Source organism: Dermacentor silvarum, chromosome 7 (genome assembly GCF_013339745.2).
Source record: "Dermacentor silvarum isolate Dsil-2018 chromosome 7, BIME_Dsil_1.4, whole genome shotgun sequence".
Lineage (NCBI taxonomy): Eukaryota > Metazoa > Arthropoda > Arachnida > Ixodida > Ixodidae > Dermacentor > Dermacentor silvarum.
The window spans coordinates 74575630-74647718 of record NC_051160.1 but is presented as its reverse complement, the minus strand read 5'-3'; the positions used below and the strand labels follow the sequence as shown (position 1 = coordinate 74647718).

The 72089-nt window shown below is 45.4% G+C and overlaps 2 protein-coding genes across 2 annotated transcripts; one reads left to right on the top strand and one right to left on the bottom strand.

The window, feature by feature from the left end:
- Positions 1–4265: 4265 nt before the first annotated feature.
- Positions 4266–18573, top strand: LOC119458979 (uncharacterized). Its single transcript, XM_037720830.2, has 2 exons — positions 4266–4751; positions 18316–18573. The coding sequence occupies exons 1-2, from the start codon at positions 4449–4451 to the stop codon at positions 18571–18573; spliced, it is 561 nt and encodes a 186-aa protein (XP_037576758.1). The 5' UTR covers positions 4266–4448.
- Positions 18574–38522: 19949 nt separating this feature from the next.
- On the bottom strand, positions 38523–57110 carry LOC125946512 (pancreatic lipase-related protein 2-like). Its single transcript, XM_049670024.1, has 6 exons — positions 56958–57110; positions 53706–53882; positions 51347–51655; positions 46780–47032; positions 44021–44209; positions 38523–38787 (listed from the first exon to the last, which is right to left on the bottom strand). Exons 1-6 carry the CDS (start codon positions 56970–56972, stop codon positions 38528–38530), a joined length of 1203 nt encoding a protein of 400 aa, XP_049525981.1. The 5' UTR covers positions 56973–57110; the 3' UTR covers positions 38523–38527.
- Between the last annotated feature and the right edge of the window lie 14979 nt (positions 57111–72089).

The following is a 72089-nucleotide window of genomic DNA, read 5'->3' as shown; positions in this document are numbered from 1 at the left end:
CCCTTACGGCCCGTACAGGCGGGCGATACTGTATGCCAATGGCGGCGCACATGGTTGTTTACGTCGTCGTGGCAACAGAAACAGAAAAAGCGTGGCACCTCCTCTCTATAGCAGTTCCTTTTTTTCTGTATGTTTTTATTATACCGACTTGGCCGGCTCGCTACCCGCTCCGCCCCCCCCCCCACCCCCCCCCCTTTTGCGCGCACGGGTTGTGTGTGTGTGCGTGTGTGTGTGTGTGTGTTTTCCCTGTGGTCGACGCGTTTTTCTTGCGCGCGTGCGCTACATCGCGCAATAGCTTTTTTTTTTTTTTTCATTCAACACACAAAGACTGCACAGGGCGCCACGCGCGAGCACACATATAATGCCAATGCGTCCTCAAAAGCATAAAGACGCATTGACATTGTTCCGGACTCAGTGCTGTGTAGACAACCCCGGACGGGATATAAAGAGAGAGCGCCCTGCGCTGTAGATAAGAACTCAGCTTCTTAATTTTTTTGCAGTTGATCTGTTTCTTCATGTTCGCTTACCCGTAGCGATGTATTAAACCAGTGTGTTTTACGTCTTGTCTGCCTGCCGTTCCCTCGATGATCAGCGAGGGGCAAGCTCTGAGCGAACGCTGTTCCAAGTTGGCGGCCGCTCGAAGTTATGAAGAAGTTATTTAAAGATAAAGCGTTAGTAACGGAACGGCCATGTTCATTCCGTTCTCTAATTGTTTAAAGAAAATATGAACATTTAAAGCAATTCGAGTGAAAGGTATATTCTTTAGGTGTTCGAGAGTGCTACTGCGTTGTTGATCTAGAACGGTTCAAAGAACTTAGTACGGATACGTCAATGTTTGTCACCATCAATAAATTGAAACGAAAACTTTAATCGTGCTAGCGTTGCTCTGCTTTGCAGTGTTAATAAACCAGCTCTCTTTAATAATAGAGTCAATGAATCCGTTAACTTGTATTTATTAAAACAGAACTTGTTGCCTTCGTCTGCACCATTTCCATTCGTGCAATAAGTTCATTTGTGTACGGAATCCAAGCAATATTGGCTTGGTCCAGCACTAGTCGAACAAGCATTTTGTAGGCCAGCAGATTTCTATCTGGGGTCGCACGACGAAGGTGTCTTCTCAGAAAGAGTCGCTTTAGTGCCTCGGCATGTATATTGATTTCTACGTGAGGCTATATATATTGTTAACATGGCTTTCCCATCGGACAGCGTGTGTTAAAGTGACAACTAAATATTTATGCTGAAAATCACTAGTGAGAGGTGTGTCATTATTAATGTAAGTAAAATCAGATATCTGTTTCTTTGTACTTACTGTTAGCGTTACAGATTTTTGGGCATTTAGAGTCATCTGCCACTCCTGACACCAAGAAAAGGCAGAATTTTGTATATGGTGATTATCACTGCGATTAATTTCGCGGTACGAAATACAATAGTCAGCGAATAGACGGATGTCACCATGTAATTAAATCGGGAAAACAAATATTTTATGTATATTAAAAATAAAACTAGGACCAAAACCCTGCCTTGGCGCACTCCCGATGCAACAGCTAGGTGCTAAATTGGAAGCTTCGTTATGAATATACACGAATTGTGAGCGGTATAGATCGGCACACTCACTCATGAGTGCACTCACTCACACTCGCACTCATTTTAAACACGTGAGTGCGAGTGTGTGTGAGTGCCAGTGAGTGTAAGTGGAGGTGAGTGCGAGTGAGTGCCAGTGAGTGTGAGTGGAGGTGAGTGAGTGTGAGTGCAGGTGAGTGTGAGTGCGAGTGAGTCACAGTGGGTGTGAGTGCAGGTGAGTGCGAGTGAGTGCCAGTGAGTGGAAGTGAGTGCGAGTGAGTTCTAGTAAGTGTGAGTGGAGGTGAGTGCGAGCGAGTGCCAGTGAGTGTGAGTGCAGGTGAGTGCGAGTGAGTGCAAGTGAGAGTGATGCAGGTGAGTGCGAGTGAGTGTCAGTGAGTGCGAGTGCTAGTGAGTGCGTGTCACAAAAGAGCGCGTAATCCAAGCGCGCGCCGCGTGTCACGCAAGCCGGCGAAAGAACACGCCGGCCCCGCGGCAACTTCAACAGAGGGGCAGAGCGCATACGCCTCAAACAGCAACGCGTACAACGGCGCCTAGACGTCTAGAAGAGCATCGACGAAGCGACGTTAACCGGAGAGAAAGAGAGAGAGCACACGCGCGCGCCGAGACACCTTCTCACCCAGCGAGTCGAGAGAGATTGCTACAGCGTGAGCGTGCGCCAACGGGATGAGTCATCACCCCCCATCGACAACGCTTCGGCGGCGGCGGTCGAAGGTACGAGAAAGACGAGAAGATTCCCAGACTTTGGCCATGCTACGGGATCATGACACCGATAGGAAGGTTCGAGAACGCCTGCGGAAGCTATATAACCGCCGTGCGAGAATCGTCAGTAGAGTGGAGTTCAGTCCGCACCGGTGAAGTGATGTAACGTGAAGACCGAGTGTCTGTGGCAGAAGGGGATTCCCCGGCAAGCTAGTCGACGAGTTCATCGAGCGTCTGCATTTCCGGAAGAAGTTCCTTCTTCGAGATTTGCCCCGAGCTACGCCGAGATTGTCTGACAAGACCAATACGGGTGAATACGATTGGACACTTAGTGTTCCTATTAATTTTGTAATTTACGTGTTGGACTCTTAGTGCTTGTCGTGAATTATTTTCTTGTGTTTGTTAATACCCATCTGAATTGTGTTGTGTTGTGTCTAGCCTAAGTGTGCACGTGTGTGTGTAACTGCCTTGTGTGAAGAATATATTTTGTTGTGTTTTGACAACTCTGGGCCCTGACTCGGTCTTTGGACAGCAACCGGCGTTCGCTGGCGAACCAGAGGGCCCATTCTTAATTGTCCTTGCTTTCGTGGGATTATTTTCGGATGCTGATAAATCGGCTTTGGAATTTGGTCCGGCGTCTGCGCCTCGTTCACGGGGTCTGTGACAGTGCGAGTGCGAGTGAGTGCTGTGAGTGTGAGTGGAGGTGAGCGGGGCCTGAAAAATATTATGGTGAGTGAGTGTGAGTGAGTATTCTCCCACATTGTCGACCTATGTAGGGGACAAGAGGAAGGCTGTGTTCTCCTAGTGCACAAGCACATCATGTAAATCTTCTGAGGCCTCAAGGCTCAGCCGTAGTACGACATGTGTGTCTGAAACAGGTGCATTTCGGTGACGAAGCTGCCGGGCAAGTGGGTTGTACGTACGATAAAGGTCTCGAGAACGACCCAAAGAAAGCTATTCACCTGACAACAAAGCCACACAAGTGCATGTCATTGAATAAACCGGTAACATGGCACCAAAGGTATGTTTCACTAATACTTCCGCGGTGCGTAAGTGGATCTACAGGCAAATAATAAATAATCGTTGGTTTAAGAAATGTAAATTGCCATTGCAGAAAGTATTTCATTTGACAAAAATTATTCCTTATAACAAGATTTTAAAAATTTCGAACAACATATATTCTGCACTTATGCTTGTACGGAATGTTTTCTTTGAGTTTTGTCGCGAACGACAATATTTTTACGATCAACACAGAGCGACAACACAATCTTCTTGTCTTTACTGGCCGTGTTTCTATTGGTCTCCGGGAAAACCCAGAAAAAGAATAATATTTCTGTTCAGGGATCATACTAAATTAGTCTGATTGATAATATGATTTCACCAATTCAGTAGTTGCCAAATACCTGAGAAACCAGTATTGGATAGAAAGCAGAATAAATTTAGACGTCCCATAAATACAGAACCAAGTGCACAAGACATCCACTGTTTTTCTGATCGTCAATCTTCAGGTCTTTAACCAGATACTTCTGCTCCTCTGCACGTGCGTGTGTTCTTGCGCTTGTGTTTCCGTGGTGCTTTCGGTAATAAGTAAAGTTATACCACTTGTTCAGCGGGTAGCTTCCTACTTATTGTCCTCTATTTACTCTCTTTCTGTGTCTGTAACGTAAAAACAAACAAATAGCACTTTTCTTTTCAATTTGATTCCGATCTCCGGGAGCAACGCACGCTAATTCTGCGCTTACTGCCAAACGAAAACAAAACCGAAACACTCCCTTGTAGCTGAGCTCCGCTACCTACGAGTTGGACAACACTGATATTTCGGCATCCAATCAGGTAGCAGCTGCTTCACCGACCAAGCCCAGAAAACGCCAACGCTTTTCCCGTCCTCTCTCCTTTGTTCTTGAACGTGTGTTGTGGATGTATCGACCGGTTACTATCGTTTGTTAACGCGTTACAGCAAATACGGTGCTGCTTGTCAACTTGCGCCATTTTAAAGACATCTCGACGTTTAGTTTGTACCGCGCTTACGCGAAAGCGCGCCCCTAGATTCCGTAAAAGAAGGACCCCGACAGGACGAACGCGAAAAGCGGCTGTGCAAATCTCCTTTCTTGTGGGAAACGCGGCTGCCATTTTGAATCGGCGCGTAGGAGTTTGGAGGGCATACGGCAATGGCAACCGCTTCGGACGAGACGTCGGCGCCAGGCACAGCGTACACGATTGCGGGGTTCGACGATGCGTTGGACTGGAAGAAGACGTGGTTTGTGGAACCGTTGCCGAACAACGCAAGGTGCTCGATTTGTGCCATTGCCTACCCCGGTCTCCATTTGCTGCCGTGCATGCACTTGGCCTGCTGGCGTTGCTACGAAGGACTGCGCAGAGTGGGACCGACGTGTGCGCTGGATCGAAAGACATTTTCGCCGAGTGAGACGTCCTGGATCACGTTTGCTTTTAGCAACATGAAGCAAAGGAAGGTGAGATGTTTCACGATGTACATTTACAGGTTTGCACTACAAGGAAAAAAAAATCCGCAATTACGATTTCATACGAACCTGTCTTGTTCGAAAGCGATTGGCGGTTGGTGCCGGTTGGCGGCGATGGTTGGCGGCGTGTTAGTTGGCGGGGTTGGTACTTGGGCTTGGGGTATACGACGGCGCCGAGGGTAAGCGCCTGTGCTCCCGCAACAAAGTTATAAATAAGGTAAAGTGGAGGCGATGGGGGGGGGGGGGGGGGGGGGGGTGTCGCGCGTGAGCTTTGTGGTGCGCTCGGCAAGGAAAACGTTCGCTCGCTCGCTTGTGCATCGTTCGCTTGTTCGCGGCCTCGTTCGTTCGGGCTATTCGATTACATTGGCAACGTCTTCCTTTTCTGCACAATCTTTGTTTGGCACCTCACACATATCCAAGGCCTACAGTTATAAATTGTTGGATGTTCGGACTTCGCGCCCGCGCGCTACGAATGAGCAGATGGTGCGAGACAGATTGTATGCGTCTAAGCGCAGCGCGAGCGCAGATGTCTTCTCAAGACAAATGCCGGTGCTCTGGCTGCCTCGTAAAAATACGAAAGGATGCCTACCAAGGCAAAAAACGAATTTGGCCGCCATCCCGCCCTGCGAACGTGAATGTCCAGCGAAGCTTTTGCAAACACCACACATGGTCGAGCATAATGTCCCTAGATATTTTTTTGCTAGAGCAGAAAATCTAGGGACTTTAAAGTCGAGCATTGGATTCACGCTGTTATTCTGGTGCCCGTAATTTCTGTGGTCCACCCATGGCAGTCCTAGAATGAACTGAATGATTTGCTAGACGGGTCTCCCTTTTATATGTGAAAGCGTGGTGAAGTCATTAGGCATGTATATATGCTGTATGCCTGATTGCAACGCCAGATATGCCGTTTGCCTTCCATTGTTTAACCTGTAGTTTTGTTTTTACGCCACGAAATTTGCCGACCAACGTGAGGAATACAGAGGACCAACGTGAGGAATAATAGTAAGCCAAGTGGGCGCGCGCTGGCGCAAGTCTTGTAGGTTCAAACTGGCGCTCGTTGCGAGGCGCGGTAAACGCAAGGCGCGAGGGAGCGCGTTTTCGCGCGCCGGCAAGGTTACGTGCCGTTTGGCCTCTAAGGTCAAACTACAGGCATGCTCGCCGGCGCGTCTTGCGTTTGCCGCGCTACGCGAGGAATGATGGTTTGCATCTACAAGAGACGGGCGTTAGCGCACGGCCACTTGGCTCACTGATAGACGTTTTGATTGACATCGTCTCGTGCTTTGTTATTCACATTGCTTCAAAACGTGAAAATATTGATGAACGACTTTTTTAGGGCGAGATCCGTAGATCTGTTTTTCAAGGTCGCGTTTTTACGTATACAGGAAGTCACTGACGTGACCTCAGTAAAGGCCAGAAGCGAACAAAAGCATCTCCAGCCATGTATAAGAGATTATTTATGATTAGCAAAGGTATTGATTGATTAGTGATTGTGTAAGGGTGAATTAAGCTGGATTAGAAGGATTAGGGTAATTAGGCTGGATAAGGTGAATTGCAGTACGCTTTACAATGCTTTCGCCTTCGCGTCTCCTAGGCCATAGCTAAGGACACCTGAGAATTTTTTGCAGCACACACATGCCTCATCCTGTGGCACATATTTGCTGAGTATCTTTTGGTCCTTAGACAGCCAGCTCGGACCTCAATACCAAGGCACTCCCCTTTGCATTGTCAGACATATTTTCGCTCCTGATTTTCTTGCCGTTTTTGTAAAGCACCGAAGACTTTTTTTTTTACTGTCGTTAGGTCATCGCGACAAGTACAGAAAATGGTAATTCTCGCTAGGCATAGTTCTACCTGACTAGTTTTGGTGGTATCACGCCGTTACTGTGTATCCAGGCGCGTGGAAACGCGAGGTATGGGGTACTGGAATGTGCCGTCCGGCGGCGAAAACGTAGCTCTTTTTGCGATGACGGCTGGAGGGGCTGGAGAACTTCGGCCTACTGCAGCGTCATCTGTCGCTTGAGCCTGGGCTAATTCCTGACAAACGGAGCCGTAACGCTGCAACACAGGGCATCCGGGATCAACGTTTACAGTTGACGCGGAGGTCATTTCTTTTTTTCTTCATCTTTGTTCCTGCACGGAGACCAGAACTACTCAGGGGTTGTTCAGGTCGGGCACATATTGGACACATTGGCTGTATTCTTGCCCATCGGCGCCCTTTTGCGAAGCGCGAAATGTCCGAACGATGCTGGCAGCAGTCGTCACAGAGCTTTTTTTTTTCTTTTTTTTTTTTGTTTACAGCGAAGCTGTTAAAGGCTTAGTCGTCGATGGTCGCATCCGGATGTAGAAAAAAAAAAAACAAAAAAACTCAGGCTACGTTCACACTTGCGAAGCGGCAAGCGGGCGGAAAGGCCAAAGCGACCGGAAAATCTTTTCCGCGCATGTCCAAAGCCGCTATTCTGGACATTCCGCCATTTTCTTCGAGGCGTTACGTAGGCGCGACGCTTCCAAAATGGCGCCGATAGCCCCGTTTCGCTTTCGTAACGTGACGCAAATTTGACGTTTCGTCTAAGAAACTGCAATGTAGGCATTGAACATAGCGTGGTTGATAAAGCAAAACAGTTTTCCTCCCCAGTGAAAATAAAGCAGCTAGCTCAAAGCGTACGATTATTCGATCAAAATCGTTTCTCGCTTCCGTCGTCTGCATGCGCGCAGGCTGTCGTCTGCTTCATTAGCTAGGATGCGTGTCCTCGGGAAACGGAATGAGTCATCGTATATTGGCGCGCACGCGCTTGATTTCTACCTTGAGACAATATACGCGACCTGCCAGTGATGAACTGCGCCCGCTCTAGGCCGCGTTATCGCTATCTCGTGATCCGCAAGTGACTCAGCCCGACTCGTCTGGCTGAGAAGCGGCCGAATATCATCGATAGCGTTGCGCGCGCCACAGTTATCCGCTTGAGCGACGCAAACGCCGGCACTGCCATCTCTTGTGCACTTCGCCGCTTACTCGCACCGCGAGAGGAAACTTCAAGGCGCCGTCTTGCGTACATTTCTTTTTGTAAATTAAAAAGTCACCGTTGTCATAGCCTTTGATGACGCGAAAAGTCATTAATATTGATTACAATACAAACACAATAGTGAAAAGTGCGAAATGTCGCAGAAAGTTTGCTAGTTTCAACCAATATTATTTCAAATAAACGTGTTTTTACTCGAAATGATGGTTGAAAACACAAATGCCAACACCACCCGAGAGCGATGCAAATGCTATGAGCACGCGTTGTGAGCAAAAGATTTTCATGGCCCCAAATGACAGGGAAAATGCGGCGATACGCATGCCTCTCGACTGACACTGCATATGGCCGCTCATTACCATAATTCGCGCGGCTCGTCGCACCTCAAATTATAGCGGAAAATCTGTGCAATGGCGGCCCAGCGCAACGTCACGCAACTTCAAATTGACGTTTACGAAACGGCCCTTCCTGTGACGCTCTTCACGGGATATTCTTTCAGCCAATCAACAACTGACATGCCGGCTATCTTGAAACGCCACCACATATTCGCGAAATTGCAGATGCATTCCACGGGCTTCTGCACGCTACCGTACACTTTCTTTTTAAAGAGCTAAAGTCGCAATATAGGTGCTAAGGACCACACAAAAGTATTAGTCGATAAAATTTGCAGCTCCACGCCACGTTTCGTCATTCTGACGCAAAATAGCATTTTGCAAAACTTCCGTTTCCCGGCACAAATTTCAAAACACGTGACCTCTGGACAGCCAATGAGACAGCCAAGATGGCGGATAATGGCGGCCGTGCAGCCGCCATGCGTGTCCAGAATAGAGCCCCAAGTTCACATTTGTTTTGCTACTGCCACCGCTGCAGCTTTCGCTCACATCCATCTAGTCTGCGTACGTTTGTCGGCGTGGTGGCGCTCATTATCGCACCCATTTCGAGTGGCATGTTCATTCATTGACCCAGCCGTCATCAAAAGCGATCATTTCGCGCAACTTCGCGTGTCATCTGCGACCTTCGGTAAATTCCTCGTTGGCGTTCCGTCATTCTCCTCACACGGGCACGGTAGCACTGAGTCACAGGTGAGCATTGCAGGCTCTAGGCGTGATTACATTTCTTTAATAGCTTGTGCCTGTCTTATTTTCGACCTCGTCGTAGGCAGGCGTTGTGCCCCTTCTGGTGGCAGTTGCCAGCCTTTGCTTCTCGCTTTCTCTTTCCTGTGTATATGTTTTCAAATCAAATAATAATAATTTTGCGCTGTTTTTTCTTCAACCTTATTTACTAGTTGTAATAACGTGTCATCATTTCGTATTATTGGCTGCGCCTCCAGCACACCGAAGCGGCAACTAGAACACCAAAGCTCAAACCCGGGCATCGTCCTTGTGTTGGGGGTCGCCGAGGCCTGCGCGTCCTACGCGAGTCGGCCATGGAAGTGGGAGAAGGAATGGTTTTTATACTTCTACCTACTTGTTTCCTAGAAGCGGAAATTGAATAAACGGAAGAAGTGGACACCTCGGAAGCGGCGGTGGTGGGTTCGCCCGGCGTTGCAAAAGTGCGATAAGTTTCGCAGTTTCGCCGAGGCTTCGTTGCCGCACCTCCGGTCGCGTGACGTTGTGTACTATCGCGAGTATTGCTGACAGTACGTTTTAGTACCGCTCTTGTCGTAGAGCAAGGGGTGAGTCTTGATCGCGTCGATCAGCATTGCAGCCTACACTTTTGGAGCCATGCTCAATTTCACGACCGGATGTTTATACGCTAGTGCAGCTTCAGCTTCCGGTCGCGCGGAACGACTTTCCGCCGCGTTTCCGCTTCGCAATGGCGAAAAAAATCGGTCCGAGACCGATTTGGCTCGCCGCCTGGTTTTTCGCCCATTTGGCGCTTAGGCGGGCGCATTTTCCGAAGTTTTTGCCGCTTCCGCCTGCTTCGAGACCAAGTATGAACGTAGCCTCATTGGCCGTATGATCTATGTGCGAGTGAAAGCGCGCGTTTTCACGGGGAGCTGCCCCAATTTTTTTTATTGCCTGTGGCAAACAGCATAATTGTAAGCCTTCATCTACATACTTGCTTAGGCGGCCTATCATTCTACGAAAAATAATGTTTATTTGAAATACCATAATAGCGCTAATTAACTCTTTCATACATTTCTTACGGCACAAATTTCACTCTACGAATGGTAGCAAGGCAAATCGAGTTGGAACGAACTCTCCAGATGCCACTTGTTTGTACAAATGCGCCATCAAATTTGCAGTAAACTTGCGCTGTTCCACTTTTTATGAGAACGCCGATTCAGCATTGAAGCACAAAAGCAACTGGAATGCCAGTGCATTTCGTCGCACACATTGAAATTAAAATCGCAGTACTTGTAGTGTTCTGAGAATTCGTTCCAAGTAAATATACCTTGCGAACTCACCGGCTACAATTCGTACATTGAAATATGTGCCGTCAAGTAATTCATTAGAATGGTATTTAGATATGTTTATTAAAGTCAGATAAGAAGACGCTGCGCAGTAAATAAAAAAAGGTAATCGGTGTAATTACGGTAATTTTCCAAATAAACATTTTGATTTCTCCTAGAAGTAATGGTAAATGCCTCGCTGGCGCAACCTATTTCTCCTCGCCCGTACCCCTCCTCCACCCTTTACCTTCTCTACCCTCCACCGCCGAGCCGCGGGTACACCGTGGCCGCGGGGTATCCAAGCTAGACGCCGAGGCGCGCGGTAGGCGGGGACACCGGCGGCTTCGCTGGCGCTTGGTCGCTCAGTCTGGCGGCGCGCCGGCCGGCCTGTCTGTGCGTGCGCTTTAAGCGCAAGGGACAGGCTGAATCCAATCTGCCAGTATGGGCGTCTTGCGCTGGAGTTTGAGGTATAGTAGCGGCGCCTGGTGGCGGCGAAAAACGTCATCTGGGTAGTACCAGCTTTGATAGTATTGAGCCCTGGCTGTGGCGAAGCACATTTCTAGCCCGCGTTTAGCGTGGATTCGCACTTTTTTCTGCCCTGTTTCGAGTGCGCGAAGGCTCGTCACTTCTCACAGACCATGGCGACTTGGCTGCGAGCTGGCCGCAGCCTATACGAAAACGGACTCTCCGTGTGCCGTGGGACGTAATGCTGGAAGCAGAAGACATCGGCGACGCCGATCCGGAGAGACCTAGCTCAGCCTCGAAAAAGCGTCACCGTCGTTACTGCTGCGTCGTGGGCTGCCATGAACAAGAAGGCCTGAATCCCAACATCAGATTCTCCCGTTTTCTTTCAAGGCCTCACGAAGTGGAGCGTCGGGCGCACTGGATAACTGCAGTTCGTCGCGCTGGGTAAGCGAAATGGAAGGCCGACATAGCAGGAGGCATGGCTGGTGATTCACGATCCGAGACCCGGCCACAGCGACAATTAACAATTCGACCGGTACGAAGTGGTGAAGTGACCAGGTGTGTGCAAATGACCACAAATGGTCGGGCTGATTCGGTGACAATTCACTACCCCACTACGAGCAGCACAGGTTAGAGAGTTGAATGTGCTCATCCTTGACCTCAAGCCAGCACGTTGAGGCAGCACAGCAAGGTAGTATTGATTACAGCACATCGATGGTCGAGCGCTGTCATTAAAAGCTACATCAAGCGAGCAGCGCACGAGCTCGCGCTAAAGCGCGATTTGCACGTACGTACGTTACTGCGAGCTTATATACATTGCGTCAGTTATTTATCAATTCCTAAAGGGACAGATGGCCGCTACTACAGCGCAGGCATAATTACTTGTCTAGCGGCATGCAGTCAAAGATTGCAGGAGACCCGCCGTTTCGCGGCATGTCGAAAGACCGCTGCCGTCGCGGCGCGTACCGTCGTGCGCTCGAGCAGTTCCGTACACATGTCTGCTTATCGCTGCTGTGAATTCATTTATAGAGAGCATTTCCTGGCGTTTGTGCGCCTGAATCTAGCAGCGTGCAAACCTTACTTGAAGTTGAACTTCGCACGTGCGTGACTCGCTTCACTTGCGATTGACACCGCGCTAAAACTTCGCCGCTTATTTCTTGAACGGCGTACACGTATTCGGCTTTGCATAATTTCTTGCCTTTACGCAACATGCCACCCATGGAAAAGTCTTATGCGCCCTATATTCGCTGCAAGCCGTGGTACAACACAACCGAAAGTGGCGGGTCCATATTGTAAACGTGCTTCCCGAAGCAGACGACCGAGCTTGGTACCAGTGGCGCACCGACGGGGGGGGGGGGGGGGGGGATTCGGGGGTTGTAACCCCCCCCTGAGGCCGACTTAACCCCCCCTTTTGTTTAACCCCTTTTCTTTCCTTACGCATTTGAGTGCTGCAACTAAGATGTAAGACGCGCAATCGTCTGCACACTCGCAAAAAGCGCATTTTTTGACAATTTCCTGTAAATAAATCGAAATTAGTGCTGTATAGATGGTATTGGCAAACTGTCAACCCCCCCCCCCCCCCCTGGCAGAGATCCTGGGTGCGCTACTGCTTGGTACTACCCAGTTTCGGATTGAGGGCGATCTTTAGCACCATTTTGAAGCGCCCCCTGGGCAACGCAAGAGCCCCATAGATATCGCTAGACGGCAGGCTGTGAAATCTCGAGCAAAGGCAAAGCTGGCTGCTGAAACACCGGAGCAAAGGGAGGCCATAATGTTGCTATGGAGAAGCTTACCAAGCCCGGAAGCGTGCATTAATGAAACACTGTGTGCATAGTCTTTGCAAAACCTAGCCGAACCGACCTTTCAGCTCGTGATAACTAGGATTACAAGAGTTAAACCTCAGCCAATTTTTTTTTCTATTCCAGCGCGGCCGTAGCCAGGCTCAGCGCGCTACTACGCCTACCTGCTGAGCTCGTTAGTGTTACATAATACATAGTGACATGTTATGATCGGCAAGGAATTCGACAGGTCAAGTGGGGAAAACATCGCCGCGCGCGTTCCCATGAGGAGAGGCGGTTATCGTCTTCCTGGAAACTCGGCTCCCGCAAGTGTGGAAATCATGCCCGCGCGTTTTCCCGTGACAAGATAATCGCCTTCATCCCCGAGAAAGCGTCGCCCCTTTTACGCTCTGAGGAGACGCAAAGGCGAGCACCCAAGGGAGAAGGCACGAAGGGGAAGAGGTCGTCAAAGGCACTGATTCCACAAGTTCACGTCCACAAGGGCGACATCGGCTACTACAAGACAGCGAGTGGTTATTTAAGGCCGTCCTGGCCCCCATGTTAGGCAGAACCGCTGGAGACTCGGGTAGAGTCAAAACCATGTACCAGTGAAGTGAACACAGTCCTTTCTATTTTTTTCATCATCATGATGCCCGCCTTCAGAGAAAGCCGCAGCTTATTTAGGCGATTGAGAAGTGCGGGGTTCTGAAGGACGAAATTTCAGAAGCATGGGAAGAGATAGAGAAACGAGCTGACAAAGCTGAACAAAACGCTGCAGAGGAGAGGCAAAGAGTTCAGAAAGAAAATCAGAGAGCTGATCAAAAGGAAGCTGCAGAAAGAAAGGAACGGAGAGTTGCAGAAAGAAAGGAACGAGAGGAACAGAGAGCTCACGAACTAAAGCTAAAAGAACTAGACGTGCAGCGGGATCTGGCCAGGCAACCAGCAATAACCTCTCAATAGATGAAAGACGTTCAGGTGAAGTAGGAGTGAAGATAAGGGATCTCATGCCGTCGTAGGAGGTGAACGATGACATGGGTTTGTTTCTCGTTACTGTTGAACGAACCTGCGAGAGAAACGGGTTGGCGCTAGAGAGTTGACCTCAACAGATTCTGACCGTTCTTCCTGGCGAAGCAACCGAAATAATTGCAAGGCTAACGAAGGACGAGTTAGAGGACTATCACAAAGTAAAAGCTGCGCTGCTAACAAAATATCGGCTCTCAGCGGAGGCTTTCTGCCACCGTTTTCGGGAGGCAGTTAGGACACCGGGCGAGTATTTTCAAGATTTCAGTTATAAACTGAAAGTCAATCTAATTGAGTGGCTAAAAGGGGAAGACGCGTTCGGTTGTCGCGACAAGGTTGTTGAGCTAATCTGCATGGAGCAGTTCTATGGGTCCTTAGTGAAGAGATGCGCCTGTGGATTCAAGATAGGTCGGGCGAAAAGGACTTAGAAGGTGCTGCAGTGCTAGCGGATGAATTAGCCGCACGTCGCGAATCCGAGAAAACAAGCGTCAGGCTGTTGACTAAATTCGGCAAAGAGGAAAACACGCGCCCCTTTCACAAAGACAAAGCTAGAAGTGAGACCAAAGACGTGTCGACCGATAATTTAGGCCAGAATAACAGCGCAGCGAAAGACGAAAAAAAATCAGAAACAGCGTTGCCTCCATAAGGTTCTCGTTTGTAAACTTGTAAATAGAGCTCGTTGCATTTTTTTAAAGTTTTTTTTATTTATTGAGACCTTATTTCTTTTAATTTCAAAGGTTGCGCGTTAATCTCGGTGTTTCGTTGTGATGATTGTTATGCGAGCCAGTTACGCAAATAAAACTGCGAAGCAGGTTTCGCGACGGTGGTGGCCCGTGAACTCGCTGATTTTGTACATAGGTATTGACTATAGGCTTGGAGGTTTGTAGAAACAATCCATTTTGAGTAATTCAATGCTTACAGAGTGGGCGCGTTTATCGTCTACCATTGTAGAATTTGATTTGCTGAAGCGTGTTCGGAGAAACAATTTTCTTTCATGGTGTTGCGCGGAGATAAGTATGGCTTTTTGGTTTTCTGGCTTTAAATGCCACCTTATGAATCATCATAATTAGGAGTTGAAGCGCTCATCAGAGCGTAGTACATTTTGCATTAGAAGCGCTGGTACTGGCAGGCACGATTGACCCAAAGAGTAACTCACTGCGCAGCATTTATCCCTTTGATCATTTTCAATGCACTCTCTGTCTCTCAATAAACGTGGCTTTCTCGGGCAAGAGAAACAAAAACGTTAGGCATTAGGGCGGTTAAAAAAACGCAGTCTGGTTTTCTCCTTGTGTTAATTCTCGGGAGCCTCAAACGAGGGCTGCAGATATAATTTTGATAAGGTTTCATGTGAAGAATGTGTGAACCTGGCAGTTCTCATGGCTAGTTGAGTGCTCTCTGTTTGTTGTGCCTTGGGCTTGGCGTGGTCTATTTCCAGAAGGTGTCACCTGGCCTGCCTTGGAACGAACGGCGAAACGAAGCAGAGTCACGGGGTCTACCGGTCTCTTCGAGGTGCTTGGATGCTGCAACCCCTTCGAGACCTCCTGTGGCGGAGGACGGGCTGTTATGATCGGCAAGGAATTCGACAGGTCAAGTGGGGAAAACATCGCCGCGCACGTTCCCATGACGAGAGGCGGTTATCGTCTTCCTGGAAACTCGGCTCCCGCAAGTGTGGGAATCATGCCGGTGCGTTTTCCCCTGACGAGATAATCGCCTTCATCCCCGAGAAAGCGTCGCCCCTTTTACGCTCTTAGGAGACGCAAAGGCGAGCACCCAAGGGAGAAGGCACGAAGGGGAAGAGGTCGTCGACTTGACAACCTGTCAAAGGCACTGATTCCACAAGTTCACGTCCACAAGGGGGACATCGGCTACTACAAGACCGCGAGTGGTTATTTAAGGCCGTCCTGGCCCCCATGTTAGGCAGAACCACTCGAGACTCGGATAGAGTCAAAACCATGTACCAATGAAGTGAATACAGTCTTTTCTATTGTTTTCATCATCACGATGCCCGCCTTCATCGCCGTCTCCTGATTCGTGCGGTGACGACCCACCTCACCCGGTCGAGATTGTATCAGACAGTACGCATTGACGCACATATATTAGGGGCTCTGTTGCATGGTTGACTGTGCTCTAACGAGACATAACAGGCGCTGAACGTCACTGCGTGTTTTCTAAATTTTTTAATTAAACTTTTTGGCCAGCATTACAGAAACAGGCTCTAGGTTTGTGTAATGTGAGGTCTTAACGTCCCCAAGCGACTCAGGACTATGAGTGACTGCCGTAGTGTAGGGCTTCGGACTAATTTATACCACCCGGGTTTATTTAACGTTCTCTAACATCACGCAAAATAAATAAAGCTAAATAAAGAACACTAGTATGAGACCCTTAATAAAGTTTTATTGTTTTATTTCTGTTACAGTTTTTCTTTTTGTGCTCACCTATGCCATATGCTGTTTTCGGAAGTGTCAAACCGGTGTTGAGTGGCCACGTTTTCATTTGCTTCGGCAAAGTTTACAACCTTTATTGAGAACGCTGCTGAAAACTGTCTCCGCATGCTGCTGCTCATTGCTCACAAGTGAAAGATTAATTGCGCAAGATGTTAATCGGAAGAGCGCAAATAAGACAACAGCGAGAGGGGAAAATGCCGGGATATGAATTTTATATATGAATACGGCTTTGGCTATACGTACACCGACATGCAAGCCGTCGTTGGCCAGATGACTCACATTGTGCTTAAGACCCCTAATAATACGAGAGGTGACCTTCGCCTGCCTTTTTCAGGACAATATCTCCTGTAAAATATCACGTATTTTGCGGATAATGCGGTATATAGTCAACGATTTGTTCATGTCTCAAATGCAGGAGCATGCCGAGGTACGTCACCTATCCAGCTGCGGAAAATCAAACTTGCATTCACACGGGCCTTGTTAAGGCCGTTTCACTTGCTGCGATTATCATCGCACCGGAAGGCGATTTCCGTCGCATGCGACGAAAATCGCAGTTTGCAACTCTGCGATTTTCGGCTGCGACGAACCGGTTGGTCGCAGTGGTCGCTGCGATTTTCTGTCGAAATTGCGCCGAGAGCTATTTCGCGGTCTGTTTTGGTAAATGGCGTCTCGCTCAACAAGTGCGATGCGCGCTTAGGTGGATTGCTGAATCCGGTACGTACGCGAAGGGAGAATAAAAGCTTGTGCTGCAGATCCCATTCTCCCATTTCTATGCATTCGTTGACCCGCTACGTAAAACGAAGTGCATTTTCGCCTTTGCTTCGTATGCTTAGACACACCTATGCGAGTTCCCAATACTACGAGGTGTTCGATCCCCACGAGACGACGTGGCCTTTTGGGGTCGTCACAATTTTAATTTGTTAAGTAGCAGACAAAAATCTTGCGTAGGGAGCATGCAGTTTAATAATTGCAACCTCTGCAAGGGCAAATGACAGGGCAGCAAAGTACCCGAAGTTTCAACTTGCGCTGAACGCGTGATTGTTTAGATTCATTCTTTTCCTGTCGGTTTTCCACACGCGTAAACTTCCCGATGCATCTTGAAAGCTTATCTTGTCTGACTTGCTTATTGAATTCGACATGCCAAGCGGGCAGGCCATCGTAATTAATTTTATACGACAGTATATTTAACTTCGTGGCTTGAACAAACATAGTAAATTTGTTTTCAAATACTCCGTGTACGTTAAGTTGTACCTTCTCTGATGGAGAATTTTCTTTTCCTACCCAGAAACAATAAACCTTGAATATATTGCGGACTTTTTATCCTATTCAGGCAGAGCGACACATAGAAGGCACATGAGACAACACACAGCGCTGAACCAGCTGCGAACAGCTGCACACTCCAAAACAAATTTAAACTTCAAAACGTTTTTAAATTACCAAAACACATATTATTTGGCCCTAATAAAGAGAGGTCAATTATGCTATAACACGCACGTTTTTTTCATTGAATTAAAGAATTATGCGGCGTGTGTGACAAAACCTGGCAGCAAGCAACCCTGGGCGTCGCATCAGTCGCATTGTTAAGATCGCAATCATGTGAATTGAGCCCTAAAAAAATCGCATTGCGACGCTTGACCGCACGAATTTTTTTCGCTCCAGTCGCAGCATATGAAACAGCCTTTATGCTGTGAACTATGTGTGTGTCAGAACACCACAGCATACTCAGTGCGACGTGTAGCTGAGCGAGCATGGCCTAACATCTTTTTGCATGGGATTATAGTGCTCGCCGGCGCGTGTACTTTGCAATGGTGGCGAGAATCCAAATGTGCACAGGCTTGACAGCATTGTGCAATAGGGCGAAACGCATAACCTAAATAATTGAGTTGACTTAACGAGCCAAGTTTCTTGATTATATTGACAAGCCTATGAAACGTGCAGACAACGAATCCAATAAGAGCATCCAAGGAATATTACTTTTTCTTTTTTCCCCTGAAAGTAGGTGTACATGAAGGCGAAATCAGTAATAAGCTGTTTGTTGTTGAAACGGTACTAAAGCAAGCAGAATTGTCTGGGATCCGAACCCACAACCTTGGCTTAGCCTATATACAGGTACTCGAATGGTTTGCTTAGCTGCACGCTTTGCGTCATGCATAAACCAGTTGAGTATGGCAAAAGATTGGTAACTATATTGCCTCTTTGCCGGAATAAGTTTCAGAAGCACTGTGGCGCTCAGTCATTTACCTTCTAAGTGTTAGTATGTTAGCGACTTTGGTACAACTCAATAATGTTTGATGCCTCTTGGGAAAATGTCACGGTTTACGTCGAAGTATTGGGACCATATTTTGTTGCCTGCCATTTAGCTGCTACTACCCAATACAGTAGCCTGAAGTCGTTATTGTCATGATCGATTGCTAATGACGCCAATCCTGCTCCTGCTCGCAGATCCATTGCTGGAATGTAGTGAATGGTTGCAAGGCTGTTGGACCTATGTGCGACATTCTCCGACACTTCCACTCGCGGTGCAGTTACCATTCTGTATCCTGTCCAGAGTGCGGGCTGGCCATGGTACACAGAAGTCTCATCGACCATCTGAAGCTCCACAGTGGACATGAGAGCTTGCAGCATAATCACAGCATTGTCCCGCATCATCGCCCCGTCTGTCCAGAGGCGGCAAGCAATGTGACGCAGCAAGTATGTTAGTGCGGCTCGCAGCTTCCTGTTGCCTCATTTCTTAGGTTATCACATATGGCCTCAAATACAAGTGCAACACTAAATTAGAAGTATCCTATGTTCCAACTTTGCTTACTTTCATAAATTGATTCTCATCAGCAATAAAGAATCTCTTTATTGGCAGCGTATTTTCACTTTGGAGACAAGCATAGCAGTGTTATTTTTTCCTTTTGATATGATTTTACTTTTCTGGTCACAAATGTTTAGCTGATATGGAGCATAATGAGGTAGCACTGCGAAATTGTGCCAAACATCCGGTAAGGAATATGACACAGAAAAAGGTGTAATGTTTATAATGCACTTCAGGTTGTCACGATTGCATTGTCATATCCTTAGACAAAGCAGTATTATTTAATGAAACACAGTATTATATAATAAAACGTTCATTGTTTCTTACTTAAATATATTTGCTATTTACGACGCCTGAAACCTGCATGTTATTCTACGTTTAGAACCTGCCATCAAGCACTGGACAAGGACAGCGCTTTGTCACTTACTAGCCCTGCCATGCACTTCACCTCTTTAGTGGTAGGAAACCACGTTGAACCTTTTTCATATCGTAGGTCACACCTTTTTTTAGTTTCGAAATGTAATTATCACCTGTTTAGACCCACAATAGTTTATATGAAATGTAATTTTGCATAAACAATACATTTGCATCTTTGTGAAAATGTTTTGTCTAAAATTAAAACTAAAAAAACAGCTCACGTTTGACAGTACTCTGCAACCCACCGGGAGTGTATTGTTAAAATAACTTAAGGCAGTTGGAGTTAGGTGCGATAAACTATTTAATTTCACATGAAGTGAAATTCAGCCGTCAGTCGTTTGCAAAACACATCACAAGTTATTTAAGTACTAGCGGTGATGATTTGCATTTAGAGAAGCGAGAGTGTGCTCTAGCTTGTTTTGTCCTAGAGGGGAAATAGAGAAAGGGGAAGAAAGAAGGCATTAGTTAGGATGACTGATTAGGAGAATACCATATGCACGATGGTACAGAGCTTTTAATGGAATGGACTTTCATGTCAGAGCATCCCATAATGCATACTTTCGCACATCTCGGCAATATGCAGAAATGGCCTGTTGGTGACACTTTTTTTTTGCGATATCAATTATATGGACACTCCAGGCGTATTTCTGCCGTCGTCGTCGCATCTAGGTACCTTATAAGGGCCACGGGCGATAAAATCATAGTCGCGCACCGTATGCTTTATGTGCGAGTGAAAGCTCGTGACGGTGAGCCAGCATCACGGCTCGGACACGCAAGTGCGGGAAGCGGGAAGGAACGCACAACGCTCCGTAGGAATGGTAGGGAAATGGAGTGGCCGCGCTTTACTGCGGCCGCTCGCTCCCGTCAGGCTGGAAGGCTCCAAGGGGAGAGGGGAGTACGCGTTCTACACCGCGAGCGCCCGCCCGTGTGCTTGTATCTTGAAAGCCATCTGCGGCGGGGCCAAGGGCCGCCCCCCCCCCCCTCCCCTGTGATTTCGCTGCTAAGGTCGCGCTGATGAGAGCGCGGACAGGAAGCTCAATTCGCTCGCTGGTCCCACCGCGCTTACTCACTCCAGCGTTTTGATAGCGAGTTTCCGCGGTCATCGATTGAGATGCGTTCATGTTTGCTTGTGCGCGAGTGACACCATGCTTGTTAATTTAGTTAGTGTGCCTATGTTTACAAGTGTATACGGCCGATAAAGCTACTATCCTTCCTTTGTATAGCTGTCCACTAGTTTGCCAGTCGCAATCGATGCTTCGCCTTTCGGGCGAAACTACGACTTTTTGTAGGCACTGTTGCATCATTCAATTGTACCCGAAAGAATGTGTCCACAGATATGTGAAGGGTTGTGTCAATGGCAAGGGATATCTACCTAGCCACAGCCAGTGTCAATCTATACCTGTTTGGCTATAACTTATTTTATTGTTGCATTGAATTCTTTGCTGCCTTAACATGTGTCTACTTCCCCTGTGTGCTAAATCTGTAGCTATAACCTCCTCTCATATATCTTCGCTTTGCAAATCAATATACATATCTGGCATAAATGAGTGCTACTGTCTATTCTTTGTAGATACGTATATCGGAGACGGTTTTCTCTAGTGATTTGTGAGCTTGTGTAACAATATACCAGGGATAGGACTCCTGATCCAATTGGGCCATTTTGATACAAACACGAATTCTTGCGGCAAACTGCGCCAAACACAGAAAGTTGACCGAAATTGCGCCACGCTGCACCAGAATGGCTTCGGCACATGTGCTCTGGCAGTGGCCGCGAACAGTGAGCTGATTCGTTCTCTGCGAAACAGTGCAGCCGTTCACATTCTGAATACCGTGTGACGGCGCCTCCCGCAGTATTTCATAATTTTCGCACTTATAACACTGGACTTCACAACGCTTCCGGCTTGTGGTTGGCGCGTGCGCGGTCACTCCAGGCAGTTTTCGCTGCTGTCGGAACGGCCAGGGTGGCTGTATTTAAGGTGTACTCGAACGCCGTTGAGTAGGCCGAGTGGCGCGACGCTCCCTAGCTGAGGCGCAAAACAAAGGAAAGTAGGCATAGAGCGCTGCGAGCGAACTAGATATCAGGGAGGTGCGCGCTGCAGCGGGTGGGCGCCTCTGTCCCCAGGGCCAGTATAACGTAAAACTATTCCAATCTGTTTATATGCCCATATCTGTTTTTATGCCCATAGGGTGAGCCCCCATCGTCGGCTCACCCTCGCATGCTTTCACTCGCACACACAGCAAGCATACGGTGTGCGGCGACGATGGTATCGCCCCTGGACTTTATACAGAACATAACGGCGATGATGACGGCGGAAATGTGTCTGGAGTGTCCATATAATTGCCATTGCAATAAAAGCAAATTATTTAAAATTATACTAGCTAGTTATACTAGCCCAGGGTTGACTGCGGCTCTCTGGGTCTGCGGTGTCATATGGTGACGCAGAAATTATTTTACCGCGTCGATTGGACCGCACAATTTGAGACCATTTTCCGCTATCGTCATAATAGTCGGCGCGGGAATATATAGCTCAATCGTAGTGCCACCGATTTTTTCGGCTTTATAGGAAAGCATGCGCCGTGCCGCCGCTCGACCCACTCTTCCGTATTCTAGTATGTTATAGCTACAAAGCACGCTTCTTGGTGTTGGTTTATTGTGTGTTTCGTATTTCGAAGTGCGCGGCCATATTCCATTCCACCGAAATTCAAATTGGCCTGCTCCAAACAGCTTGAAAATGAAATTTTATTTGCTTCAAATTGCTCTATAATAAAGTTTAGTCTGCTCCAAGCTGCGCCAAAGTGCAATTTTGTCTGCTCCAAACTGCTCCAAAACTAAGTTTTACTTGCTCCAAAATGACTTTGGGCAGTCCCACCCCGAATATAGAGAAGCATAGTTCTCTGTTTGTGCAGAACTCTAATAACTGGGACAGTTTATAGTTATATGAACAGGCTAGTAAACTGTTCTCACTTCGATATTCCCTTTGCACCTTGCAGAAGTTGCTGGTTGGTATATCTCTGTCTCTAGGGTTAACTGTTCTCACGTATACTCTGCAAGATCCTTTACTGAAATTGAATTACAATTCGTTTGGTGCATTGACTCCCTTTTTTGAAGAGAAGCGAATGCTTCTCTTCATGCTTCTATGCACTAGCCACCTTTCAAGAACGTTCACATCTTCGTCAGTTTTGACAGATGTTTTAACTGCAGAAATCGTACATCTGTAGCTTAGTGAGAATTACTGACACTCCTACAAAATATGCTGCTGTGCATATTTGATATGTCAAAAACTTCCCCTTGTGTCTCACTGATTCGGATGTTTTATTGGTACTAAAGCTATCCTAACTGTCGTTGCTGAGAGCCATACTTCAATAACAAAAAATTTATGCATCCACCAAAATATAAACACGCATCTTTATATTCGGCAATTACCTACGTTTGCCGTGAACATGCATTGAAACTTGTACTGTGTTGAAAATGCGCACAATGTGGGCAAATACACCAATGGGTTCCAGTTTATTTTATGCTGGCAGCTTCACTTTAATTTCATATTTAGGTAGTGTTCATTGTAGTCATGTACTTTCCGGTCGGAGAGCCAGCTTATTAATTTTAAGCGCGACTTTGTTGATGTTTGAAAAAAACATGATACCAAAACCTATGCCTTGCACTGGCAATGTACAAGCATCAAGCTTGCTAGAAACTTCGCGATTAAAGGGTAACAGAATAAATAGGACTTGCACTGTCCTATTCTATTCCAGTGCTTAGAGTGTGCGGTCGGTTGCAGTTAAAAGCATATAGTTGTCCAGGTTGCCCTTCAAGAGGTCCTGGATACATTTTGCATTCACATGCATGAGCATATATTGACCTGCTTAAGTTGTAATTAGCATGTAATTAGTTGAAGCGCTTTCAGTTATTCAACTTCAATGGTTTCTTCTGGCTGCTTGCTTTCCAGGAAACCACCACAAGTGCACCGGATGCCGCTCAAAATGTGGATGCGCTGCAAGATGATGTTCAAGGATTAGAAAATGTGAATTCAGGCATAACTTTGCCAGTCGTGATGTCCAGTTCAGCAACTGAGCACTCTCTCAGCTCCTGCGAATCTGCAACTCCCGCAAATCTCGAGCTGACGAAGCAAAGTACAGTTCAAGTACCACAGGCAGAACATGTTCCTGAAAGCACACCAGCTGTGTCAAATGAGGTGCCAAAAGAACAGGCATTACCACTGCAAGTCCGCCCAGGCCTGTCATATCGTCGTAAGAGAAACAGAAATGTCCCAGCTTCAACACGACAGCTAAGAGCAAGGAAAGACAATTTAATCCGTAATACTGCAGAAGTGAACATACCTGGTACAGCCTAGATTTGTGCCAAGGGATGTGTCTGTAGAGGCAAAATAGATCCTAAAGTCATTAATGTTGCACTGAATGTGCTGTAGCAGCATTGCCTCTGCTGATCATTTATTCAGAGAATGATTTTATTTATTTGAGTCTTACATCTGCTGCATAATGAACCAAACCTCTCGATTTGCAGTTTGATAGGGGTGTGCTTCAGCTAGAAAATTCGTATACACTGGGCACAATGACTTTAAAGGAAATATAATTGGATATTTGAAACGTGCAGTAATTTTTCTGTCCATGTTTAAAACAGTGAAGGGATATTATGATTTATGTGTCATTGTCTTTACTACCAAAACTTCACTAGGCACCTCTTAATTACTTCAGGAGAGATGCCGTTGCACAATATAAATCGCAGTATTAAAGCACAACGTTTCATTGGCATCATTCTGCGTCACCAGTTTTGAGAAATTCACTCAAGGTGTTCACTGAAATACATTGGTGTTTCAGTAAACCATTTTATTTTACTTTCCAATAGCACAAGAAAGAGTAAGTGCAAGAGCAATTCATTTCATTGCAGATTCTTGGTGTGCTCAACACATCAAAATTATTATGCTTTAGGTAGCACCCCACTTCCATTGTGCTCTGGAAAATTTTTTTTTATGAAGATATGATAGTGAAAATTTTAAATAACTGTATTGCCATGTAATAGCAAGGTTTAGTTGGTGATGGAAGTAGCTTTTTGGTGCCATTAAATTCCCTATCCTAAATGTTCTGAGGCAGTCATCACAAAGACGCGTGGTACACCCATGTATAGCTCACATTCTTCACTGACGGAGCATAGGACATTCTAAATTGTGGTTTATTAATACGGTTTTTGCTTTACTTCCCACCGCTTCATGTTGGTGTAAGTTCTCAAGTGGTGTGTAACATGTTGTTCATGTTGTTTTGATAAAATTAATTGTTCAGTTTGGTATTATTTCGCAGGTAATTCCAGTGTTTATTTCACAAACTGCCTGGTGTATATTCAGCAATGAAAGCTTTCACTTCTATTTTGAGTCTGCGATTACAACTGATATTGTTTAGTAAAAGGGCACTTGCCGAAATTACCATTAATTGCTGTAGTTCAGGGATTTGTGAAAACTAGCGTGTCACTGTCTTAGACCGTTTGTCTTTGTAGTAAAATGCAAGGCTGATGTGTTTCTGATAATGCATATATTGTACATACATAGCTCTGTATATGTATCTCACTAAACTGATATTATTTCGTTAATGTAATATGCATGCAACACGCTTTCGGGGGCATAGTTACAAATTGCTTTATTATGTTTTTATTGTGCTTAGTCAGATAGTATTTAAGTTCTAAGTCATTTAATTTTTTCACGTTGCTACATTCTCACTAGTAGGCCAGCAGAAGCTTGGTGTTTTTTTTCTTTATTATTTATGAGTGAGTAGTTTGCAGAAAGCTTGTCTCCGTATTACGTTTTGATGCAAAGGTGACCGTTTCGTTTACGCTTGTATGTTTAAATGCTGTTTAGGCAAGTTCGGGGTGTCATTTATCTTTCTTTTAATACTTGTGAAAATCTAGCTTGCGCAAAGCTTCCGTGCAATAAAGCTGGTATTTTCAGTTGCGCTTCAAAGCTTCATAAAGTGCCATGGGATTTTTGAAAATTCTGTGTTGAATGTAAGGAGTTTAACTTTGCCGTCTGTATTTTCATTTTCATGTGTTTTTTTTTTTGTGGTCTGCAGATTGTTCTGCTGCAAACTAATTTTTCTTCATACACATATGCGGTAACAAGTTGATATATAGGCTAAATGCTTTACCTTGTTGCTTTTTGGATGCACAGCTTGCCAGTTATCTGACAAGTAGTCAGTTGTCAAGATTGTAACAACCTCGTGCCAAGATGGCATATGCAGTGTTCAGAATTGTGTACATTTCCTATTCACGCATCAATAAATATTATCTTTTACTTGATGTGCATGTTTTCATTTCATGTTCTAGGTAGTGCGTTCAAATTTATATCTTATCAATGCTTTTTTTCGTTAATTATGCTGGAAATTGTGCTTAGCATTTTCATTTATGCACGTACAGTATAAGTTGATTTTGGGCTAATGAGTTTCTGTTCTTTTTAAGCAATATCCTGCTTAAGGATAATTTCTGCAGTCTGTGGTCAAAATCACAATCCTCTTGGGCCAAGTGTCAAGATGTGACATGACATGAATGATATGTCATGTATCCTATGACAATAATGTTATGTATGTCATAGCAACATGTTATGTATGTCGTAGATATCGTGTCTCTATTGCATATCATATGCATGCATGTCACTAACGTCATGGCGTGAACGAGAAGAAAGGGAACCAAGGGGCCCGATTTTTATTAGTCATATCAGAGGCGAGCAAATACACCAAGGACAACATAAGGGAAATTGTGCGTACTAATTATAGAAATGATAAATGGATAAAGATGAGAATGGGTGAAAAAGCAAATTGGTGCAGGTGGGGAACGATCCCACGTGTTCACATTACGCGTGCGATGCTCTTACCAGTTGAGCTACCGCGGCGTCGTTTTCCTATAAATTTTCTGGGGTGTTTTATGTTTTACTGCTTCAACTAACCCTGGGAGTGTTAGCGCCACCACTCACAAACCTTTATTGTATCGCCACAATAAATGAATGCCCGAAATACACTCAGAATGATATATTTGCATATCACCCATAACAATTTCATTCTTGAGCAAGTTGGCTTCACTACACTGCTTGATATTGCCTTGTCAGTGCCAATAAAGTAAATAAAACGTGAAGCATATATTATACGACCGAGACCGACCAAACTGTCAAGCGCTTTTATCCCAAAAAGCAAACGCCCCAGCGCATGCGCGAAGAAGCAGAACAGGAATGATGGCTATGTACAAATGAAAATGACGAAGTACGTTAATTGTGTTTACACTAACTTCCCCCGTCATGGAAGCATCCAGCCTGGCCGCACAGTAGAGATAATCTAAACAGAGAGTGAAGGGCTTCATCCGCGAGACATGAACAATTTCAATATTCCGGCGGCGCCGGTCAGTGACGAAGCGTACTGGGCAGACGACAGTTCACTGCAGATGTTTGTTGCACAACGGTGTAGGGGCCAATGTAGCCTTGAAAGAACTTCTCACAGAGGCCAGGAGTTGGGACTGGAGTCTAAAGCAGCACTTGTTCTCCAGGATGAAAATGGAGGTCCCGGCTTTTGTTGTCGCAGCAAAGTTTGCGCTCAGCTTGGGTAGCTTTTGTGCTTTGCCGGGCGATTGGATGGCAATGTGCAACTCGGGCAGCAAACTCTTCTGGAAGGGATGTGTTAGGCGAAGGAGGAGCTAAAAAGAATTCTCTGTCGAATATGGTGGAAGGAGATCGTCCATACACAAGATGGGCTGTAGCCGGTAGTCCGTTGAATAGCAGTATTATATGCGAATGTCACAAAATGAAGAATTTTATCCCAGTCACTGTGGTGAGGACGGATGTACATGGAAATCATGTCAGACAGCGTACGGTGGAAGCGCTCAGTAAGGCCGCTGGTTTGCAGATGATAGGTAGAAGTAAATTTGTGCACGTTATCAGCGGCCCGAAGAACTTCCTGAAGAACTTGGGAAATAAATGCCTTGCCGCGGTCGCTCAGAAGAACGCGAGGAACTCCCTGGCGCAAGAAGATGGAGCGCAAGAAAAAGTCGGCGACCTCAGAAGCGGTACCGCACTGCAGAGGGGCAGTCTCGGCATATCTTGTTAAATGGTCGACCGAAGTGACAATCCAACGGTGACCGGAGGGTGCCAAAGGCAAGGTACCATACAAACCAATGCCAACAAATTCAAAAGGTAAGTCCGGGCAAAGGAGAGGTAGTAAACCTCCAGGAGGGGATGTCGAGTGTTTGCGGTGCTAAATGACGCACAAGAGGCAACGTATTTGGCCACCGTTGTGGATAAGCCAGGCCAGAAGTAGCGGGTCTTGATGCAGTCGTAGCTCTTGTGGAAGCCTGAGTGGCCAGCCGATACGTGGTCGTGAAGTGCCTCTAATACTCGCAGGCGAAGGTAGCGAGGTAGAACTGGGACCCACAGGTGATACGTTGGGTGGTAAACGTAGCGGTGTAGCGCGCCACCTTGAAGGCGGAATTGTCGTAGTTGGCGTGGCAAGCGGCTGTTGGGCAGTTCGGCGAACCCAATAAGGCGATCCATGAGAAGTCGACAATAGGAGGCGGCCCGCTGAAGCAAGACGAAATCAGAGCGCGATGAAAGCGTAACTCGGTCCAGGGGCGTTAGTGCGAGCTGGTGTGAGGCAGGCATCGGAACGACATGGTGGGGAAGACAATGGTGCGTTACGGGGAGAGAGCGAAAGTGGGCAGCGAAACTGCGTCTGCGTCGTGATGACTTTTGCCAGACATGTAGGTTAGTGCGAAGTCGAATTCCTGCAAGTGGAGTATCTAGCGACCTAAGTGTGCTGACAAGTTTTTCATTGATGACAACCAACACAGAGCATGGTGGTCGGTGACGATGGTGTAATGGCGGCCGTAAAGGTATGGACGAAATTTCTTAATCAGCTAAACGATAGTCGGGCACTCTTGCCCAGTGTTGGTGTAGTTCTGCTCAGCTGGAGAAAGTGTTCGACTGGCGTATGCTATAAATTGCTCTTTAGAGGCTGCATTACGTTGCAGAAGTACTGCTCCAATACCTTGTGAGCTTGCGTCAGTATGGGGTATGGTGGGGGCTCTGTCATCGGAGTGGCGAAACATGGTTCCTGAAGTAAGGTATGCTTGAGAGCTGTAAAAGGCGACTCGCAGTCGTCAGTCCATGTGAAGGGGCACCGGTAACCAGTAGCTTTTGTAGAGGAGCCACTATTGCAGCGAAGTTGCGGACAAATCGACGAAAATAGGACGCCAGGCCGCGGAAACTACGTAAATATTTCTGTTGTGGGCGAGGAAATTGTAAAACAGCAGTAATATTTTCAGGGTCTTGCAGGATGCCATACTTTGAGACGACGTGGCCCAATATGTTTATACTTTTACTTGCAAGTGTGCGTTTTTTGCGTTGATGCATTTTCAAGGCACTCGAGAACTTCGTTACACGTTGCAGACGTTGACCAAAGTTAGAGGAGGATGACAATATCGTCCAGATAACAGACAGGTCTTCCATTTTAGGCCACGAAGAACTTTGTCTATGATGGGCTCAAATGTGGCTGGAGCGTTACAAAGCCCAAAAAGCATCACGTTAAATTCATAAAGTCCGTGTGGTGTAGCGAATGCATTCTTGTCTTTGCCAGTCTCGTTCATCGGAATTTGCCAATATGCTCATCGAAGATCAAGGCTGGAAAAATACTCCGCCCCCTGTAGTGTGTCCAAAACGTCGTCAATTCGAGGTATGGCATATACGTCCTTGCGTGTGATCTTATTTAACGCTCGATAATCGACGCAAAAGTGAACGGAGCCATCTTTTTTTTAATGCGATAGCAATTATATGGACACTTCAACCGGATTTCTGCCGTCGCCGTGAGGTTCACTATAGATAAAATCTTCGCCGCGCGCCGTATCCCCAAGCGGAAGCGTGCGGGCACGCGCGCTATCACGGAGAGCGAACGCACTCAATCTCCCAAGCGCAAGCAAGGAAGCGGGAAGCCAGCGCCGGAGGGAGCGGAGGTGGGGGGGGGGGGCGCACTTCTACTCTGCCAGCAACCGCGCTCGTCGCTCGCGCGCACCGTCTCTTATATCCACACGGCTCTGACCTTTATGCGCCGTGCATTCGCCGCTCAGTTTCCGTTGAAGCGATAGACCGCACGTACCTTCGCCCGCTGCTTGCTGCCAGTGTTTTGACAGTCGTTGTTTGCAGTCATTCAGTGTGATCTATTCATGTTTGTTTGTGCGCGCTCACACCACGCTTGTTCATTCAGTTAGTAATAGTCGGGCCACATTTTCCAACGCACGCTAAACATGCAATGCTGCCCGGATCGGCAGTGCAGCGCTACAGGTGTGTCCCTTCGCACGCGCTGCCCACGGGAAGCGCTTCTCATCAACACCACCGTTTCACAGGCGCCTTCTCGTGGTCATCGAGTCTCTCTTCATGTCGGTCTACTTACGGCGCAGCACACCTGCTTACTTTATCAGCTCATGTTTACTACATTTCATATTGCTACCAAAGGCGCTCACCTTACTTCGTATGGCATTGCTGTGTTGCTATCGCATTCATTGCTTCGCCCTTAGGGCGAAACTGTGACATTTTTTTACTAGAACCACAGGACAAGCCCAGGAGCTAGATACAGACTGCATTATCCTTCGCGCAAACATATCAGCAACCTTTTCTTCAATGACATTTCGTGCGGACGGCGATACACGATAGGGACGGTGTCGTATAATAGTAGAACCATCGGTTTCGATGCGGTGTGTGGCCACAGAAGTCTGGCTCAACACAGGGGAACCCCTATCAAAGAAGGCTTTGTGCTTCGCCAAGACCGCCAGTAAGGCTTCGGAAAGCGACTGTTAGGTCAGAACCGATGACAGCAGGGGGAGGGAAAGAATAATCCAAACCTAAGGTTGGTGCTGGCGATGTATCAGGGCAAAGCCTGATGATAGGGATGGGTTGAGGGTCGGCGAGGGTTGCCACAGTCATCCCTTTGGGCAACATCACAGGATCTGGGGTGCTATAACTTCAAATGATTCCAAACTGTTTTGATTCCAACTTCTGCAATCAGCCTCCAGAATTGGTCAAAACATTTTCGGGCCACTCCCAACTTCGCCTGTTTGTCACGCGACGTCACGAAAACCACGATATCTCCCCATCTGATATAACTGTGCACATTGATTATGCATGATTAAACCGCACAAAAGAAAAATCATTCCTGATTCGACGCCTTTTCACCATTAGCACTCTGCTATTGGTCCCACGTTTTCTGGCTACGCCCACTTCGCCTGTCTGTCACGCGACCTCCCAAAACCGCGAAAACTCACCACGTAAAAGTGACGTGAACGCGAAAAAACTGCATTAATATGCCGAACGAAACGGATATTTTTTCTCAATAGCCACAGACTGCCCCGTTCCGAAAGGAATCGACGATGGCTGCGGGCCGATCGCTCAGGATCTCGCTACTCGCACCTGCCGGTGAGCATGTGTTTATTTGCGCATGATAAACCTTTTTTGCGTGGCACTAAAACGTTATCGAGCCCTTTCGGCATGCATACGACATCGCTCTGCCAACTCTTCCTTGATGAGGATCCGTTTTAGCGGCATTCTTATCCTTCCGTTGCACGCCGCCGCGATTTTCGACCAGCTACCGCAAGCTAAGTAAGGCGAAGCGGACCAACCGGAGAAGCCGGCACCACCCTCTTCATGCGGTAATCTGTTTTCACTGTGCTGGCTCGACCCCATCGAAACCCTCTCTACTAGAGCATGCTCCTCGCCTCTTGTCAACCAATTAGATAAAAAAAGTGTCGCAGTTTCGCCCGAAAGGCGAAGCATCGATTGCGATAGCAAATTAGTAGAGAGCTATTCGGAGTAGGGATAGTAGTTTTATCGGCTGCATAAACTTGGACACATTGGCTTACTAACTGAATTAACAATCGTGGTGTCAGCGCGCACAAGCAAACATGAATAGATCACACTGAATGACCGCAGCCAACGACTGTCAAAACGCTGGCAGCAAGCGCAGGTTCGCGCGGTCTCTCACTTCAACGGAAACTGAGCAGCGAATGCACAGCGCATACAAAGGTCAGAGCCGTGCGGAGATAAGAGACGGTGCGTGCGACCGGCACCGCCGGGCAAAGGGCAGAGGAGAAGTTGTTGGCAGAAAAAAAGCTGCCCCCCCTCCCCCCCCTTCCCGTTTCTTGCTTTCGCGTGGGAGATTGAGTGGCAAGATACGCCTTTGGTGCCGGAGCACAGCGCCAGCCTCCCTCCCTCCCATACCCCCACGGTCTTTCGCGCGACGGTTGCGTTTGCTTTCCACCGTGCGTTCGCTCTGCGTCATAGCGCGCGGGGGAGTTCGCCCTCCGTGATAGCGCGCGTCCCCCGCGCGCTTTCGCTCGCGAATACGGCGAGCCGTGACTTTATCGCCCGTGGAATCTATACGGAACTTCACGGCGACGGCGACGATGACGGCGACGCCGACGGCAGAAATCCGGTTGAAGTGTCCATATAAAAAATGTCGCAGTTTCGCCCGAAAGGCGAAGCATCAATTGCGATAGCAAATTGGTAGAGAGCTATTCGGAGTAGGGATAGTAGAGTAGTTTTATCGGCCGCATAAACTTGGACACATTCGCTTTCTAACTGAATTGACAAGCCTGGTGTCATCGCGCACAAGCAAACATGAATAGATCACACTGAATGACCGCAGACAACGACTGTGAAAACGCAGGCGCGGCCGCTGCAGCGGGCGAAGAATCGCGCGGTCTATCGCTTCAAGGGAAACTGAGCGGCGAATGGACAGCGCATAAAGGTCAGAGCCGTGTGGAGACACGGCCGGGCTCGACTGGCGCGCGCACTCGCTTCTTTGTCGAAGCTTAGACGTTACTCTGCGCATGCGTCGCAAATCACAGTTATTCGATTCAACTGGTGAGTTTACCTGCACCTTCTGCACCTATGCCTTCGATTCCTCGGGGTATAGCGGTGCAGTGCACCTTGCACTGAGTGGGTGCAGCCAACGTTGGTGCAGCCCGGCGCACCACAACTGGAACCACCTGCACCTTTTCATTTGTAGTGATTATAGTGTTCTAGAATAGGGGTAGTGGGCTCAGATGACGGCTCCGCTTGAAGCCCTTGATGTCGCCTCCGAGAGATGGCGCTACAAATATTTGCACCTGAAACGTTTTGCAGTCTTGCGCCTACGCTATGCGGGTTATTGCACTGCATAGCGTAAATAAGTTCTTGCTATCTGTATTACCGGAAAGGCGTCAATTCGCATTTTGTGCTATATATATATATATATATATATATATATATATATATATATTTGGCAGGCATTGCCAAATCCTGACTGGGAGCTTACCACTGTCGTTGAAAAGAAAAATGTACAATCATTGCATTCTACCGGTGCTAACATACGGGGCAGAAACTTGGAGGTTAACAAAGAAGCTCGAGAACAAGTTAAGGACCGCACAAAGAGCAATGGAACGAAAAATCTTAGGAGTAATGTTAAGAGACAGGAAGAGAGCGGTGTGGATCAGAGAACAAACGGGGGTAGACGATATTCTAGTTGACATTAAGCGGAAGAAATGGAGCTGGGCAGGCCATGTAATACGTAGGATGGATAACCGCTGGACCATTAGGGTTACAGAATGGATACCAAGAGAAGGGAAGCGCAGTCGAGGACGGCAGAAAGTCAGGTGGGATGATGAGGTTAGGAAATTCGCAGGCGCAAGTTGGAATACGCTAGCGCAAGACAGGGGTAATTGGAGATCGCAGGGAGAGGCCTTCGTCCTGCAGTGGACATAAATATAGGCTGATGATGATATATATATATATATATATATATATATACAAAACTTTACCATTGTGACTGCGACGGCTCGGGAGGCGTTATCGATGACCTCGCGAGTGCATGAATTTGGGCGCTGGTTCGCCACCAAAGTGAGCAGCTTGCGGTAGTTTGTAGCAGTTACTGTGACGATAATGCGAGTTCGATTCTTCGTTATATATATATATATATATATATATAGTGCTAGTTATCACCGTGTAATCGTAATCGTCCACTAAGGCCAGCGTCGAGCTCGCGCCGCTCTCATTAGCAGTGGACCGTTGCCCAAGCTGACCGCATTTGGTCAAGTTGCGGACAGTTTTATTGCATCATAAATGCATATAAACGACGTGTGGGTACACATCGCCAGAAAGAAAAACACGGCGCATGAAAACTTATTTTCCTTAAAATATTAAACAAGCTCATTTCTAATTGTATACAATAATTCGAGCAATGATTTCAGCGAGCAGGCGGCATTGCTCTTTGAGCGCATAAAATTGCTTTTATTTTCGAATGCACTGTCAAGTTCGCACATTTTATTAGGAACAGCATCGAATAAAAAACGATGTACAATATTGTTGCAGCAGTGAAAAATAAGCAAAATCAGCCCAACCGAAGAATACTCAAAGAACTGCACAGATTCCAAAAATATTACAAATCTCCCTGTTAGTGCATGCAGGAAATATTTCTTTTTACAACAATACCAATGTTTACAAAATAAAACAAATCATTTTTTTCCTCACAGAGCACACACTAGATACAAAGCACTTTAAGAGCATGCCTAAGAATATGCAGTGCGGCGAAATGAAAAAAAAAAAAAAAAAAAAAAAACTCCTTGCCGTTAACGACGTGAACGAAGTCCCTGATTATGTAACGCGGCTCAAAGCGCAATTCGCACACGGCAGATGTTTGGTCAAGCTTCTTTTCTTCTCAGTGTAAGTTCCTTTCCCACTGTTGTCTCCTTTCTTCCTCTTGTGGGACGCTGAAAAGAGACGCCTTCGGCGAGCCTGTCCGGCACACTGGTGCAAAAATTGCGCCGGCGACTAGGCATAGTTTCTTAGCGCACCGTAGAACGAGCACAAAGGAAGTCCGAGGACGTTGCAGAGACAAGTCGACGAACGTTGCACTTTACAAAAACAATCAAAATCAAGTCGAGTCGCGTCCTCGTGTGCAGACTGCAGCAAGCGAATGGCAGTGACGGGAGCGCACGCGCTGGCACGGGTCTTCAGGTGAAACTAGCTCCAGCGCCCCTAGCGGCCTCCGGCTCCGGCGACATCTGCGGCTTCAGTTGGAAGCGTGCGCCGCATAGGGCAGAGAGCACACTACCCAATATTCTAGTACACTGTAGTAGTGATGTGTACCCCTTTCTGAATCAAACTCCACTTCGACTAATGGACACCTGTAGCACCCACATGCAAATTCGCAGCTGCAGGAAATAGGCCGCCGGACCCTTCGCGCGTGTGATTTTTCGATGATTGGAGTGATGAACTTCTCTACGAAAACGCAGATGCGGTGGAAACAGACGACCAATAGAAGGCGGCTCGCTTTATTTTTTTTTCATTAACTAAGTTAATAAATCTTTCAGGAGTTTAAATATATATATGATTGGAGTAGTTTAGAAACATTGCAGAGTCGTTATTTTAGCAAAAAAGTTGGTAAAAAAGACACCGGACAATATACGAATTTGCAAACCCTGTGCTACGAGTATGCGAAAAACGCAGTTGCCGTGGATCCTTATGTGAAACGAGATTGCGAATTTCGCATTTGCGGAAATCGTAGCTACGAAAAACGCACTACAAAATGGCACCATGTGAAACGGGCTTAAGGCGCTTAGCAAAGCCAGATCGAGTGTTGGATGTAGTACAGTACTAACATACATGATGCTGATAACTTGCAGTGCGATTTACATAAGGAAATTGTGTCATGATCGACTGGTTAATGGAAGCAAACAAAAGCCATTTCATTCACTACAAATTTAAACCCCTTAACGTATAACTACACCGTGGTCCAAATTTCCGGAGTCCCCCACTACGGCGTGCCTCATAATGAGAACTGGTTTTGGCACGTAAAACCCCATAATTTAATTTTAATAACTACACCGTGGATATCAAGCCAGTTAAATTTGTATATAACTCTAAGTATTATTCAGGCGTTCATTAAGCGTCGGATTTATTTTGGATGCTTCACATTGACGGTATAACATCGTTTGTAAGATGCTTTTAAGAAGCGAGCGAGCGCGCGCGCCAGTCGAGCCCGGCCGTGGTGGAGATAAGAGACGGTGCGGGCGACGGCTACCACAGCCAGTGCAAACGTATTTGTTGGCAGAGTAGAAGCTGCTCCCCCCGTCCCTCCCGCGCTGCCTCCCCGCTTTTTTTTTTTTTTTTTTTTTGCTTTCGCGTGGGAGATTGCGTTGCCAGTTCTCCTTGCGCTGGGTTGCAAGATAAGCATTTGGTGCCGTAGCACAGCGTCGCCCCGCCTCCCTCCCCACCATACCCCCACGGCCTTTTGGGCAACAATCGCGTTTGCTTTCCGCCGTGCGTTGGCTCTCCGTGATAGCGCGCGTCCCCCGCGCGCTTTTACTCGTACGGCGCGCGGCGACGATTTTATCGCCCTTGGAATCTATACGGAACCTGACGGCGACGGCGACGACGACGGCGACGCCGACGGCAAAAATCCCGTTGAAGTGTCCATATAATTGCTATCGCAATAAAAAAAAAAAAACACTGAGTGTAGGCAATGTTATTGGTTTTGAAAGCGAACAAAGGTGACCTCCTATAAACGAGGAGAGTGTTTGATTGGGTTGTTCAGACAACGCTGCGGGTAACCGCCCGATGCTTGCGTTGGTGGTTGCGTAAATTTGACGTCCGGAGTTTGGAATCAAAAGAGTTTGGAATCATTTTGCATTATAGCGCCCCTGGGGTTGTGTTGCAGGCAGACAGAAGAGCGCGGCCACGTGAAAACCGGACGAGGCAAGCGGCGATGAGAATTCCGCGAGAAATACAGCGGAGAGAAGGGGCGACTAGGGCGTCTCCGTCGGTTATCTGTCTGGATGTGACGGCGACATCTTCGTGACCAGGACGTAGGACGTCATCGTCATCGTCGTAGGAAGAATGGTTGAGCAATATGAAATAAAGTAAATGGCTTGCGAATGTGTTCAGGGATTTGTACAGGAAAAACATTGACTCACAGTGAAGAAAAAGAAATAGGAAGCTTACCAGCAATTATGCGACTGGTATAGTAAACAACACGCTAAGAAAACTTCAAACACAGTCATAGATGCTGAGTCAATCTCCTCAGTGGTGACAGTGGAAAAGAAACCTGCTGGGGTGCTGATTGCCATTCATATGTTCGTATGTGCGACTGTATGCAAACCATCACGTTTTTTGCTACTCTGCTCTGAAACATTGAAGCATGAGCGCAATGTTCTCATTTTTTTTTTGCCACCGATTTCAATTGCTTAGTGCACCGCAGCCACGTGTCTCATCAGGCCCACTCACCTTTCAGAAAACTGCTTACAGAAATTTAGGTCGTGCGATTATAATGTCGTTACGTTTCTTTTTTTTTATTAAGGCCCTTCCCCTGTCGAGGAAATGGGGGTTAGCGAAGCTTGTGGCAAGACGACGCTGTCACAGGCGTTCCGCTTAGTTTGCCGTAAACTCAGGGTCGGCGACTTTTCGCTGACGTTTGGCCTCAACATCGCGCACCCGCAACTCGGGGTCCGCGACTCTTCGCTGACCTTTCGCCTGGTCTTCGGAATCCCACATGCTAGAATTGGCACGTCGAACACGAGACCTTTCCCGAGCGAGTTCGCGGCGCCGCTGCTCAAGCGCAGCCTGCTCCTTGGCGGAACGCACGACGCGCGGGCTTCCCATCCGGACGCCGATACTGGTCTAAGGCGAAGGAAGACCGGCGGAGCGCGCGTCAACCCCCTTTACTTCCCTTTTGCTTCCGCGACACACCAAAAAACCCTGATCAGTCGCGCGCGTCACGTGAACCGGCGCCGGCGCAGCTTTCCCCGCACATGCTCTTTCTTCTTTGCTTCCTTTCTTTCTTTCATTCCTTTTTTCTTTCCTGCTTTCATTCGTTCTTTATTTATTGTCCCTGAGTCATACCCGCATATCCCTGGCTCATAGCCGCATATCCAATGCGGGTTTCCTCCACAGGTTAATTTTTGCGTGACTACGCAGTTACCAAAATCTGTAACCTAATACAAGCTTCGCTTGAACAGAGACATTAGGCAGCTCGTACTTGCGATATTGCGTTGCCCAAAAATGGTTAGCATCACTTAGCTGGTGAAGGCAATTTAAAAGAATGATAAAGGATCTATGTTTTCGTAGCGACGACGAGCAATTGTTTGAAATACTTGCAAGAATAAAGTGGGTGTGTTAGGACAAAAACTTAGCAAGTGCGAATTGTGTACACTGCTGCTGTCGTTCTGTCGCGCGGCTACCTGATTCGCTCGTCGACCGCGGGACTGCAATCGCGTGTTTTGCGGGAACACAGCTATTCTTTAAAATACCCGCCTTGTTCATATCTGGTTCAGCATTGCACCACGTGCGGATGCGAACCACAGTTTGAAAGAACCGCCGTGTTGTATAGGCATCTTGACACGATCACAAGGGAGATAGCCGGGGATTATTACATACGTTGTAATGGTGACGTGTGTAAGCCAGACATCGGTATCATGATTGAAAGAACAGATGAATTTCATGCACACCCCGTGATAATGTATATATCACTGTTCGCTTTCTGGCTGGTTCCGTACATTTTTTTTTGTTTGTGTATACTGAAGCTTGTGGTTTTTCTCCAGTACACTTACTTGAAAGCTGTAGCGCATGGCGCGTCTCTCCCTTCTTGGCTCTTGTGTTTCGTGAAGTTAGCGCTACTTAAGACCAGTGGTTAGTGTAAACCTACTAGCCCAATTTTCCGTTCTGTTGAGATACATCTGTATACATTGCCTGTTTACTGATACTAGGGCTGATTGGACAAATATACCAAGGGCTGAATTCTTCTCAGCTGACTCTCGGTGACGTATCCTTTTACTCATTGATCAGCGACTGCTGTCTACGCTAGTACACAAAACCAAGCTGGTCTATGTATAAACCATTGTATTTTACAGCAAATTTCCCGGCGCAAACCCAAAACACCATACCTCATACCAACTGTGTGATAGCTTCGCCGAGCTGGCGCAGAGAGAGCTGAGAGAGGGAGTGAAAGCAGAGCATAAAAATTATGCGTGGCTCTGCTACCAGCAAAGACCAGAGACCTGCGGAGCTGGGGAAAGCCTGTAGTAAAGTAGTGCCAAACGACACACTTAAGTTTCCTGCTCTCTGTTTTGTGCGTCTTGTGAGCTGCTTATTTTTTTCTTCTTTTCATTACTGTCCGTCTGGTTTACAAGATACGATGAATTTTTCTTTCTTTCTTGTTTACAAGCTCCTCAGCTTAACTGAACTCCCGACGACAAACGGCATTAGATGCATCATACAACGCATTTGAAGCTTTTGTTGCCAAAGAGACTCCATGAATCCTTTATATTAGACTCTGCGTCGAAATGGGAAATATTGGTTGTTCAAGTTGGGATTTGGAGCTCATTTTTCTAGACCATTCTTATTGGAATCGAACATTTCGCTATTGGAACAACGTTCAGATTTATTTTTTCAACGATATGCAGTAAGGTGACGTCGCCTTGGTCTTCAAATACTCGTTTCCTCTTCCTTTCTTCAGAATGCTGCTATAGCCCATTTCGCCGTCGTAAACCTTCCTACGCTTTTGACAGCGGCCGCTCACGTACTCCGGCCATCCACCTTTGCACATCAGTGATTTGAACGTACATCTCCGATTTGTCAAAGATTCGATGAAGAGCTGCGGGGCCCTGCCGTGACTGCAAGCATCGAACCTTGCCAAGAGACCTGTAAGAAAACGCGAGCTCTCTTTTTTTTTTTTGAGTCATTCATAAACTCGCTCTCTGTATGAATACTGGCAGGGCCATTATTATAAAGAGACAGCCGTTTGGTCCCAGTGATGAGTCGGTCTGTTTTACGTCGTCGAATGTAATCCATATCGACTGCCGAACTAAGATTTTACTTATTTTACAGTTGGAGAGAAAAGCGAGCACGAAACACGGATCTAACAAAAATTAAGAAGTTACCAACCAAGCACTCGCGTGTGTCAATCATTTCTTTTAGTCACGGTTGCCAGCGCAATCTTTTGGCGCCTGCATTGAACCGACTAGTTAGCGAACTATAACACGTTGGTTATCTTACAGAGATCGGTGCAAACGGACTTACCCGCTCCTGCAGAATTCGTAATACTGTCGTTACAGCTCATTGCTTCGGGAACCCGATTGCTTAGTATTTTAATTCGTATGTCGTGAATGAAACGGGCTGATTGGACAAATATACCAAGCGCTGAATTTTTTTCAGCTGAGTCTGGGTGACGTATCCTTTTACTCATTGATCAGCGGACGCAGTAATCGTTTAACGATATTTGCGAGAACATACGAATAGTTATGCAGTATGTTTATGTTCATCGTCACATGTTTATGGTAAGACTATGGTGTCTTGATTGTGATCCTAATGGTCATATTGAGGAATTTTAGACCTAATTATATTTTCATTAAGTAAAGGAAGGCACAAATCGAACACCAGAAAGTGCCTAAACTTTCATCCCGTGGCAAATTAGTTATATGAAAATGCTTTATGTGACTCAGGCTGATGGCTCAGGCTGATGTGACTGATGTGACTCAGGCTGCTGTAAAAACTTTGCCTTTCAAGTAATATTTTCCCTCTGTGTCTAGGAATCTCAACAATCGATTGGGGGGGGGGGGGGGGGGGTTGGAAAGGTGGAAGCAAGATAGAAGCTGTCTGCTTGTTCCAAATTTCTTGGGGTCTCCTTGTAGGCTAGTTCCGCTTTTCGACGTGCTAAGATCAAGTGGAAACGTTACTCTTATATATGTGCGAACTTAAACACGTTGACAGGGTTTGAAAAATGCCGTTCAGGTGTTCTTGCGACGGAACGCGAGCTTTCGAGCACACACAAAACAGAAAATTATTCAGGACCATTTGGTCATGTTATAAAACAGGGAACAACGACATTCACCATTTTCTATAATTTATGTTGAGTGTGCACAAACCTGTTTAATTTTTACTACAGTAGATGCACCCTGCTTGAAACGAGAACGTTGATTCTTGAGCGCTTCTATTTTGCGGCACTTTCATTTTTTTTTTCAGCGGTGGTGACGAGCAGGCCTGAGGCAATTTTAAAAAGCGTCCGTAAATTACCTCACATTTTCGTTACGCATGTATCCTGAATGGTGCCCTGACGCATACTTTAAATCAGTGCGGAGGACAATGGCGACAGGAACACAAGCACACAGGACGAGTGCTGTCTAGCAACTGAATTCATTAAGAATAAACAAAAAGGAAAACACCGCATGCGTTTGGCTGCCGTTAGGTGTCATGTAATAAATGACTAAGCAGCTGTGTCTCACAATCTAACCAAAACAGATTTCAAGATTCTGATACGTAGTCACCACGCTAGCTTCAACAAGTTCACGCATTTTGTAGTCTCTGTGCTTGATGATGATTTTGGTTGGATTGAAGAACCGAAACCTTACTGGCCAAGACACACAGGCGACCACAAATGCTAACGCAGCACCGAATTCTTGGGCACTTCGCGTTTCCTGGCTACTTGACCGCTAAGCCTAATATTTGCGTGAGCATTGTGTTGCTATAAAGCAAAGCGCCGTCTGCGCCTCTCAATGCGGTGCGGGATAAAGCGACTGCGACAAACCTTTCATTTTTTTCCCCGGGTCTCGAGCTCCGAAGCCATTTGCGGCGCAGGTACACTTCATGCAGCGCCTGTGGCACCATACGTAGGTGCCGGAGTCCCAAATGCATTCTCAATGAAAGACGCTGAAGCTATTACCTCGTCAGCGCAGAACCGAGATGCTGACCACGGCAGGTGTATGACGTAATAGTTCAGCGGAAATCCGCTAGGTGGAGATAACTAATTAAAGGGAAACTGAGACATCCACCCAAATGTAGCAATTTGCTACAGTGGAAACCCAACCGGGTTCCTCGAAAGAAAGCCTCGCAGTTGAAGAAAAATTCGTCCTGGTCCGGGACTCGAACCCGGGACCACCGCCTTTCCGGGGCAGCCGCTCTACCATCTGAGCTAACCAGGCGGCTAGCAGTTAGTTGCTTCGAGTTGTCGACAAATTCGACTTCGCCCTGCCATCTGCTGGCCGCCTGGTTAGCTCAGATGGTAGAGCGGCTGCACCGGAAAGGCGCTGGTCCCGGGTTCGAGTCCCGGACCAGGACGAATTTTTCTTCAACTGCGAGGCTTTCTTTCGAGGAACCCGGTTGGGTTTCCACTGTAGCAAATTGCTACATTTGGGTGGATGTCTCAGTTTCCCTTTAATGACCACGGCAGACGCTATACGAAGAGGAAATGCACGCTGCTATTCTAAGAGTAACTTCTTTAGCCACGTTAGGGGGCGCGCGAAATCCACGGGGACGGGAACTTCCAATTTGAGTGTGCTCTTTTACTGGGTTTAGCATGGTGTTTAACGCCCAAAAGAAAACAATCGCTATGAAAGAAGCCATTACTTCGGGAGTATTCTGAATGAATTTCGATCATGTTGTCCTATACCGCGCTTCCAAATGACGGTACACGAACGCTTTTGCATTCTTACCTCGTCCACATGGGGCTGGCGCCACCGGGACTCAAACCTGCGACGTCTTTTTTGTTGTTGTTAATGACTCTAGTAAATGGGAAGGTAGGCTACATTGAATCAGGCTATCTGAAGGGAAAATGGGGCAAGCACTTGATCCATATAACACGTACACAAGTGCAACCGACACACACCCATTTTAAGTCTATAGAAAAAAAAACACCATAATTGCAAAGAACACACATAAAAAGGTAATAAATACAAAAATGTATATGCACACCAGAATTAGGTCATACAAATTCATCTCCAGTATGCAATAATAAAAAATTAAAAGCGACTTGTGCAACCTTGCAGAACCAGAACCTAGTTTCCAACGAACCTGTTTATATCCTGCAGCGGAAATAAGAGTTTCAGTTGCCAGTAACGGAAGCACATCCTTCAAAATGTTTCCCGTGTGTGAGGGCTCTTTTATGAAATCTTGTCCGCATGTAAGGCTTTACAACACTTCTTCAGAAATTTGTACGGAGGCCAGTAATTCACCCGCACACAATTTACTTCGCCATAACATTGCCCATGGCTTTAGTATTTTTCCCAAATTGCACATGACATGCCCCCTTTTTTTCTGCGAAATATAAACGTGCTGCAACCTACATATACGCCGGAATATTTGGAATCATAGGTGGTAGCAGCCGTACGCCACCTTCCCACACTTGAACAATACTTGCGTTTTAAACAGCTATATTTTAACCGGAACCGTGCAACTTCGCTCAGAAATTTACTGTAGCCTTCCAACGAGTTTCACTAAATTTGATTTATGTGCTATTTGTAGTTCTGCGAGATCAACCGGCGTAATTATGCGCCTGTCCTTGGACCCATTCATAATGCTCCAGAGTGCTTGCATACGTAGTTTATTTCCGAAGCCCCATATAACCCACTCACTCTTAACTTTGCCTACACGTCATCTTTTACCTGGCCCTTACTGTCGCCGAACACAAAGTACCTCGTTGATGTAATCGAGGACACCAGGCGATCGTGCTATTACGTATGAAAAAGGAAAGAAGCCTGCAATAGTTATTTGTAATACTAATAATTAAGCCCGGACCATGAAAATTTCAGTAAATATTGCAGTTTGCAAGCCCCGAATTCCTACGAAATGTATTTTTTTTCTAAAGCAATGTTCTGCTGGGACACAGGTAAAAGTAGCTGAAAACCTTAGTGTGACACTTTCACGCACTTCCTCAGGTATCTTTTTTTACAAAAGGTATAATTTATGTCCATGCTTTTGACACACAACTTGGTATATAAATTTACAACACCATACCCTCTAAGTTCGCTGAACTTGGTTTTGCTGGCATTTGTTGATGCGTCAGGGCAGATGGCAAAATATTGCAATGCTCATAATTTTCAGGAGTACTTACATACGTAATTTCTTTGTAAAGCCGTAATCATGGTACACATTTTGAATTTCCCAAACGTATTACCCAATACCTGCTCCTTATTTTTGTCAAATATAGAAAAGGCGGATCTTACGGTTCACGGAGGAAACCGGACATACCAAGTATATTCCTCATAAAAGTCACGCATAACCGAAAAACGAGGTTTCCGTAATCACTTACGAATCTCATATTGAAGTCAGCATAACGAAACTTTCGTCACAGCTCACATTTGACATCCGCCTTATTTTTTTTTTATTTTTATAGATTTGATTTTTTTATATATTTGAACAATCAATTTTAAGTTGGTGCCGTTTACTCTTGTTTTGTGACTCTGGGAATCATCGCGAACAACTGCAGCGCGACATTTTGAAACGTTTGAATTAGCCTTCAACACAAGCTATATGTAACCTACACATAATAAACAATTATCGTTCGCCACTCACAACAAGCTTCCTAACTTAATGAAATATGAGCAGCTTGCCTAGCACAGTTGACCGAGCAGCCCAGATAAAAGGAACTGCATGCTTTCGTCAACGCAGAAAATTTAGGTAAATACGAGTATTCAGTTATTATTTCTATGCGCTTAAGAAACCTACACACTTGAAACATTCGGTTATTGTCAGCCATGGAGCTGCTCCCAGTTCGTAAAAATATGAAATATTTGCTCTTTATATTCCTCTCAGACATGCGGAAAAACTTTTTAAGCGTTTCATATAACACCTCCAAACGGCCGGAAAACGAAACTTTAGCAAGTTTATTTAACCTCTTAACGACTTTACGAGCGCTTTTGAAGACACAGTAACAGCGTCGCTGTAATAGACTGTTATATACGCGCCCATACAAATGCCATTGTTAAAGCGACATCGTGCGCATCAACAGAAGACCCTAACCGATCAGCCACCCCTGCGTATTTCTATTTGACGTCTATTCATATTGCCCTTTTTCAATTGATGTTACCACTGTTTTCTCTGTTACGTTTAAGGATGTGTGTGATTTGAAGAGCAGTGTTGACCTTCAATTTGGAGTACACACCTGTAGGACATCCTGGTTGGTCGGAGCCACCATTCGGGTAAAAGTCAACGTGACCGACGGATTTGTTCACTCCATAGTGAAGCTGGTAAAGCTCGCCTGCGTTCGCATGTATCACATCAACAAATTGTGCGTCACTTTTTGATATGCATGCCATGCTGTTTTCGAACAAGGGCCCGGCGGGATCCAAACCTGGAAAGGAATAAACATGATCAGCTGGTTGTCAACCAGATGCTGATAAGAATGCATGGAATAAAATTTATACGTTCCCAACATGCAGCGCGTTCTCTAGACCTGCCGTCTATATGCGAATGATGATGTAGCGAGCAACACTTTGGAAAAACCTACACTTTCTTTTAGTGTACTCGTGAGCGAAGTTCCACTATTGATACAACGCCTTTAAACATTCACACACACAAAAAAAGAACGCACACAAGGTTGGTAGTCCGTTCGGATGCCAGAGTTTTTCATGCCGATACATAACGAATTGAAAATATTTTTACGAAAGCTGTTGGGGCTATTTTTCTATCCTAATTTTCTGCGCGTGCAGGGCAGTTTGCGGCGCGATCTATTTTTTACAAATTAAAGTTTTAGCGTCATGCGGAAACGTAAACATTTCAGTATTATTTCTCCTTGTGCGTCTGCGTTTTGTGCATCGATGTTTACTTCGAAGAACATTTCGCATATTGGAAACGTTGGGGTGGAGGGGCGATTATTTTTATTAAGCCTGATCTTTGTTTAACCATGGAAATAAAAAAAAACAGTAATACTACTGCATGTATTTTTTGGATTCACTGTCTGTTGGCTTCGCACACACTCGCTATAACGCTAGCTCGGGACACGGATGTTTTCGCATTATGCCCCCATCAAAATGCAGCCGCCGCCGCTAGGATTTGATCCCGCGACCTCGTGCTTAGAATTAAGCGCTATACGGTAGCCCCCAAGCCACCAGGGCGGATTACAAATGTCAAAGGAGAACTGTTTCTATGAAGGCTTTCTTGAAAGGTTTGGAGATGGTGGAATATAAGCCATGTCTAGGACCACATATAGACCCGACTTGGAGCATTGTAGACATTAGGAAAGTTTCGATTTTGCGAAAATTTTATGCCAGACACGCCACATCCCAGAGGCATTTGGTGCTCACGTGATGCGCCTTCCGTTCCTTCACAGGCCGACACGCCAACGATATCTGAGGGCTCATGCGCTACGCGGAGCGCGAGACAGACACATAACCAGTCAATGAGTTCATAAGCATGATAAGGAGTGATGAGGTGTTATATGGGTCTCGTGATGGTTGACAATGGTTAGACGCGGATGGATAAAGTGCCAAATAGCGTTGATGGCTTATAATGGTCGGAGCAATTCTGATAAGGTTGATAAGAACAGATAAGGGTTTATAAGGGCTGGATCATGTGCGATAAGGTTGATAACAACCCAATAAGCGTGGATGTGGGTCGGATATGTAGTGCGATAGGGTTGATAACGACCGATAAGGGTTGATAAATGTTTACACTGGTCGGATTAAGTTCGACAAGATTGATAATGACACTGGGCTGCGTGGAGATGAGCAATTGGCATAATGCTTTCGCATACTTAGACAACTCTAGTGGAGTTTCTCCGTGAATTTTTTTGGCCTGTCGCCTGTCTCTCGGAACACGCATTACTTGACGCCTGCGGTCTCGTGTGTGCTTCACAATCATCGCCATGACCCTGACTGGCGCTCGCTAGAGCTTCTAGGACTAGGTTGTAAATACGTGCGTGTCAATACCAAAATGAGTGGCCGAAGATACATACATCCAGCATGACAGCTTTGGCGATGCTGCATCGTAGGCGTCATTCGAAGGTAATAAGGTTGGCTCCTACCGACGGCGAAGTGTTCTTTTCTGACACTTTAATTTCTTTATGTTCAGTATCACCATTGTATTGGTACTCGTGGACTTGACACTTTTGCGTAATTAGTTGTAGAGTTCAATAAGAATAGTCTGAGTCACGTATCTGTTTCATTGGCTTCATTGGTTGTTGGCTTCTTATGGTTGTTAGAGACGACTTTGCTGCGCAAAGCAGTTAACGGCACGACAAGGACATCGACAGTGCTATGACGACGATGGTAATGACGAATATGTCGGCCTGAAGACGATGGCGCAAACTTCGCGTGAAAAGTGATGAGGGAGCGAATTTTTTGTATTAACTTTAATCGGAAGCGATAGTCAGACATTTTCGCCTTATAAGTATTTTGTCTTGCATCTTTATGTCAAAATCAGTCGTTCGATATAAAACTGATTCATTTGTGAACCATTATTAATTAGTGAATATCACACTTCAAGTTATCATGCAAGTAACTGCCGCCTCTTTCATGATGTTAGCTGATGTGATACAATTACGCTGTCCAGCATAGGCAAGTTTTAATGTCTGCTTCTGCTGAAAAAAAAAATCTCCTGCTATATTGCCTTTTACGTAGAGAGCCCTGTCTGAAAACAACAGATTACTCTAGCCTCCCGAAGATCGAAGCTGTTAAGTGCATGTCACATTTTAAAGTGTCATTTTTTTTGCAGGCGTTTACAGTCAATGAGCATAAATTAGTCCGTATATAGCAAAACACGTAATGAGTGATTTACATTTTTGCCGTAGCACCCTGTAATCGGTGCAACCAGTGTTCACGCAGTTCTGGGTAGGGAATAAGCGTCAATGAGTTATTTTGCACTGAATCATTGAATTGTGAAACGTGCTAAAATTACGACGGCTTGACATTTCGCTAATGTTACCTGTGATCCGCCCAAGTTTCTCTTTGACGGAACTGTGAAAATGCCGACCGCAGAAGCCAGCAACTTGTGCACCCAGGCTGAATCCCACGACGTGAACACTCTTCGGTGACACAGCATGCTTTGATGCGCGTATGATCTTTTGAATAAGCAGCGAAAGCTGAACACCTGGCACAGGCGTGTTTCTTGCAGCCCTTAAGTAGTAAGGGTATCTGGCGCCGTTCTTCCAATCGACAATGAGTACGTTAGAGCGAGCCTGAAAAAGAAAAGCGGGGCGAGCACGTGACATATTGTCATTGCAGCAAAACATAGTAAGCGATAGTCTTTCTTCTATATTCTCATTTGTGACACTCAATGACCACACCCGTATTTACCGTGACGCGCAGATGGTGTGATCACCAATCACGGAGTATACTACGATGCTAACCACCAAAATTTTACAAAGCAAGAAGAGTGGCACATTGACCTACTTGGTATGGTTCATAACATACCTGCCAACGTATGAACATTAAAATTCGTAAATTTCCGTGGCCAGGGTACTGAGAGAGGGAGGGGAAGGAAGGTGGGTTAGGAGGTTATTGAAAGATTTCTTTTTGTATTTTTGATACAGCCTGCTCTGACCATACGCCTTTTGAGGAATGCATACGCACTTTAAAAACGATCATTTCCCTTGAAACGCAGAACACAAGAAGCAGCAAACTTGCACCAACAGGGACTGACAAGAAAAAAAAAAACACGTAGTTTTTAGATCAGAGTCACTTTTTCAGCGAATTTTGAACTGATTTTTACCTGCTTTAGGAACTTGTTTGTATAAACTTGCTCGAAGCAAATACCCCTTACCTCATTTCATCATCAGAAATCTTCTAGCGGAAAGTTCGAAGCCCGATAACTGAAACGTTTTCGGGAACATAATTTATTTTCGTAACACTTGTAGAACATTCGCAAAATCGTCAAATGAGTCAAAATTCCTAAGGTTTACAGAAACTTCGGCAGGATTGGCAGGTATGGTGCATAATTAGCCAAAGAGCGGAAAAAAAAGAAAAGAATAAAAAAAAGTCACAGTTTCGCCCGAAAGGCGAAGCATCGATTGCGATAGCACATTAGTAGAGTGCTATATACGAAGCAAAGATAGTAGTTTAATGGGCCGTATAAAGTTGTAAACTAACTAGATAGACAAGCACGGTGTCACGCGCGCGCAGGTAAACATGAACACATCTCGCTCGACGACCGCGGAAACTCGCTGTGAAAACGCCGGAGTGAGAAAGCGCGCCAACAGCAGCGGGCACATTGACCTTCGCGCTGTCTCTCGTGTCGCTCCAACGCGAACTAAACGTCGAAAGCACAGCGCATACGAAGCTACCGGCACTCGGCGCATGCACTTTGTTAAAATCGCAGATCGCTTTGAAGGTGAGGCACGCGCGGGCGCGCACTTCGCCCGCATCGCAGATCGTGTTCAAGATACGGCGCTCGCGCGGCCGCGCTGTGAGCAGCAGCTGACGGTGCAGAACGCACCCCCCCTCCCTCTCCGTCGCCTTGCCCCTGTGCCGTCGCTTGGAGATAACCAGCTAGATTATTTTTTGCATTGTGCCTTATTAGGTAATTAGTCTTAATTAATAATCAACTTGTCAATTAGTACAATTACATTAGAATTGTAAATGAGAAAATTGCAGAGCAACATGAGCTCGCGATACAGCTTTCTGTTGCTCGATACGTGCTACATAAAATAGTTTTTCCCAGTGTCAAAGATGCCAGCGAATACACGCGAAGTGCCTCGCCCGGCCAGTCGCGCGGTAATCTTGCCTGGACTCGCGGGCTTTTGTTGACGGTTGACACGAAAAAATGGTTTATTTAAAAACACGTATGCGAAAGCTGAGCTATATAATGATTTATCCGCATTAGATTTCTTTATTCCTGAGCACAGACGGGCCAATAGAGTGCAGACGGACTCGGCGGGGGCGCTAGGCCTAACCTTCCGTGAAAGGGAATAATCTCGGTGCGGGTACTTGATGAATGCTAAAATGTCTTTAAGCCTCAGAACCTTATTAGTATTATTTTGTAGTACACTGTGGAAATTAGAAGCGCGCGAATTGTCTAAGCTTTGTTTTCGGTGAGTAATATTAATCAGCGGCAGGTTTTCTGGGTCCGTTGGAACGCGTCCGGACGACTGTTGGGCTTGTTTATTTCGTGTCGACAGCACATAACGGCGACAACTCGCTGTCATTGGTTGCGTCATCGCGTATAAACGAATACAAAACCATATTAGATGAACACATCATGGACACTGACTTAAGAAGGGCGGGGAACGTGAACAAAATGTCAACATGCGCTGCTGCTGAGAAATGAGCCGTGGTTGACCAGTGTCACATATACATGAATAAACGAAGCAGCTTAGGCTTCTGTATTCCGAACTGTGACCCGAAAGAAACATTTACGACCACAAAATAAACTGTTATTTAGGACAGAGGACTAGTAAGTCCCGATAAAATTGCGTGAAGCATTTAGTATTCAACAGCGCCTATGCTGTTGGAAATACTGGATCGAGTGGGCGCACAAACGTAACCAGCGCAGTTTACAGCACATACGAGTGGGCCCCAGCGTCATAGCAGTGAAACCAGCGTTGCGTCCAAAGTGACGCAGCTCTTTTACAGTGATCTCACTGCTGTCCCAGTCGATCTCTGCGAGCGCCAGCGTTCCCAGTGCAATCCAGTGTCAAAACACGAGCTGGTTTCACACTGGAAGGCAATGGAAGACGCTGGTAAGATTTTCGTAAGTCCGTTTCGTGCCGACAGAAAACTCGGCCCGAGCCGAGGATCCCGAGTCTCGGGCCAGAGAACGAACGCTGCCGACTGAATGCTCGGCGCCGCCAGGAATCGGTTCCGGGCCTGCACGTCACCGACAACTTCCAACGCCAAGCCTAGCGGAGCCATGTATAACCTCGCAAAATTTAGCAAAACCTAGCACCACTTATTAAAATCCGGAACTAGCTCCGGTATGACCTAGCCTTTGCACCACTAGTGCAGACTGCCCACATTTTTTTGCTTGTTTTTAATTAATTGAAAGACGTTATTCTCCGCCATGTCGGTCACATTGTGCCTTAAAAACTTGTTGATCGCTATGTGGCTTGACTTGTTATTGATAGAAATTGCTTGGTTACGTACACCAATGAGATGTAAACGTTTGAAAGTATTACCTTACATCATTGAAATACGTATGGTTCGACATTAAGACACGCACTCTGGAAGCTGTTTTGTACGTACCGTCTGAATTCAATTGTGCATTTTTATTCATGATACATCGACACCGCCATTTATTCTACTGAAAATTTCCCCATCTGACTCTAGGAGAATGTTTCAAGACGGACCTATTTTGTTCTCTTCGAAATACATACTCGTATCTTACGGTTGGTAACCCGGCTTCTGAGTGTTTTTTGTTACTCAGCAATATAGTATAGTATATAGTATAAGACACAAAAACAGCTCCCTTTCTAAAAGTCTCCTGAATAAAGAAAAATATGAATTTTGCCTTATGTGAAGCTTACTGCACTTTCAAATTTTCCAGGGAACGTATTATTTGGATTATTGACATTGAGTAATAATTCCCTACAAGACATGGCTCTCAGAAAGAAAGGCTACAACGTAAATATTTTGTCTCCCTGAAGGGGGCTGGTATGTGTCGTGGCGGACATGCTTACTCTTAAATATGTAGATACTTTTAAGCGCGCCCCGACAGTGACCTCAAAATGCACCTGCGATTTGAGAAACCGTGGTTAAAAAGTGCGTATTGATTCTCACCACCTGCTTCCCACCGCAATATTTGACACGAGATTTTGACAGCGATATCTATTAAAGTTCATCAAATACAGTCTATATGTCGTTGACGTAGTCAGCATTAACCCCACGTTCAACGGAATTTGAAAAAGAAAAGCAACCTGATGAATCACTGTCACCGGTTAAAAATACATTTTACGGTTTCACGTGCCAAATACACAACCTGATTCTAAGGTATGCCGTCGTGGGCAACTCCGGATAATTCTTTGATCATTTAGGGTTTTTTACCGTGCGATCAATGCACGGTACACGAGTGTTTTTGTAAACCCCCTCCATCGCAATGCGGCCTCCGTGGCCGGGGGATTACCTTCGCGTAACAACATAGCTACGGAGCTACCACAGTGCGTCCATCAAGGATTCTATCTTACTCCTTAAATGTGGGGATGTTAGCCGTGAGAAAAACTTAAGGACTGAAAAATGTTTCTGTGCAAATGAGCATTTGAATGAGGTTGCTAGCAATTTGGCGATACCATTTTCAGGAACTTTATTGTGCGTATTGACGCCCGCGTGATTGTGTATGATTTTGAAAACACACGTACATGTGTGTGTATGTGTGTGTGCGTGCGCGTGCATAAATATTTCAGCATAAGTATTTGCGCGCACCAATATTTGAGCTTTCGCGTGCTGTATTTTCAACAGCGTATACTTTCTGCTATCAGACGACTCAACTTGGCACTTTTTTTCTCTTTCATTGTACAGCATACTCACAAAAGCACAGAAAAGGTTATCAGAACATATCTTACATATTTCAGGAGATTGTCCTTCAGAGAGATGACCCATGGCTTCTGGCCACTCTCAGTAAATCCGTGTATTATTGCGACGAGCGGCCTTCTCATATTCCAGCGCCTCTTCTGCAACACCTTCGGCCAAGTCCCGTCGCTTACGTCTACTCCTTTACGTGCGTCTTTTCCGAAAAATGTTATTTTAGTCCCTATTTCTTTGGGAGAGTCGGGCCCAGCAATCTCAAGGCTCATTCTCTCTTTCGGATTGAAACATCCTACACCTTCGTAGCAAGGAAACCTTCCAAGCCGTGCATTGACCAATGCCTTGACCTGTTGGAAAGAAGAGAGGTCGTAATCCACTCAACAGCGTTAGCTTTATAGCAAAATACGCAGGAATAAGTTTGAAAATGAGCAACACGCCGGGAAGGCTAACCAATTTCTTGCAACTAATATGTATGTATGTATGTATGTATGTATGTATGTATGTATGTATGTATGTATGTATGTATGTATGTATGTATGTATGTATGTATGTATGTATGTATGTATGTATGTATGTATGTATGTATGTATGTATGTATGTATGTATGTATGTATGTATGTATGTATGTATGTATGTATGTATGTATGTATGTATGTATGTATGTATGTATGTATGTATGTATGTATGTATGTATGTATGTATGTATGTATGTATGTATGTATGTATGTATTATTTCCTCAATACAAAATACAGTACTGCGGAGGGAAAGCGGAAGATCTGCTCGTGACAGACTGGCCATCTCCAATAGCTGTTTATCCTCGTTATCCAGTTTTTCGGAACGTGGTAAAGCATTCGGTATCACTTACGTGAAGTACATTGGCCAGACAGGCTGCTGTTTGAAGCAACTAGCGATTGCGACAGCACTATAGCGTTAAAGGCTTGTTTTGCTGTTATAACTCTGCTGTCCATTGTAGGCTATATCTTGGGTAATCAGACCTTTGAGTACAACCGCTCGATAATGAGACTGAGGACTCTGATAGCAAGTTAGATTGTGAGGGCATTTCGGATCAGAAAAAAAAAAACGAATAATTACGTGTCACTCCGCGTTGCGTCTTATTTGGAGTGCGAGGCGGAGTTATAGCCTTCAATGTCCAAATGCACGAGGGAGTGAAGAAAGGAAAACAAAGTACATGTCATAGCCTATTACAGCATACAATAATCATCAACAGTACATTAGCCGCGGAAGCGATGACAATGGCGACAGCGGAGCTGGGCAAGCGGTTACATTCATTGGGTGTATTTGGGATGTATGTGGCAACAACCAAACTAGTATGACTAAACAAAAAGAGACGGCAACTTCATGGAGACGGTTAGTACGGCATGACACTAAGTAGGCTCTCCAAGAGGTTTATTTTTCAAGAGTAGTTTAGGGGGGGGGGGGGGGGATTTGTGGATCAATGAAAAGCGGATCATTTTCCTGCAGAAAGAGAGGTTACGCTCTGGGAAAGCGAGTTTCATCGAGGATATACAGGAAAAGCGGGAATAACTTAACAGGTAAAGCGTTCATTATGGTTCTGCACTGCCTCTAATTGATTGCTATAACAAAATTCTTGACTAGCATATCACAACGTACATGCGTTTTTACTTGCTTGCACGTTCAATGGTTCGAGTGTACACGCGCGTTGGTTTATTTGGTCGGTGCAATTTGCTCTCCGGAATTAATTATTTAGTTGTTTCCACTTTTAGTGGATTCTTATCTTGCGTGTAAGTGCGTTTTTGGGCTTAAGCAGTATCAATTTTAGTCAACTCGCTCATCTAGACACTATGCTGAGGTTAAGGGGATCGGATTCAGTGAAAACTACTAGAGCGAACCGGTGTTGTATATTTACGTGCGTGTAAGGTGCTAAAAACAATAATTACATGCACAGAAATTACAAGTTGTGCTTGAGTGCTTTACATTGCGCGCGTTCTTTTTTCACAAGAACATACTTTAGGACGCATTTTCAGAATAATTCTTCAGTGGCGATAACGGCAGGAGACTCTGGCACGTGTGTTAGCAGTAAGCATCTCAGAACTTCCGTAGTCGTATCAAATAGGAACTTCTGTGCTTATGCTTTGTGTGCTACGCATTGTAAACTTCATGAGCCGGGTATTTTTAACACTGCTTCAGTCTCAAATGAATTCAAAGAACGTGGCAAATTCAAAGTGGCTAAAGCTATTGACTGTATGTGCTTGCTGAACGCCATTTCAACTAGTAGCACCTGTTTTTTTTATTCATATACAACGCTGCAAGAACCGTATTCCGCATGGACTTAAAGCTCTGAAGCACAAGTAAAACGTAAATTGTTCGAAGAAAAGAAAATGCTGTATACTTATGTGCGCTAAAAGCATACTCACATCTTTCAGGCTATGCTTTGTGACGTTGATGAATGAAAGGTCGAGTGTTGACTGGAAATTTTCCTTTAGATTTCGGATTTGCAACCCAGGTCCTAGTGAACATTGGCCGTCTTTCGTTTTCTTGTTTAACTCAGCCAAGAAAGTGGTACTCAGATGATGTGGCGCGTTCTGCAGCTCCTGTAAATAGTTTCGTACAGCTTCTAAGAGAGCGACGAATGGACTGCAAAGAATATCTTTTTTCACTCAGTGATCACAAAATAGGACCTGAATTAAATTTATTTTACTTATTACCAACCTGTAATTAGCTTGGATGTTGTATTTACTGCATTTTATGCACTGAAAATAAACTTACTGGTCAGATTGTGTACCTTCCTTGAAAACAGACTAGGTTACCAAAATACCACAAATATTTCTGTTATACGCCTGTCGTCTTGTCAGAAGTCTTCCTTGATTGCATGACATATATTCGTGATAAGAACGTGTCAGGCTTATTAAGAACCTTCTTGCCAATACAGGCAAAGGTATATGATACATGACAACAGCTGCGATTACCAACCACAAAAACAAAATATTCAGTTCTGTTTCTTTTTTAATTCATCAGTTGAAGAAAATCCTAAAAGAGAGAGAAACTTTGATAAGAGAAAGGGGGAGAGTGCGGCCTGAGTGTTGCGATTATAACCTTCTACCCCACGCCGAGGAATGGGTTTGTGCGAACGGCAGGGACAGGGTATCATATGAAGGTAGCATGAGTAATGTTATGATAAGAGCTTCTGCAAAGTCCCCTCTTTCTAGTGCAGCACGCACGTGGACGCTGCACGGTTTACTTACCTTGACGGAGAGTGGTCGACGCTATTGGAGCATATCCAGGTATACATGCCTATGGCATGTATCATTTCCACAGCTGTTCTCGCCACAGACGTATTTCAGTGAGGCGGCAGCTGCCGCAGGGCGTCAATTATTTGCCGCAGCATCGGCCGTGATGAGCGAGCCCTTTGGGTTTGCATCGAGACACTCTTTTGTTGCCGTTGGTGTTTGGGAGGTCGCGGTGGTAAGCGAGGCCATTCGGTAGTATACATCTTGGCTTCCGCTGTTAAAGTTACGGATTGCAGTTGGAGGCTCAGTCGAAGTAGTTTTAGCAAGCTCCAGCTGGACCTGCGTGACTGGGGCCAGGGCGCTCTGGTTTGTATCTCCAATTCGATGACGACGCGATTGCTTTCGCCGCAAGGGAACTAATGCTGCAGGCTCACTGTGCGTCAGAGTGTTCATGCTCATGTGTTGCAGTATTGTGATCTCCTTTTTTATATGGTGACGATGTTTAGAGTTTGCCTCATGGGTGCCTTCGCATTTGAAGCATTTTGTTGCTTCGACTGCACATCAACAATTGTCATGGCTGCTTGCACAGCGGATGAATGTCGGCTGGCCAGTTCATACAGCGCTAACATGGCCCAACGTTAAGCACTTGCGGCATTGCAGTGGTCGGGGCACAAATGGCGGAACCAGATGTCTCACATAGCCCACCTTGACTTGGGCAGGTGGGGTGTCTCCCTCGACAAGCAGCTGAATGCTTTTTGAGTGGCTGAACCGATGGAGATGAATGAACTTGACGGTTGAAGGCAATTTACCTTGCAACTGCTTGTCGCTAATGTCACTGATGACGTGGGAGATAACTTCGTCCCTAGTCCGATTACTGTGCTCAATAAACGAGCGCACTTGAACATGCCCAAGCATGCGCACGGTTCTCAGTTTTTCTAGGGCGGCTAGCGTCGCTATGTCAATTGTGACTGTGTTCTTCCTACTATTAAAGCTGATTTAAATTACCCGGATCACTTTTCTAAGGTAGGCATTGAGAATCTGCGTTTGTATGGAATTCAAATTCTTTCTGCTGTCGAGAGGCACTTATACATTCCTGTAAGTAGGAGGAATTGATCTCAGGGAGACTTGCTCACTCGTGTCTCTAGTTGTGCTTTGGTGCTTTCTTTATGATCATTTGCTTCTGACGATGCTGAAGTTGTCTGAGTCAATGGCGTCACTGTTCGAAAAGGAGGAGGCTCGAAACATGCCCGAAAAGAAGTTTTTATCCTGACACTATCGTATCAGAGCGGAAGTGCGAAGATACGGGCTCGACGCTAAAGGTGGCGTGCCCTCCGTCATTAACTGAGATTGAGGTGGTGGCCGGGGGGGGGGGGGGGGGGGGGGGAGGGGCTTGTAACAGGCGGGTTCAGGCTGGCGATCAAGGCCGACGATTTCTCCGGTTGCGGGTCTCCTACAATGTAACTGTGGTATTTCATCACATGTCCATAAATAGAGACTCTCCTGAAAATGTGATACGAAGATGTGAAGCTTTATTGCGGGCTATAACTGATCCTTCCGGTAACACAAGGTGTTGCCGGGAGGCATACGTGAAGTCCTTTTGCAGGTTTCCGGTCCGAAGAGCGTATTTACGCCACCGACATGACGAGGTAGTTTGGTTTGGTTTGATGCCTATTGGTATGGCAGAACTCAATCGGGGGATACACCCATGAATAGCGTGGCAATAGATAAAAAAGAGAAAAATACCTAAGGCAAATTTTGGAAATTAGGAATGAGATGATAAATGAATACTAATTGTTATTATCAATTTCAGGGCTTTATTATAGAATAGGTGCTCTCATCATTTTTGTTTTCATGATGACGAAAAAAACTTATAAAGCTAACAAGGCTAGAAGCAACGTTCCCTCACTTCCCTTCTTCTTCCTACGCTGAAAGTTTTTTACACTGCTGTTACCACTCAGCGTTTCTCACCCTTTGAATAAATTGAATGAAATGAATTGAAATAAATTGAATTGAAATGAATTGTCCACTACAATCAAATTTCACCCTCTAAATCACTGTACGCCAGGACTGCCAAATTACTTTAAGTTTACCTATACCATCGACATCTGGAACGAGTCGTTCCTTGACATTTCAAACTTGTGAATAAATAAGTTCGCTGAAGCAATCGACGGTTGCTTACTTTGAGCATTTGAGGACCATGTATGAGCCACCACGACGGGTAGGTCTCATATGACAGAACGTGGTCCAAAGCTAAAGGCTACAGCCTACGCGCTTCTGTAGTTCCCGTACCAGCTCACCGTAAAGTTATACAATTTCAGACTGGGGCTATAGTTGAGTGCTATTTCTCGAGGGCTATTTCTGTGCGAGAGCTGCTTTTTTTTACGTGGTGGTACACCCATACCTTTGCACAGGAGGAAATAAATTGAAGAAGCAACTTACCTCAGCGAATTCCATTAGGCGAAGAGTTTGATTCACAACATATTCGTTCCAGCCTTCTCTAGTACACGTCTACGTTAGCTGGAGCGACGCGCCCTCCTTCGTGATAGTCCCAGTCCGCATCGACGAGATCACAGGTATAGAGTAGGGCACATGTGACTGGGAAACAAATGCAAGAGCGTAAACAAGTCTTCTATAGTTTCTACGCAAAACGACAAGATGTCCCTCAAACAAAAATTTATCTTTTTGCTAACTGCATCAGCACTGTACACCAAGAAAATGCACCGTGGCTAGCAATCTTCAGCAGAAAGATTTTGCTGCCTTTCGGTGGCTTGTTGCCATAGAAACTCGAAAACGTAAACTTTACAAGCGTCCTGCAGCCATGGCGCGATGCTTGTTCTGTTATACACTCCTATGCAAAGCGCCCACACGAGAGACATTTGCCGCAGTTTGGGTACATTCGTGTTTCATAAGGCCGACTAAAAGAGCGCAAACGGGACACTGAAATGAGAAGGCTCATGTAGTCAGTTGCGAAACGTTTCGATGTTCATGCTACATTGTCGATCTATATTTTTCGGTATTGTGTTGTGTGTGAGTTTGTGTGTGTGTGTGTGTGTGCGTGCGTGGGCGTTTCTTGTTTTAAGCTTGGATAGTTGCTTCTTCAGTAGTCTAACTTAGTAGACTGTGCAAGTGTCGAACAACAACAAAGCCAAGGTGGAGGCGGTTGCCTAGGCATCACGCGTGGTGCTCTAAGCTAGCAGACAACGAGGCTGCATACGCGCCTCACACATGAAGCGTTTTGGCGGTGGTACTACGGTGTGGCGCTACACTCCTTGACTGTGAATCGTATTAACCTCGACATTCAACAATGTCCTGCCTGAATTTGAATGCGACTAGTATTCTTAGGGTATCCCTCGCACTTTTCGGGTGTGCTTCCTGTTTACCTTAGGTTCTGACCATCTTCCCGACAACCGGGGTCATTGGGTAGCTCATGGTCGAATGCGTAGCTCATCGGGCTGCTGTGCTTATGGAACAGTGTTCCAAACGAACGAAGGGATCAACTTGGTTCACTGAGCTGTGGTGCACCGTGTACCTATATGTCACTCTTCAAAGAACAATTTCGACGCTGACTAGGATCACTGGGAATGCCGGGCTGGCTTCAAATAATTAATTTGACGCTGACTTGGAGCATTAGCTATGTGCCACTCAGTCTGTGCTGCTCCTAAATAAAATCTTCTGTTCGCTGTATACCGCAACGATGCGGCGAATTTACACCCTTGCGCAGTTAAAAATTTACCTCAGGAAAAAAATATTACCTCGCCAAATCTCTCTTTTTATGCTGTACTTTTAGCTTTTTATTCGTCAAACTCAGTTCGTGAGGTGACGCGGGGCAAATTCAAGTTGGTAAGGGAAGCCTTCTTGTACTGCACTGGAGAATAAGTATGCCAATGTTCATTATAATAATTATTACTCGTTCTCAGGGTGCCTAAATTCGGTTGAGCCATTGACTGAATAACCTTGTTTGGACTTGCGACCATGAGGCTAATTAAAAGTTACGCGTGGAGCACAGACCTATTCGCGGCTATTAATTTCTTCGCATAGATATCATAATTAGAAAATTTGTTGTTTTACGCTAATCTGTCGTCAAAGGTCCCATTCATTTTCTGGTGCTCTGTGATAACTAAATATCATAAATACAAGAAATCAGAAACAATCGTAATTGGAGCCGTGAATTTAAGCGGTATTTCTTTAGCACTAAGAATTTTTTTCAGGTGTTTGCTGTGCTCCAGTAAACCTAAATTTGTGTCGACATGCCTTAATTATGATAGAGAAATACTTCTGCAGCTCATTAGATCTTAAGATATTCAGTGCGGCTCAGCAAGGGAGCAGTAGACGATGCACCGCGTTGAGCGGGCCTTTTCGTGTTTAAGAATATTTATTTTCCCGGGCGAATCAATTGGCAACCTTATATAGCAGATTCTTAGCTTTACCAAATTATTGACGTGGGAACTTAATATTTCACTACTTAGATTGCCATCGCGCAGAGAAGCGTAGTACGAAAGCCACCTCACCAATTCTAAACATTGGATTCGGAATCGGATTAAGGTAGGGGATCACGCAGCACAATTTTCCTAACTATACAAAATGGAATGACATCAACTAGACGACGGGAAACAGGGAATGTATCGGCAGTGATGATTGAGTGGAAGTGGTTGGTTGGCATATATACTTTGCGGCATACAACTTTTGACATATTGTAGCCATGTGTTACGTTATCGATAGAAAGCGCGCTTTACAAGCGTACCTATTATGCGGTCTTCGTAGGCTCGAAGTGATTCGTGAGCGCTGCGTTCAAGGTCGTGGTTCTAATGTCATTCTGTGCTTAAAATCGGATATATTGTCGGTGTTGGAAGTTAACAAAAGATTGGTGGGCTGGTTGGCATTGGGAGCCATCGGTAAAACCTCAAACGAGGCAGTACAGGGCCAGATGGGTTGGGCCTGTTTCGAAGCCAGAGAAGCGCAGAGCAAAATTAATTTTGAAGAAGGACTCAGGAACATGGAATAAAATAAATGAGCCGCTTAAGTGACCAGTATCTAAACCTGAAAAGCGTGGACACAAAATGGAGCAAGATGTCAGTAATTTTTGCAATCAAGTACAGGTTAATTGAAAGTGTAAATAGGCAACGAAGGCAACAAAAAGAAATTTAGTGAAAAAGAAATTGTAAATTGAATGCAAAGAATGGAAGCAAACAGGAGCATATGAATTTACAAGAATCGGAAAAAACCACGCTGAAAGGAAAATCTGTACAATAACACAAATGCTCGGTTTGAGGCTCGAGCTGGTTTCGTAAGGACAAAAACATACCGGGAAAAATATTTGCAACAAGATGACGCATGTGTCTGCGGCAGCGAAATTCCGGAGACGACTCAGCTCATCCTAAATAAATGCGACGATATTCACAAATGAGACACGGAGATAATGTACGCCTCCCAGTAGTGCTTGGACTTAAAGTGGTTGGTAGGATCAACGGGCCAGCAGCCGACATATGCAAGATAAGTTTAGAGTATTGGTGGGGAAAAAAAGCAGGCAGGACACTGGTACGACTGGATCCGTTTCACGCTTGGTAATGGTACAAAGTAGATACAGAAGTTTTGAGGAAGAGGAATAAGACTAAAGAGATGTATGCAAAAATGCTAGCATGAAAAGCGTGTATAGAACACATGTTTGGCTCAAGCAGGCTAGAGCACTATTTGTCACCGCCCCGTTTCAAAGATGATACCAATAAATCATCATCATCATTATTATACGACATGCTAAGAACCAAACGACTCGACAGGCTACCACTGTTTTACGTAGTAGCAGTTAATGGGCTTTGGATTTTGCTGCATATATAAGCTGTGTGGCGGGCATTACACAATGATCCAGCAGTATTAAGTAGAAGATGATAAACTATAATAAAGGTCAGCCTTCCTGGGCACTTCCTTACCTGCAGCGTAGTATGCGAGAAGATGAGTACGTGCAATTTGTATTGTTTGCATGCCTTCTAGTTCCGTAGTAACTCCTGTTAAAAAAATAATAATAGAATGGAATTTCAAGACTTGAAACGTCAGGACAAGTTTATTCGAGTTAGTGTTTAGTTTACTCAAATTAAGAATATCTTATGTGTAACGATTTAGCTGGCTTCATAACAGCATCAGTCCGCTCTTATGCATGACATCAAGTTAATTGCTCATTTAACTAGATACAGCACAAACGATAACAAATAAAAACAGGCATTAGGCTACCGCAAGATTCTATTTTATTTCCATTCAGGCGCATGCATCAAACGCAGTTGGCGACGCGTCAGTTTTCAAGGAAAACTATAGAACAAAGAGACGACTGTGTTTGGTAACCGGCGCAGTTCTTCCATCAGTGTTGTTGATAGCAATCGGGGTACTGTGTTCTTGAGGTTTCTTAGTTCGCACTGCCCTGAAAGTCTTTTATTTCTTTTTTCAAAAGTGCGCTTCTTTGTAAATTTTTCATATACATTAGTACTTTGCATTTTATTTACCCAGTAAGCTGAAGAGAAATATTTACAAAGAGAGCTTCTATCTGAATATATGGGAAAGTAGAAGTTGTTTTCTCAGAAATCATTACAACTAATTTGATGTACTTAAAGTAAAAGGTTAATTTCTGCCTACTGCAGGAGGAGATTGTTTATATATGCTCTCATTTTTTAAGAACGTTTCTGAAGATTGCAATGTTAATGAGATCTGTAGCATGGCATTAACAACTTTACAACTAAGCAACAAAAGAATCGTCTGTCAATATTTTATAAAATTCGCCTATTCAGACATCTGAAGCGCTGTAAATTACGCTTTGAGGCATAAGGGGTAATTTGTGAGTGGGAATGTTGTTAAAATCGTAAATGTTGTAACAATTTCCGGTAGATTGTAAATTTGTATGTCACAATTGCCCGTTTCCGATGCTCTACCGGTCGCGCTTTACAGAATTGCGATATTAGTTTTGGTGCGGAGTCAGGGATTCGTAAACTGCGAGCATAAATATATTTAAACTCCGTAATTTGCCTTACACTCTTAAAAAAGTTTGCACCTTTCGGGGCTTAACTTGTCCCACAGCAAGAATCGTCATCTGTCTTGCTCGCCTTTCCTTTTTAACTTGTCACAAACGGCGTGCGCGTCATCAGCGCGAGAGAGTATTCTCGACAGGAAAGGAGCGAGCGCAAAGATTTCAAAAAAGGAAGCACATGCAAGGCAGATGACCATTATTGTTGTGGGACAAGATAAGCATTACTGTTGTGGGACAAGATAAGTAGTAACACATATTGAGACCTTAGATAAAACTTCTGCTTGCTGCAGTCATTAATATTCAATTTTCTCTCCTAAATGCAACTAAGTTCAGTGAAATCGGCTCAGTGGTTTTTAAGTGGGATTGCTTCACCGTTTCGCATGTATTTGAATAGGGAAATAGGGGTGGGCTGCAACGTAAAACTTTCTCTTAGGTATTATGCGATTATAATTCAGCGCATGTTCAATACTTACCACACCTGAAGCAGTGTTTAGGAGAGCTGAAAGCGCGATCGCTTTTTGTCGTTGGGGTTCTTCAGAGCGTGCAGTTCAGCATTCTCTCTTCATGTGCGATTACCACGCGAATCGTCGCAACTTATCGTCTTACTACGAAAACTCAATGGTGTCGCTGATATAGCTACAAATGTATGAGATTTAGTCGGCACTAACTACTGGTCGCGACAAGGGCTGGCAGATGAGCAAATGTTGCAGATGAATTCACTGTCTTATTTACAACCATGCTGCTGCGTATTGACAGGTCGGGCAGGCTTGTCAGAGTTCGAACACGCTAAAAGCAATCAGGAGCCAGTGCTAGGGTAGCCTAAAGTGCGTCATAAAACGACAAAGGAACGGTATGCCTATGCGAACAATGCGTTAACCATAACGTATCAGCGAACAAAAGAAGTGTTTAGTTACTTGCGCGCAAGAAAACAAACTCACGAGGCGCCACTCAAAGGTACCCTCCCCCCATGAGTGCTGAGGAACATATAATACATATACAACAAATGCACGAGACAGAAACCTGTATAACTTGTAGTTGCCGAGACAGATCTATGTAGGTAAGAAGGGCGAAGAGCGGGCAACCGTACTGGGAAGCGAAGAAACCAATTCACTCTGTTAAAAAAAGAAGAAAAAACGTACAGCCCTTCCATAACGACTTCGCAAGAAACACCGCGTGGCTGGCATCGTATTAAAAGAACTTTGCTAATGCGTCACTTGTAACAACGGCCCATTTACCAGGCAAGATCTATGTCTGTAGATATACAACGTGTAATTTTCAGCGTGCGATATTGAACTGTCCTTTGTTCATCGCAAATGTCGCTGCGTTTCTTTCAATAAAATGAACACATTGCGTCTATAGATGCGTGTGTCAAACGTGATCGTGTACCTTTCTTGGGAAATTAAACCCATTAAAACGTTTCATGCCGTACAACTACTTGCTTTGTCAGTATACACGCAGTAATAAGAGTGATTGCTTTCTCGTGAGTAATTATGCATCAATTGAGACCGCAGAATCGCATCGGCCCCACGAAGCAGTGTCTTTAGCAACATTCTACAACGTATTTGGCTTGATTTAAGGAAAGGAAACGTTCTTTCAATGTTGAGGGGCTTTCCGACATTCACAGAGTTTAATGTTGCTCCGATAACGCACAGTTCTGCTATTCATTACTGAATGAATATTTATTCAACTTTTCAAACATGAGATGCTTCCTATAACATAAGGTTTAATCAAAGTGTTTAATGTTGACCCGATAACGCACAGTTCTACAGTGCACTGATGAATGAACTATTCAACTTTTCAAACATGAGAGGCTGCCTACAGCATAGGTTCCTTCAACAATTCCAACCCTTGATCCAATTTTCTCAATGTGGTGGCCATTAGTTCTACGAGATGCTAAATTAAGTGCTTTATTGAATAACAAACATACTTGCACGAACTAACTTGAACTAATTATTTGATGGCAGAATTTTCAATCTACGAATTATAGCCGGTGAATTCACAAGGCGTACCCACTTGGGAGGAATTCTCAGGACAATTAGGACAGCGCTCTTTTATGCATTGAAGTACAAAAGTTACAGGAACACCAATGCATTTCGACAGACACTTTGAAAATTAATATATCGGAACTGGTGCAGTTCTGAGAATTCGTTCCAAGTGGATACGCTTGGCGAATTCACCAGCTATAATTCCTAGATTGAAATATGTGTCATAAAGGGATTAAGTAAAACCATAATTAGTGCAATGATGTTAATTAATAAATTAAATATTTTGATTTCTCGTAGACGTAATGGCCGCCTCGTCGGGTTATTTACATTCAGTGTTGGCATTGTACTACCAGGCCGAAGCATTTTTAAAAAATTCGGTTTGGCTGAAAGAATACCCTGCACCATCATCATCATCATCAGCCTATATTTATGTCTACTGCAGGACGAAGGCCTCTCCCTGCGATCTCCAATTACCACTGTCTTGCGCTAGCTGATTGCAACTTGCGCCTGCATATTTCCTAACTTCATCACCCCACCTTGTTTTCTGCCGTCCTCGACAGCGCTTCCCTTCTCTTGGTATCCATTCTGCAACTCTAATGGTCCATCGGTTATTCATCCTACGCATTACATGGCCTTCCCAGCCCAATTTTTTCCCTCCTAATGTCAACTAGAATATCGGATATCCCCGTTTGCTCTTGGATCCACACCGCTCTCTCCCTGTCTCTTAACGTTAGGCCTAACATTTTTTGTTCCATCGCTCTTTTTGCGGCCTTTAACTGGTTCTAGAGATTGTTTGCTAAGTTCCAAGTTTCTGTCCCGTATGTTAGCACCGGTAGAATGCAATAATTGTACACTTTTCTTCTCAACGACAGTGGTAAGCTCCCAGTCAAGATTTGGTAGTGCCTGCCGTATGCACTCCAACCCAATTTTATTCTTTTATAAATTTCCTTCTCATGATCAGGGTCCCCTGTGAGTAATTGACTTAGATAAACGTACTCCTTCACAGACCCTCGAGGCTGACTGGCGATCCTGAATTCTTGTTCCCTTGCCGTGCTATTGAACATTATCTTTGTCTTGTGCATATTAATCTTCAACACCACTCTTACACTTTCCTGGTTAAGGTCCTCAATCATACCCTGCATACGGTATATCATATGACTAAACCGTGCTGCAGCCTGAGCCGTATCGTACAGTTGGGCTTGTAAAGGTAGCTGCACGACTGCCCCGACTTTACCTGTGAACTGAAAAATTTTTGAAATGTTTCGCTTCACCAATAATCATCCTTCATTCATCTAATAATTCCCGGCATGAAGAAGCTGGTATAATCTTCTGATCGATGCCAATATTACAATCGTTAAATAAATAAATAAATAAAAAATAAATAAATAAATAAAAAATAAATAAATAAATAAATAATTAAGTAAAATTGTGTATTTCTGAAGAACTTAACTGCAGCTGCGAACTGCCTTATATAATGTTTTCGGTAATCTACGAACCGAACGGACATATTTATTACGACATTGCCAGGAGGACGATGTTCAAACGCACAATAAACAATGAGGCGATGGCACGAGCACTGCGAGCAATTCAAAAGGAAGTTTGTCATCCACCCGACTGTAGCACGAAGCCGCAAAAAAAAAGCAACAGCCACTGTGGATGGCAAACTTCTCTTTTATGAACCTTCCTCCAGCTTGCAGGCCCCCTAAAAGCTAAATTGACGTACTAAGCTATCAGAAATTGATCGCATATCAGGCATCACTGCAAGAAATGCAAAAAAAAAGAAACTGGAAGCAGAACTTCGTACATATTACACAGTATGGCTGAGCCGCGATGCGTAATAAGTGAATTCCCCAGAAAGAAACAATGAACAAGAAAGAAGGCGAGCGGCGGTGATCTGGTACAATACAACGCGCCCACATACTCGGGAAACTGGTATATATAGGAAAGAGGTAACATGGTATTGACACGCGCGGATTGCTTATTTTTCCGGCGTCTTTTTTTCACGTTTACAATAGACGAAATCAGCGAGCAGCCGCAGTTCTGTGTACACGAAAGCTGTACACGAATGGGTGTCGTTATTTGCGTAAATGTTTTGGCTGATTGTCATTATACATCACCAGAGTTGTATGTAGCGAATTGCATGTGATTGTTTGTAATGAATTGCTTTTGCGGCAATATTTCGATTTCCCGATTACTTTGTTTACTCGGTAACACTCTCTGTGATTCAATTATCCTTCTGAGTCCCCAATTACATGTTACCAGTTACAGTTTTCCCCAAACAACTTATAACAGGTGAAGGAGGTTTGAGCATTTAAATTTATAGAAAAATACAGTATCTAAAGAAATGAACATACGCACCTCGGTTACCTCCTTTCCGCAATCACGGTCCTGCAGCTACGCTTCGAACACCTCAACATTGCAGGCTTGCAGGTTTGCACACCTCTCTTGGAAGTCTAACTTCTAAGCTTTTCTGTTATAATAAATATACGTCTCCTGGAGGCGTGTTTAAGCAACTTTCATAAGCGCCAAGAACTGGTTCTCAATTCTGCTTCACTTAGTGTATTCTATGACTTCTCTGAAGTATATAAAAGTTCTTCACCGTTAAACTGATGTTTTTGTCTGTCTAACACATACGTGATCAGTATACAGTTAATTTTACTATTGTAACACACGGGCAACATTTTAATGGCCGAATAATATGGAGGTTTAATATTAAATTACATTGCACACTTGGCACCTTTTCAAGGAACGGAAACGTTTGCTGGCGGCCTTCACAATTAGTCATTTAAGTCTAAAGTGCTAACGAGTCAAGGGAGTCGGGAGCTACTCCGCTAGATGTCGAACGACAGATATCAACAGCGTTTCTATGGCTCGATAGCGGTGGCCACTTTGGAGCCTGATGCCATAGAATCACCAGTAGAAGATTTTAGTTTTTCACTGGCCATATCAAGAGAGCCTTCCCCTATGCCCAGTATCAATGAAGTGCTGCGCTTCATAGAGGACCCAGACCCGAGCGTCGTGACCTTCAGTAACCACAGTCTTGTGCACAAAGTGTGATACGTTACAACACAGCCCACTTCTTCAACGCGCACATGGAGCGAGTTTTTATTTTTGTTACCAGCATCTGGACAAGAAAATGAAGGAAGATCACCAAAAAATTCTGAAAAACAATTGCTAGTGAACATGAACAGCGTGTTATTTGCTGCAGAGGACGCTTTGAAAGAGCCATATTAGCTCGCTCGATTCACTGTATTTGTGCAATGTTGTGCAGTGCAGGCACTGAAGAGGGGTTCATTTGCCGCTGTCTATGCGCTGCAGCAATACTAGGCAGCAATTTCCAGCATGACATTTTATTTCGGAAAGCTGAGCCTTCCCGTGCTGCCATTTTATGCATATTTGAATGTGTCGACAAAAATATTTCAAGGTATGACAAACATTTATACGGTAATACTGGATCTGCATTGCTTGAACGACAAAGTTTTTTGTCGTTGCGATAGAATTGTTCTGGTACTTATGACGGGACATCAGTAATGCTTATAACAACAGGTGCTGAGGCTCCTGTAGTGGTTGTGGCTAGTTTTTTTAATTAGATGCAAATGATGCACCAGGTTAGCTAAACACACTGATGTTTTTATTTCACTGGATGGGGCGTAATACGGTCCTCTATATTTTCAGCATTGCAACCGACAATCTTACAGAACTTTCTGATCTTTTCGGCTAGAAATTAACGTGACACACATACCAAATGTGATTTCTTCTTTCGTTGGTTTCCTACGCACAAGGGACGTTACTCGATCCTCATTTTGTAAATTGTCATCCCTCTCTTCCTGAGAGTCAGTCATTTTTAATATATGTTCTTGCCAGTCATGTTTTCAATTCTGCACGGGGTTATACTTACACGTTCCATAAGATTACATTAATTTCCCAAACAGCAGTAGCTCTTTCAAATGGTTCCTTGCGCCAACAGACTAACGTCCTATAGAGAATGGCCAACGTAACTATACTGCAAATAGCAACATTGTAGTCCTCATCGATATTCTTTAGAAGATAAAAGAAATGAATACTAACAACCACGTTTCTTTGCACACAAACATCTATAGCTGGTGAAAATAAGGAGCAAGTGTGTTTTTATTTTGAACCAAAAATAAAGCTAGGCGAATAATGTCAAAACGAACACAATGACGAAAAACCATTTTATCTTCATCTCCTTTTTAACAGCGTATCATCGGAAACAGTGCGGCCGACTTCGCAGTCAGGAGTGCTAACGTGTTCTGGCAAAACCGATTCTGCCAAAGCTGTTTGACCCGCTGAGTGGAGCTTCGAGCCCGCCTCAATAACACGTGACCCAAATGCCATGCGGCGCCTGCCTTGGTTCCTCGGCAAAGCCGCTGTAGCAGCGCTTGCCTGCGGACGCGTCCACCTCTGTCAAAGAAGCAAGCAAAGACGAGTTCAAATAATTATAGTAACATAGTTCCGAGTATCTCAATGAGTTCAAGCAAGAACACAAAAATTGACATTTTCGCAAGAAGGATAACGCACAGACAGTAACAGCAAAGTTTATCATTGCATTTGAGCTCCAAGGATGGTGGTCCAGGGATAACAAAATTTGATAGGTAGACATGACGGAGCATGGGAAGCAAATGATGATGCCCAGCATAAACAACGCGTCTTGAGCTACTTGGTGTCTCACAACGCTGTTGAGTGAAGGAGTCCACCTTCGTTGCAGGCGTCACAGTGCAATGATGCACGACATGAGACCGACGTAAAGCCGTCAGAGTTTGTGAGTGCGCAAGTGCCAGCTTTATTTTGACGTTTACTGTCCTTCCCGCTAAGACAAGTGTACGGTGCGCACCTTAGGCACGTAGCTACTCAGCATGACCGCTATTGTAAGTGCCCGCAGCGTTCATGTCAGCAGTGGAACGCAGAACGCTGTCTTGGCTACGCGGGCGATCCGACTAAGCGGAATTGAATTGTAGGGTTTCAGGTGCCAAAACCACAATTTCATTATGAGGCAAGCCGTAGTGGCGGACTCCGGATTAATTTTGACAACCAGGAAATCTATAACGTGCCCTCAATGCACGGGACACTGGCTTGGCTTGTCTTCATCGGCCATGCAGCCAAACGCATGAAACATCTCTCGCGTATCCGGGGTCCTTATAAACACCTCCCCCTTCCCAGGTGTGAGGGCCACGCATGCGCTGCCGACAGCGTGACAGCAAGAAAGCGGCGATGGCGGTGGCGCCCCCCCCCCCCCCCCCAACCTGGGAAGGTGCCTCGAAGGTACGTATTTGCTATTGCAACGGATAATAATCTTCGAAGTTCGGTCACGAATGCGGGACCTTGCATATAATGAAACGTCAATATTTGTGTGCTGGAAGAATGCCACGATACCTTGTAGTATTGGACTTACGATAGGCGGCAGCATGTGAATGTGACGTCCTACGATAGTCACGTTATTTTAACTCGTGGTTCTCGCACAGATTTAGTGGGGAGAGGGAAAGAAAGACAGATGCCATGAAGATGGTGTCGCGCCAACGTATACCTTCAAGACGTAATGTCTTGGCAAGAGCAACGACTCACTCTCGACGATGGGAAAGGTGATGCAACGGAGGCACCTCTCATCTCGGCAGTTTACTTTGTGCAGCGACTATAAATTGCCAAGAAATTAATTGCTAAAGTAACAGCAGCCAGTTCAAGAAATTTCACTTGCAAAACCTTTTAACCGCCGTGGTGGCTTATCGGTTAAGGCGTCGCGCTGCTAAGCACGAGATCGCGGGATCGAATCCCGGCCGCGGCGGCCGCATTTCGATCGGGGCAACCTAGAAAAAAAAAAAAAAAAAAACGTCCGTCTACTGTGCATTGGGTGCAAGTTAAAGAACCGTACATAGTCAACATTAACCTGGAGTCTCCCACTACGGCGTGCGTCATAATGAGGTCGTGGCTTTGGCACGCAAAACCCCAGAATGTGATGACATTTTACTTATCCTTTTAGAGGGCCTTTCGCGAGGCTTGGGCATTGCCAAAACACGGCCGCTGGATAATCCAGCGCCCGTAACCAGACAGTCAAGCGTGGTGCGTAGATCACGCGCTAGCAAGGCTGCCTGCAAGGTATTACAGCGATTGTACGCCATTAATACCGCGTTTGAGGGAAGGCCCATTTTAAGGAAGATAGACGATGTCGTATACCGATGGCGCGCCCGTGGCACACTGAATACTTGCAACGCCATCATTCATTACATATGGTGGCGGTAAATGATTGAACACTGCATTACCTATTTCTCTGACGGGCTTTACTACACAATAGAGAGTTTAGAGAAATTATATAAGAGACAAACCTACGCGTCTTCTTTTCATCCACGCCTAAGGAATGAGTGACGCACTTTCTCTTTCGTGTGTTAGTTCTCCCGGCACTCTCTTCGACCGCCGGCTATTTTCTCGTGTAAAAGGCTACGTAGTTACTATTGCACCCTACATCGTTTACGAATTTATATGGTTATTTTGCCGAATGTCGTATAAACGTCGGCTACTTTTACCAATGTCCTCTGTAAGGACACGTTTTTGTTGGCTAAGTACAGCAGCAACGAGAACAACTCTAGAACTCCAGCGCAGAACGCGAAACGCCGCCACCAAAAATGCGCTTTGTAACCAAAAAGAAAAAGAAAGGGCCGACTAAGTGCACGCTAAAGAAGGCAAAGTCGACGTATACATGGTGCTTGCAATAAAATGCTGACTAAATGTTGATTATGTGACCACGATACGATCGACGCATTTGCGCGGGTGCCGTTCACGTGGGTGCCATTCTCACTGGATCATTTAGGGCGCGCAGCCTCGGTACCACTTGCGTTTCCTCTCTGTAGCAACACGGCGGCATGTTGCTCTTCAGGCTCATTCACACTAGGCCGGCACGACACCGATTTTGATCTGCCGACTGTTGGCGACAGCGTTTTCCTTCCTGTGAACTGCTGTTGTCAAAAGTCGGCAGACGAAACGCCGGTGTCGAACCCCTCACACACCATAAGCCCATATGAGCTACCGCGCCGCGCTAGGGCCAGCGTCAAGGCCTATACGCACCGCTTTCTCGTCTGCGCACTCGCGAGGATGACAGCGCGCATGCGCATCCAGAGGTGCGCACATCCCCAAGGCAGGGGGGTGAATCTTCCTATACCTCCCATTGGTTCTCCTATAGCAGACGCTCAGTCGACGCTAGCGCCAAGGCGCACTTCAGTTAGGCCCTAGCGGATGGATGACGGTACTACGGTGGCGAAGAAAAGAAAAAAAAAGAAGAGCGGCGCGATATTTTTTACCCTCCCCCTTTAGCTATAGCACTTTCTTATTCCTTTTTTATGATAACGTTGTTCCGCTCCATTCCCCTTTCCCTCTTGACTTTCCTATCCCTCTCTCATGCCTCGCCTCACCCTCCCCTCATGCCTCACGCATTGCTCTTTTTTATATTTCTGTAGCTGTCCGCGGCGCGCTCTACTTCTTCTTCTTTTTTTTTTTTGTCGTGGGCACTATCAGACGCACCGCCGGACCGAAACGCGCGCTCCGCGCTCCTCTCCTGTCCAGCTGTGCCATTCGTGCATTCGTGCTGCGTGCTTGTGCGTAGTGGATTCTTTTTGCGTTTTCATGCACGCAGTCGCGTTCATTATTACAATCAAGCAAGCATGTGCCGAAATTGTATAAAAAATAATTCCACTTACAACACAACAGTCTTTGGACTCACTTTATTGTGTTCGTTTGCGAAAACCAGAATTGGAGCAGACAGTGCAACACACTATAGAATTCAACAAAACGCGGATGGTGTTTCATGTACGCACATGTAAAAACATTTATTGTAATTACTCTAATGGCCAATGAGCAGAATAGCTTCACACGGCCTGCTTCTCGCTCGGTCCATAAAATCCACCTCCGTGAAGTGCGCCGAGCATATTCTGCGGTTGTTGACCTTGTCTCTGGGCAAACCTATTAGGTCCATCCTTCCAGCGTAGGCCATCCTTCCATCCTTCCAGCTTCAATCTTCGGCCTATGATGGCAGCGAATATCCGAACGCAACGCAGACAGTTAGCCGGGATGCCTGGCTTCCTTCATTGGATCTCGCGCCTTAAGTGAGAATGCAACGAGAAATCCATGGAACGTCGTCAACAGAGAACTTATTGAGCAATGCACAACGGAAGTTTTAATGAAATTTCGTTGCGCTGGCTCACTGAGTGTTGGAGTTTCATTGAATTTCCACGGAGTCAATGATACTTCAACAAATCGACAACGGAAATTCAATACTCATTTTTGTAAGGGATTTGACGCCATCGGGCTAAAAAGGATGTTCTACATCCACCACAATGGTTCGCAGTGGCGCTGGCTAACACTCCTAAGGCTAGATCTAGTAAATATAAATACCCAAGTTAGCGGACGAATTGATGGCCGTCGCCGTAGAACAAATGGCAGTGAAACGCACACTGAATGCGGAGGTTGAGGGCTCGACTCCCGTCGGTGACAAGTTATCTTTTCGTCCACTTTCATTTTCCTATTCTTCATTATTTTCTGCATTCTAATTTCAACCAGACTTAATTTTCACGATGCTTT

What these genes read in the sequence shown, in the direction of transcription:
- LOC119458979 (XM_037720830.2), top strand. Translation starts at nt 4,449, where the DNA reads ATGGCAACCGCTTCGGACGAGACGTCGGCGCCAGGCACAGCGTACACG. An exon ending in GCAACATGAAGCAAAGGAAG is followed by an intron (nt 4,752 to 18,315) that starts GTGAGATGTTTC and finishes TCCTGCTCGCAG; the next exon opens with ATCCATTGCTGGAATGTAGT.
- LOC125946512 (XM_049670024.1), bottom strand. An exon ending in CAAAGCATAGCCTGAAAGAT is followed by an intron (nt 51,656 to 53,705) that starts GTGAGTATGCTT and finishes TCTTTCCAACAG; the next exon opens with GTCAAGGCATTGGTCAATGC. An exon ending in GAAACTTGGGCGGATCACAG is followed by an intron (nt 44,210 to 46,779) that starts GTAACATTAGCG and finishes ATTCCTTTCCAG; the next exon opens with GTTTGGATCCCGCCGGGCCC.